This window comes from Panulirus ornatus, chromosome 20, assembly GCF_036320965.1.
Source record: "Panulirus ornatus isolate Po-2019 chromosome 20, ASM3632096v1, whole genome shotgun sequence".
NCBI lineage: Eukaryota > Metazoa > Arthropoda > Malacostraca > Decapoda > Palinuridae > Panulirus > Panulirus ornatus.
Genome location: NC_092243.1, coordinates 30,709,242 through 30,781,330, shown reverse-complemented (window position 1 = coordinate 30,781,330; position 72,089 = coordinate 30,709,242).

The following is a 72,089-nucleotide window of genomic DNA, read 5'->3' as shown; positions in this document are numbered from 1 at the left end:
TTATCATTGTCATGGTTGATATATTGTAATGTTTACTGTAGTGCTATTGTCATAGTAACTAGTTTCTCATGGTGGCTATATTGCCGGAGTAGTTACATTGCCATGGTCACTATATTTTCATGGTGGCTATATTGTCATGTTGCCTATGTTATCATGTTTGCTATATTGTCATTGTGACTTCTTTGTCATGATGGCCATATTTTCATGGTGAGTATATATATATTGTCAGGGTAACTATATTCTTTTGGTGGCAGTTTCTCCATGATTTCTACAATAGCAAAGATGCTATATTGTTGTATTCTTATGGCAGCTATGCTCTCATGATGGCTGTATATTCATGATGACTATATTGCCATGGTGGCTATCATGTAATTACCACGAATATGTCATGGTGGATATATTTTCATGGAGGTTATATTGCCATATTGCCTATACATTCATGGTGACTACATTGGCATGGTGGCTGTATTGTCATGTGGATATAATGACATGGAGACTATGTTTTCATAGTGGCTATATTGCTTTGGTAACTATACTGCCATTGTGGCTATTATGTCAAGATAGCCTTATTGCGAAGAGTGTTATAATTTCATGATGGCTATAATTTCTTAGCGCCTATAACTTCATTGTGGTTTTATTCTAATGGTGATGATTATGTCCTGGTGAATATATATTATCATGGTAGCTAACTTATCTTTGTGAATATATTGTCAGGTGGCTATATTTTCATTAAGTCCATATTGTTATGGTTTCGACATTTATCATCATGGTGGCTACATTGTAATGATGGCTATAATATCAAGGTGGGTATATTTTCATGGTGGGTATCTTGTCATTCCGATTATTTTTTCATTCCGACTATATTATCATGATGGCTATATTGCCATGGTGGCTAAATTGTCATGATGACTATATGGTCACGTTGGCTATATTGTCATGATGATTATATTATCATGGTGGATATATTTTCATGATGAATACATTGTCTTGGTGACTATATTGTTATGGATATATATTGCCATGGTAATCATATTGCCATAGTGACTATATCGTCATAGTGAACATATTTTCATAGTGGCTGTGTTATCATTCGTGGTGGCTATCTTCTCATGGAGAATATATTGCTATGATGTCTATATGACCACGTTCGCTGTATGGCTATAGTGATAATGACGCCACAGGGGTTCTATTGTCATTATGGAATTGTGCATTTTTTGTCAAGAGTCATACATTATCAAGATAACTATATTACCAAGATGACAATATTGTCATGATGGCTATATTGTCATCCAAATTATATTGTAACGGTGACCTTTTTGTCATCGTGGGTATATTGTCATGGTTACTATAATGCCATAATAGCTATTATGTTAGGGTGACTATATTTTCATGGTGGCTGTATCGTCATGGTGGCTATATTGTCATGCTTAAAATGTTGGCAAGGTGACTATTTTCTCATGTTGGCTATATTGTCAGGGTGGCTATATAGTCATGGTGACTATATCATCATGGTGGCTATCTTTATCTAGTGGTATAATGTCCACGTGGTTATATCAAAAAGTTGGCTATATAGGCACAGTAAATGTATCATGAATGTGGTTATAGTATTACTGTGGATATTTTGTTACTGGGAATATATCATGGTGGCTATATTGTAAAGGTGAGTATATTTTCATGGTAGCTACATTGTCATGGTGACTGTATTGACATGGTGACTTTTTTGTCATGGTCAATATGATGTCATCATGGCTACAGTATCCTGGACGCTATATTAATTTGATGACTATATTGCTTTAGTCTATTTTGTCGTAGAGGATATACTGCATTGTTGACTACATTTTAATGGTTATCATACTATCATGATAACTACATTTTTATGGTGACTTTTTTTGGTATTGTCTGCATAATTGTATGGATATCATATCATCATGTCAATTATATTGTCGTTGTTCTCATATTGTGATAGTGATTATATCAACCTGGTGATTATATTATCATGATTGCTGTAAGGCAAAGGTAACTATATCGTAATGGCGATTATATTTCGTTATGATTATATTGTCATGGTGACTACATTTTCATGGTGGCTATATTGTTATGGTAGATATATTTTCATGGTTGTTATATTGTTATATTGGCTATACTATCAAGGTGGCTATATTGTTATGTTAAATCCTGTCCTAGTGGCTATTTTGTCATGGGGACTATATTGTCCTGGAGGCTATATTGTCGTGGTGGATATATCGGTAGGTTTACTGTGATGCGAAAGAGACTATTTTGTCATAGTGGCTATATTGTCAGGTGGCTATATTGCCAATGTGAATATAATTTCATGGTGTCATCATTGAAGTGCTGACTAAATTGTTATAACAGCTATATGATCATGGTGACTATAATGTTATGGTGAATATGTTATCGTCATGAATATACTATCATAATGGCTAAATTGTCAAGGACAGTATGTTGTTATGGAGGTTTTATTGTCATGATGATTATATAGTTATGGTAAGTATATCATCATGGTGACTCTAATGTCATGGTGATTGATTTATATCGTGAAAATATTGTCATGGTGGCTGTACTATCATGGTGGCTATATTGTCGTTTCCTGTATTTTCAAGGTTACAGTTTTGTGAAGATGTCTTTATTGTCAGCGTAGCTATAGTGTCATGGTGAACATATTTTCATGGTTGCAGTATTGTCATTATGAATATATCGTCATGGTGGCTATCTTGGCTATATTGGCAGGATGATTTTCTTTACATTGGTAATATCTTTTTTTTCTTGACTATGCATATTTTGTCATGAGTGATACCTTATCATGATAACTATGTTATTAAGCTGACAATATTGTCATGGTGGCTATATCATCATTATGACTATAACTTCATAGTGGCCATATTGCCAAGATAATTATATTGTCACAGCGGCTATCTTTTCATGGTGGTTATAATGTCATGGTAACTCTATTTCCATGGTAGCTTTCTCACAATGGTAGTGATTTTGTCCTTGTGGATATATTATCATAGAAGCGAAATTGTTATTCTCATTACATTATCAGATGACTGTATTTTCATGGTTTCAGCACTGTCATGGTGACTGCATTATTATGGTGACTACATTGCAATGGAAGCCATAGTGGCAGAGTGACTATATTTTCATGATGGGTATCATCTTGTCATGTTGATTATATACCATATGTCACTATATATATATATATATATATATATATATATATATATATATATATATATATATATATATATATATATATATATATATATATATATATATATATATATATATATATATATATATATATATATATATGAATATAAAGATGTTCTGGAAGGAGGTAAATAAAGTGCGTAAGACAAGGGAGCAAATGGGAACTTCAGTGAAGGGCGCAAATGGGGAGGTGATAACAAGTAGTGGTCATGTGAGAAGGAGATGGAGTGAGTATTTTGAAGGTTTGTTGAATGTGTTTGATGATAGAGTGGCAGATATAGGGTGTTATGGTCGAGGTGGTGTGCAAAGTGAGAGGGTTAGGGAAAATGATTTGGTAAACAGAGAAGAGGTAGTGAAAGCTTTGCGGAAGATGAAAGCCGGCAAGGCAGCAGGTTTGGATGGTATTGCAGTGGAATTTATAAAAAAAGGGGGTGACTGTATTGTTGACTGGTTGGTAAGGTTATTTAATGTATGTATGACTCATGGTGAGGTGCCTGAGGATTGGCGGAATGCGTGCATAGTGCCTTTGTACAAAGGCAAAGGGGATAAGAGTGAGTGCTCAAATTACAGAGGTATAAGTTTGTTGAGTATTCCTGGTAAATTATATGGGAGGATATTGATTGAGAGGGTGAAGGCATGTACAGAGCATCAGATTGGGGAAGAGCAGTGTGGTTTCAGAAGTGGTAGAGGATGTGTGGATCAGGTGTTTGCTTTGAAGAATGTATGTGAGAAATACTTAGAAAAGCAAATGGATTTGTATGTAGCATTTATGGATCTGGAGAAGGCGTATGATAGAGTTGATAGAGATGCTCTGTGGAAGGTATTAAGAATATATGGTGTGGGAGGCAAGTTGTTAGAAGCAGTGAAAAGTTTTTATCGAGGATGTAAGGCATGTGTACGTGTAGGAAGAGAGGAAAGTGATTGGTTCTCAGTGAACGTTGGTTTGCGGCAGGGGTGTGTGATGTCTCCATGGTTGTTTAATTTGTTTATGGATGGGGTTGTTAGGGAGGTAAATGCAAGAGTCTGGAAAGAGGGGCAAGTATGAAGTCTGTTGGGGATGAGAGAGCTTGGGAAGTGAGTCAGTTGTTGTTCGCTGATGATACAGCGCTGGTGGCTGATTCATGTGAGAAACTGCAGAAGCTGGTGACTGAGTTTGGTAAAGTGTGTGGAAGAAGAAAGTTAAGAGTAAATGTGAATAAGAGCAAGGTTATTAGGTACAGTAGGGTTGAGGGTCAAGTCAATTGGGAGGTGAGTTTGAATGGAGAAAAACTGGAGGAAGTGAAGTGTTTTAGATATCTGGGAGTGGATCTGTCAGCGGATGGAACCATGGAAGCGGAAGTGGATCATAGGGTGGGGGAGGGGGCGAAAATTCTGGGAGCCTTGAAGAATGTGTGGAAGTCGAGAACATTATCTCGGAAAGCAAAAATGGGTATGTTTGAAGGAATAGTGGTTCCAACAATGTTGTATGGTTGCGAGGCGTGGGCTATGGATAGAGTTGTGCGCAGGAGGATGGATGTGCTGGAAATGAGATGTTTGAGGACAATGTGTGGTGTGAGGTGGTTTGATCGAGTAAGTAACGTAAGGGTAAGAGAGATGTGTGGAAATAAAAAGAGCGTGGTTGAGAGAGTAGAAGAGGGTGTTTTGAAGTGGTTTGGGCACATGGAGAGATGAGTGAGGAAAGATTGACCAAGAGGATATATGTGTCGGAGGTGGAGGGAACGAGGAGAAGAGGGAGACCAAATTGGAGGTGGAAAGATGGAGTGAAAAAGATTTTGTGTGATCGGGGCCTGAACATGCAGGAGGGTGAAAGGAGGGCAAGGAATAGAGTGAATTGGAGCGATGTGGTATACAGGGGTTGACGTGCTGTCAGTGGAGTGAATCAGGGCATGTGAAGCGTCTGGGGTAAACCATGGAAAGCTGTGTAGGTATGTATTTTTGCGTGTGTGGACGTGTGTATGTACATGTGTATGGGGGGGGGGTGGGCATTTCTTTCGTCTGTTTCCTTGCGCTACCTCGCAAACGCGGGAGACAGCGACAAAGTATAAAAAAAAAAAAAAAAAAAAAAAAAAATATATATATATATATATATATATATATATATATATATATATATATATATATATATATATATATATATATATATATATATCTTTTTTTTTTTTCATACTATTCGCCATTTCCCGCGATATCGACGTAGCGTTAAGAACAGAGGACTAGGCCTTTGAGGGAATATCCTCACCTGGCCCTCTTCTCTGTTCCCTCTTTTGGAAAAAAAATAGATATATACATAGATAGATAGATAGATAGATAGATAGATAGATATGGGGATTGGGGAGAAAGAATACTTCCCACTTATCCCCTGCGTGTCGTAGAAGGTGACTAAAAGGGATGGGAGCCGGGGGCTGGAAATCCTCCCCTCTCATTTTTTATTTTCCGAATGAAGGAACAGAGAAGGGGGCCAAATGAGGATTTCCTTCAAAGGCCCATTCCTCTGTTCTTAACGCTGCCTCGCTGATGTGGGAAATGGCGAGTTATATGAAAGAAAAGAAAGAAAGATAGATAGATAGGTAGATTGATAGATAGATAAAAGCCTGTACACACACATATTCATACATATTCATATACTTACATACAAATATATATATTCATACTTGCTTGCCTTCATCTTTTCCTTGCGATACCCCGTTCTCTAGGAAACAGCATTGCTATCCCTTTGTTCAGCGAGGTAGCGCCAGGAAAACAGACAAAAGAGACCACTTTCCTCACCTATCTCTCGGGATGGGGGTACAGAGAATACTATCCCCTTATTCTTCCCTTCCATTTATGCTTTTCCAGGGTAGGGAGTGGGGGATGGGGAGTTCTCCTGCTGGGGCCTCGCTAATGCCTGGGTTGGCGTATGTGTGTGAAGAATAAAATGAAATGTGTGACGACTACATGGGTGTGAGGCGATCTGATCGAATGATTGATGAAAGGGTTAAAAAGATGTTTGGTGATAAAAAGATTGTAGGTGAGGGATCAGAAGCGTGTGTGTTGAAATGATTTGGACATATGGAGAGAATGAGTGAGGAATGATCGGCAGTGAAGATATATGTGTCAGAGGTGGAGGGAACAAGGAGAAGCGGGAGACCAAATTGGAGGTGGAAGGGTGGAATGAAAAAAGATTTTTAGCGATCGAGGCCAGAATATACAGGAGGGTAAGGGGCGTGCAAGGAATAGAGTAAATTGGAACGATGTGTTAAACCTGGGTCGACGTGCTTTCAATAGACTGAACCAGGGCATGTGAAACATCTGGGATAAACTATGGAAAGGCGTGTGGGGCCTTGATGCTGATAGGGAGCTGTGGTTTCGGTGCATTACACATGACAACTAGAGACTTACTCTGAACGAATGTGGCCGTTTTTGTCTGTTTTCTTTGCGCTAACTCACTGATGCAGGGTTGGCGATGCTTTGTGTGGCGGTGTGGCGCTGGAATCAGGTGAAGGCAAGCGAGTATGAGTATTTTAACATGTGTATATGCACGTGTGTGTGTATGTATATGTACGTATATGTACGTGTATGGGCATTCATATATGTATGTAGGCATATGAGTTGATGAGTTTTTCTTCGTCTGTTTCCTATTGCTACCTCGCTGACGCTGGAAGCGGCGATCATGTATCAGTATGATAAATGACAATATTTGTCACACTGAGATCTCTCCTCCGTAATCTTTGATAATGAATACCACATATCCTTCATCGGTTTGCCTTTGTTTACCCCTGGCTGCTAATCTGGATCTCATCTTAAGAGTTCCCATTCCCCTCGAAGATCAGCCACCGTACTAAAAAATTTGCTTCTTAATCTAGCACGCATCAATTACGCCCGTGATTGCCTTCATCGTCTCGTTGAATTACCCATATCGTCCCCCTCCTCCTTAGTGTCTTTTGTTTTGCGCCACTGGTCATGGTTCTCATTTCCCTCTGAATAGACTCCTTCTGTGTGTTGAAGTCGCTATACAGGGTTGAATCTATTGCCGGGATGGGAATCATCCAAAGGTCATTTGCTGTCCCCATCCATTCAATAGAATATTACAATTAGTGGACGAGATAAAAAGCTGCAAACCTGAACGTATTTGAGAGTAGATATGAGAAATAATAGCTAGTTATGTAACTCCATGACCCCTTTTATTGGTCTCCTGTAGCTTCTGGGCGCGACAGGGTAAGTTGGACTTCTTTGGATAAGGAACACTCTCAACGCTGTGAATCTTTGTTGTTTGTGAGGGTAAACTTAAAACAAAAAGTTGACTTAAATCCGCATGTATATTCATGCATGAATCCACTCCTTTTGGTAATGCGTTTACATGAATACTTTATCATAACTGAATACCAGCCCAACATAATTTCATATTCATTACAAGTCTTTGTGAAAACTTAATGATATTCACAATCATTGGAATAGGATGCTTCCTTCAGATATTCTTTAAGAGCTCACTGCGGCCTGTAGTGCCGAAGCACAACTCGGGGACGTGTGATCACAGGTGGCGGGTTGACAAGGTAGTGCAATAGCTTCTTCCAGTTTTACATGAAGTCTAGATAATGTTCATGATTGTTTTGAAAAGTACCGAGGATGATTTTCCTTGTTTTTTCTGCACTTTATCTAAAAGTCCATGTTGTGTGGTTGACAAGGAGAGACAAGGTAAGTTTGGGATAAATAAATGTTGTAGAGAAGTTTTTAAAGTCAGCTGTATAAAGTACAAGTGTCTTGAGTCGAAGAAGAACGTAGAGAGAGGAGTGAAAGATCTGATGATAGCACTTAAGTCTCTCTTACAGACTCTTTTGAGAGAGAAACCAAGAAGCTTGGTGGGCTGAACAACCAGGAAGCTGAGCACTAGTGAAAAGGCAGGGGATGGAAGTGGAAGGAAGGAAGAGTGATGTGTAGGACTACGATTTTGTTATGGCTAGAACTGTCGTGGTAGATAGAAGGTCATTTCTGAGGGAAACTTAGGGTGTTCTGGAGGATGCTATAGTTAGGAGAGCTGCTAGCATGGTGAATGAATGTGAAATAAGTTAGGCAACGAAACAATACAAACCTTACCAAAATATGAAAAGTTGAGATACTATGGTAATGCAAATGAAATATTGGGCCTTGCGAATGTTATACGCTCTGTCCGTATTGAAAATGTAAGCAATTACATTCATTAGTGGCATTCATGTAATTGGTACACCTGATGCCTGATGCTTGCATTTCTGTTTATGCAGTATGCAGGAGATAACTGAATCTCAAGTATTTACCAACTAGCGGTCTATACATACTGGTATACCTCGACCTTTCTGCTGAAAATCTTACCCTAGCTTGTGAGTGAGGCATTTCACGAAAATGCTCTAACAACACCAGGCAGGTGTATCCATCAAAGGATCATTTGAAATGATAACGAAACTCAAGGATCCAATCTTTGTTCCTCGTAAAACAACAAAAGTGAGGGACTGGAAGTTGGAGATTACTATTAGAAGCGTACAGCCTGACAGACGATGCATGTCTTTGATTACTATTTGTGATGTCGATATGTGTCTTGTGAGGAGAGTTCACATTCTTACTGCCCCATATCTTAGCCTTTATTATTTTGTGGTATAGGGAGGGCGTATAATGGACACTTGTGGAACCCTATCTCTGTAACTATATAGTTTCTTGATTGATTTCATGTGCATCCTCTGGCTGTTCTATTTTTGCATCTTTTGAGGGACGGATCACTGTTGATGTCACAGTACTATAGGTACCGAAGACTGTGATCTCTTCCATTTCTTTTATGACTTTTTACCCCTCACCTCTCTGTGTTATGGTTTCCGCTATGTTGGCCTTGTCTGTTTTTTCTTCTGTAAACGCGAAAAACAAATTTTGAAAGCACATTTGAGTTTTTTCCTCGCATGAATAGCGATTAGTTTGCTGAGTATTTCCTTATCCATTTATTTATTCTCTACAGCTCCTCAAAGGTGAGCATCTCGTTTTATGTTAAGAGCACTGCCAATTCCAAAGTACTTCTCATATAAAGATTCTCATAGCTTATATCCCGCGAAACAATGCTAGTATTAAGGCCTTATTTCCCTATGTGCTAACGTGCTTGGTTGAATTTCGCTATCAACGTATCTGACCAACTTGTGAGTTTGTCAAGGATGTCTCTATAGATTGGTGCAATGATTCTTACACTTTGTTTCCCTCATGACCTTCGAATCATCAATAAAACATGCACAGGAAGGTGTTCCGTCATTCTAGAAAGTCATCTACATAGAATAAGAAAACTAATGAACCCAACGCTGAACCCTGCAGCACGTCACTGGTGACCAAAACCTCTTTGGAGATGGTTACTCTTACGTGTGTCCTTTGTTCCTTTAGTACTAACTTAATTTTCGATCCATTGAAGGATTATTCTCCTGACTCATGCCTATAGATCCAGTTCAGCACTCACTTTCCTGTGTGGAACAGTGTCAGATGTTTTCAGGCCAAGTGCAAACAATCCATCCAACCTTTTCATTTTTCTAGATCAGAAATCGTTCTCTTACAGAACTCTAAGGATTTCATTACTCTTGACTTTCATTCCCTAATTCGTAGTGCCTCTCGCTTAGATATTTCCTTCATTGTAATCAGTCATGTACTTGCATCTTGATTGTAGCTTCCAGTATTCTGCTGACCACATTCATAAAGTACACTGGTCTGTAGCTCAACGTAGCATCCGCCTTTCCCTTTTTCACAGACGGGTTGGTCGTTTCCCTTTCTCCACTCCTATGGTATTTTCCCGTCCTACAGTGACATTTTCAACAATATTTCAAGTGGCTTTTCAATCGTATATGCACATATCCTTAGCACATAGGGAGGAGCTTTATCTTTATAATGAACCTTGTATTGGTAAAGCTCCTTAATCATTGTGTTCATATCTTTTCTAAATATTTCAGTATTTCGAAAACTCCTCTTTTTTTTTTCCTTGGTGTTGGGGCTGTAATGTCTTGCACTTAGAAAACGCCTTTGAACTATTGAACCAACTCTTGTATATCTTCATATCATCCCCATCGACACTTCCACATGAATCCCTTAGGTTGATTGGTTACTCCATAACCCTGATGTCGGATGATGAATTTGTGGAAAAATTTTGTACAGTTTTCAATTAATTTCTGTTCCCCGTCTCTTATTTTTGTTCCCCGTCTCTTATCGTTTCGTACTCATTACTTCCTCCCTCAAAACTTTCAAATGCTGAGTGGCTCTGGTGACGCCTATATTCTCTCTTGGTGCACCTTTGAACACTTTTGTCGTTGCACCTTTTATTGAACCACTTTTTTCTTATATAACCAATCCTGCTGATTCTCACTCGAATCAGCAACCAGACTGGAAACTCGTCCCTCTCTCCAGAACTGTTGCATTTACCTCCCTAACCACACCATCCATAAACAAATTAAACAACCATGCTGACAACATACACCCACGCCACCGACCAACCTTCACTGGGAACAATTCACTCTTGTCTCTTCCTACTAGTACACAAGCCTTACACGCATGATAAAAACTAACTGCTTCTCGCAACTAACCTCCCACACCATATTTCTTCAGACATTCCACAAAGCATCTCTATGAACTCCATTATATGCTTTCTCTAGATCCATAAATGCCATATATATATATATATATATATATATATATATATATATATATATATATATATATATATATATATATATATATATATTGGTTGATTGAGAGGGTGAAGGCATGTACAGAGCATCAGATTGGGGAAGAGCAGTGTGGTTTCAGAAGTCGTAGAGGATGTGTGGATCAGGTGTTTGCTTTGAAGAGTGTATGTGAGAAATTCTTAGAAAAACTAATGGATTTGTATGTAGCATTTTTTTTTTAATTTTCCAAAAGAAGGAACAGAGAATTGGGCCAGGTGAGGGTATTCCCTCAAAGGCCCAGTCCTCTGTTCTTAATGCTACCTCGCTAATGCGGGAAATGGCGAATAGTTTGAAAGAAAAGAAAATGTAGCATTTATGGATCTGGAGAAGGCGTATGATAGAGTTGATAGAGATGCTCTGTGGAAGGTATTAAGAATATATGGTGTGGGAGGCAAGTTCTTACAAGCAGTGAAAAGTTTTTATCGAGGATGTAAGGGATGTGTACGTGTAGGAAGAGAGGAAAGTGATTGGTTCTCAGTGAATGTAGGTTTGCGGCAGGGGTGTGTGATGTCTCCATGGTTGTTTAATTTGTTTATGGATGGGGTTGTTAGGGAGGTGAATACAAGAGTTTTGGAAAGAGGGGCAAGAATGAAGTCTGTTGTGGATGAGAGAGCTTGGGAAGTGAGTTAGTTGTTGTTCGCTGATGATACAGCGCTGGTGGCTGATTCATGTGAGAAACTGCTGAGGCTGGTGACGGAGTTTGGTAAAGTGTGAGAAAGAAGAAAGTTAAGAGTAAATGTGAATAAGAGCAAGGTTATTAGGTTCAGTAGGGTTGAGGGTCAAGTCAATTGGGAGGTAAGTTTGAATGGAGAAAAACTGGAGGAAGTAAAGTGTTTTAGATATCTGGGAGTGGATCTGGCAGCGGATGGAACCATGGATGCGGAAGTAAATCATAGGGTGGGGGAGGGGGCGAAAATTCTGGGAGCCTTGAAGAATGTGTGGAAGTCGAGCACATTATCTCGGAAAGCAAAAATGGTTATGTTTGAAGGAATAGTGGTTCCAACAATGTTGTATGGTTGCGAGGCGTGGGCTGTGGATAGAGTAAGTAATGTAAGGGTAAGAGAGATGTGTGGAAATAAAAAGAGCGTGGTTGAGAGAGCAGATGAAGGGTGTTTTGAAATGGTTTGGGCACATGAAGCGAATGAGTGAGGAAAGATTGACCAAGAGGATATATGTGTCGGAGGTGGAGGGAACGAGAAGTGGGAGACCAAATTGGAGGTGGAAAGATGGAGTGAAAAAGATTTTGTGTGATCGGGGCCTGAACATAGAGAAGGGTGAAAGGCGGGCAAGGAATAGAGTGAATTGGATCGATGTGGTATACCGGGGTTGACGTGCTGTCAGTGGATTGAATCAGGGCATGTGAAGCGTCTGGGGTAACCCATGGAAAGCTGTATGGGGCCTGGATGTGGAAAGGGAGCTGTGGTTTCGGGCATTATTGCATGACAGCTAGGGACTGGGTGTGAACGAATTGGGCCTTTGTTGTCTTTTCCTAGCGCTACCCCGCACACATGAGGGGGGAGGGGGATGGTGTTCCATGTGTGGCGAGGTGGCGATGGGGAATGAATAAAGGCAGAGAGTGTAAATTGTGTGCATGGGTATATATGAATGTGTCTGTGTGTGTATATTTATGTGTACATTGAGATAAATAGGTATGTATATTTGTGTGTGTGGACATGTATGTATATACATTGTGTATGGGGGTGGGTTTGGCCATTTCTTTCGTCTGTTTCCTTGCGCTACCTCGCAAACGCGGGAGACAGCGACAAAGCAAAATAAATAAATATAATATATATATATATATATATATATATATATATATATATATATATATATATATATATATATATATATATATATATATATATGTATACATATATATATATATATATATATATATATATATATATATATATATATATATATATATATATATATATATATATATATATATATATATATATATATATATATATATATATATATATATATATATATATATATATATATATATATATATATATATATATATATATATATATATATATATATATATATAGATATATTTTTTTTTTTTATACTTTGTCGCTGTCTCCCGCGTTTGCGAGGTAGCGCAAGGAAACAGACGAAAGAAATGGCCCAACCCCCCCCATACACATGTATATACATACGTCCACACACGCAAATATACATACCTACACAGCTTTCCATGGTTTACCCCAGACGCTTCACATGCCTTGATTCAATCCACTGACAGCACGTCAACCCCGGTATACCACATCGCTCCAATTCACTCTATTTCTTGCCCTCCTTTCACCCTCCTGCATGTTCAGGCCCCGATCACACAAAATCTTTTTCACTCCATCTTTCCACCTCCAATTTGGTCTCCCTCTTCTCCTTGCTCCCTCCACCTCCGACACATATATCCTCTTGGTCAATCTTTCCTCACTCATCCTCTCCATGTGCCCAAACCACTTCAAAACACCCTCTTCTGCTCTCTCAACCACGCTCTTTTTATTTCCACACATCTCTCTTACCCTTACGTTACTCACTCGATCAAACCACCTCACACCACACATTGTTCTCAAACATCTCATTTCCAGCACATCCATCCTCCTGCGCACAACTCTATCCATAGCCCACGCCTTCTCCAGATCCATAAATGCTACATACAAATCCATTTGCTTTTCTAAGTATTTCTCACATAAATTCTTCAAAGCAAACACCTGATCCACACATCCTCTACCACTTCTGAAACCACACTGCTCTTCCCCAATCTGATGCTCTGTGCATGCCTTCACCCTCTCAATCAATACCCTCCCATATAATTTACCAGGAATACTCAACAAACTTATACCTTTGTAATTTGAGCACTCACTCTTATCCCCTTTGCCTTTGTACAATGGCACTATGCACGCATTCCGCCAATCCTCAGGCACCTCACCATGAGTCATACATACATTAAATAACCTTACCAACCAGTCAACAATTAAGTCACCCCCTTTTTTAATAAATTCCACTGCAATACCATCCAAACCTGCTGCCTTGCCGGCTTTCATCTTCCGCAAAGCTTTCACTACCTCTTCTCTGTTTACCAAATCATTTTCCCTAACCCTCTCACTTTGCACACCACCTCGACCAAAACACCCTATATCTGCCACTCTATCATCAAACACATTCAACAAACCTTCAAAATACTCACTCCATCTCCTTCTCGCATCACCACTACTTGTTATCACCTCCCCATTTGCGCCCTTCACTGAAGTTCCCATTTGCTCCCTTGTCTTACGCACTTTATTTACCTCCTTCCAGAACATCTTTTTATTCTCCCTAAAATTTAATGATACTCTCTCACCCCAACTCTCATTTGCCCTTTTTTCACCTCTTGCACCTTTCTCTTGACCTCCTGTCTCTTTCTTTTATACATCTCCCACTCAATTGCATTTTTTCCCTGCAAAAATCGTCCAAATGCCTCTTTCTTCTCTTTCACTGATACTCTTACTTCTTCATCCCACCACTCACTACCCTTTCTAATCAACCCACCTCCCACTCTTCTCATGCCACAAGCATCTTTTGCGCAATCCATCACTGATTCCCTAAATACATCCCATTCCTCCCCCACTCCCCTTGCTTATATTTATTTATAAATATATATATATATATATATATATATATATATATATATATATATATATATATATATATATATATATATATATATATATATATACTAGAAAGGATCACAATTTTCCGCGTGATCAAGATATTCCTATGAATCCACGGGGAAAATGAAACACGAAATGTTCCCAAGTGCGCTTTCGTGTAATAATAATTACATCATCAGGGGAGACACAAGAGAGAAATATAACAGTCAGTTGATATACATCGAAGAGACGAAGCTAGGACGCCATTTGATAAACATGTGATTATCCAAAACATACAACCAGCGTTCATAAACTTATCATTTTACAAATCTTATCAACAATAAAGTTATCTAATTTTATAGCCTATCACCAATAATAAGATTATAATTCTTTGTTATTTAATAATAGAAGATTCAATGATATTTCTCTTGGTAATAGAGTTAGAGTTAATGACTGAGATGGCGTTACTCCAGTCAATACAATGATCATAGTTTTTAACATGATTAAACAAGTCATTTGATTCTTGTCCCGTTCTTATACTATATTTATGTTGCTTAAGTCTAACAGAAAGATCTTTACCAGTCTGACTTACATAAAATTTATCACAGTTTCCACAAGGCACTTTATAGATGCAACCAAGAGAATTTTCTGGTGAATTTCTGATTAAGATATTCTTTATAGTATTATTCTGGCTAAAGGCAACATTTACGTTAAAGGATTCAAGCAACATAGGAAGCAAAGTGAAATTAGTATTAAAAGGGAGAACTAAAAGATTCTTGGTGTCAATGGGAGGTTTGGGCTCAACTCTATTAAATGATTTCTTGGTAACTTAAGGGATTTATCAATGAAAGATCTAGGGTACCTTAACTTAGATCCAATAGAATATATCTTCTCAAACTCATCATCAATAAACTCTGGACTGTAAATACGTAATGCCCTAAGGAACATAGATTGAAATGATCATAATTTAACTGTCATGTTGAGATGAGTAATAATGGATATATGAGCATACATTGGTGGGTTTTCTGTATATGCTAAACTTAAACTTGTTTCCTTGTCTATGGATCATGCAATCTAAAAATGGTAACATACCACTATTTTCATTTTCTACAGTAAATTTGATGGAACGTACTAAATTGTTAAGTAAGGGGAGAAATATTTGTACATTTTCATTTGTTGGCCAAACACAAAGAACATCATCTACATACCTAAACCAAATTGCATTAGAAGGTAAGATATCCTTTAGTAATTTTGTTTCAAAAAATTCCATATAAAGATTACTTAGTACAGATGAAAGAGGGTTACTATTGCCATACCAAATTTTTGAGCATAATAATCTCCATTAAATTGAAATACACCGTCTTTTATACACAATTTTATCAGTTCAATGAAATTAGACTTTGAAACAGGTAAATGAATATCATCCAAGACATCGAATAAATATTCTAAAAGGTCATTAGCTGGAACTTTAGTGAAAAGTGAGGAAACATCAAAGCTAAATATTTTGAAATCAAAATTAGTATTGATATTGTTTAGCTTGTTGACTAAATCTACATTGTTCATGATATTAGAATTTGATACCTTACCCACTAAAGAGCTTAATAAAGAAAGTAACCATTTTGACAATTTTTATGTGATGGAGCCTACTGAACTCACTATAGGTCTTGCTGGAAAATTCTGTTTATGTGTTAAGTCCATACATATATGGCAATGAAGGGGACATAGATGACAAACTTTTGATAAGAGAAATGTTACCTTTCAACAACAACTTCATTTCTTTATTGAAGTGAGAATTAACTGCTTCTAAGGGATTTTTACTAAGTTTAAAATATGTTGTGTTACATTTAGAAGATCATTCATTTTAGATAAATAGTTACTTTGGTCTAAAATCATAACAGTGTTAGCCTTATCTGCTTTAGTAATATGTATATCCTTTTTCGACTTAAACAACATAAATATAGTGTAAGAACGGGACAAGAATCAAATGCCTTGTTTAATCATGTTAAAAACTAAGATCATTGTATTGACTGGAGTAAAGCCATCTCAGTTATTAACTCTAACTCTATTACCAAGAGAAATATTATTGAATCTTCTATTATCAAATAAACAAAGAATTATAATCTTAATATTAGTGATAGTCTATACAAATTAGATAACTTTATTGTTGATGAGATTTGTAAAATGATAAGTTTATGAACGCTCGTTGTATGTTTTGGACAATCACATGTTTACTAAATGGCGTCCGAGCTTCGTCTCTTCGAAGTATATCAACTGAATGTTATATTTCTCTCTTGTGTCTCCCCTGATGATGTGATTATTACACGAAAGTGAACTTGGGAATTTTCCGTGTTTCATTTTCCCCGTGGACTCATAGGAATATATATATATATATATATATATATATATATATATATATATATATATATATATATATTTTTTTTTTTTTTTTATTTTTTTTTATTATACTTTGTCGCTGTCTCCCGCGTTTGCGAGGTAGCGCAAGGAAACAGACGAAAGAAATGGCCCAACCCCCCCCATACACATGTATATACATACGTCCACACACGCAAATATACATACCTACACAGCTTTCCATGGTTTACCCCAGACGCTTGACATGCCTTGATTCAATCCACTGACAGCACGTCAACCCTGGTATACCACATCGCTCCAATTCACTCTATTCCTTGCCCTCCTTTCACCCTCCTGCATGTTCAGGCCCCGATCACACAAAATCTTTTTCACTCCATCTTTCCACCTCCAATTTGGTCTCCCTCTTCTCCTCGTTCCCTCCACCTCCGACACATATATCCTCTTGGTCAATCTTTCCTCACTCATTCTCTCCATGTGCCCAAACCACTTCAAAACACCCTCTTCTGCTCTCTCAACCACGCTCTTTTTATTTCCACACATCTCTCTTACCCTTACGTTACTCACTCGATCAAACCACCTCACACCACACATTGTCCTCAAACATCTCATTTCCAGCACATCCATCCTCCTGCGCACAACTCTATCCATAGCCCACGCCTCGCAACCATACAACATTGTTGGAACCACTATTCCTTCAAACATACCCATTTTTGCTTTCCGAGATAATGTTCTCGACTTCCACACATTCTTCAAGGCCCCCAGAATTTTTGCCCCCTCCCCCACCCTATGATCCACTTCCGCTTCCATGGTTCCATTCGCTGCCAGATCCACTCCCAGATATCTAAAACACTTCACTTCCTCCAGTTTTTCTCCATTCAAACTCACCTCCCAATTGACTTGACCCTCAACCCTACTGTACCTAATAACCTTGCTCTTATTCACATTTACTCTTAACTTTCTTCTTCCACACACTTTACCAAACTCAGTCACCAGCTTCTGCAGTTTCTCACATGAATCAGCCACCAGCGCTGTATCATCATACATATATATATATATATATATATATATATATATATATATATATATATATATATATATATATATATATATATATATATATATATATATATGTATATATATATATATATATATATATATATATATATATATATATATATATATATATATATATATATATAGCGGTTGGCGTGCCTGCCTCTTGCACGAGGGGTCCCGGGTTCGATCCTGGCTGGTGGAGCTTTGTATGTTCTATGAAGGTGCGCGTTCGTATACACTTTATTCATATATGTATATGTCTGTGTGTGTATATATATGTGTACATTGAGATATATAGGTATGTATATTTGCGTGTGTGGACGTGTATGTATATACATGTGTATGTGGGCGGGTTGGGGCATTCTTTCGTCTGTTTCCTTGCGCTACCTCGCAAATGCGGGAGACAGCGACAAAGCAAAATAAAAATAAATAAATATATATATATATATATATATATATATATATATTAATATATATATATATATATATATATATATATATATATATATATATATATATATATATATATATATATATATCTTTCTTTCAAACTATTCGCCATTTCCCGCATTAGCGAGGTAGCGTTAAGAACAGAGGACTGGGCCTTTGAGGGAATACCCTCACCTGGCCCAATTCTCTGTTCCTTCTTTTGGAAAATTGAAAAAAAGAAAAAAAGAAAAAAAAAAAACGGAGAGGGGAGGATTTCCAGCCCCCCGCTCCCTCCCCTTTTAGTCGCCTTCTACGACACGCAGGGAATACGTGGGAAGTATTCTTAATCCCCTATCCCCAGGGATAATATATATATATATATATATATATATATATATATTTATATATATATATATACATATATATATATATATATATATATATATATATATATATATATATATATATATATATATATATATATATATATATATATATATATATTCATATATATATATATATATATATATATATATATATATATATATATATATATATATATATATATATATATTCATATATATATATATATATATATATATATATATATGTATATATATATATATATATATATATATATATATATATATATATATATATATATATATATATATATATATATATATATATATATATATATATATATATATATATATTATCCCTGGGGATAGGGGATTAAGAATACTTCCCATGTATTCCCTGCGTGTCGTAGAAGGCGACTAAAAGGGGAGGGAGCGGGAGGCTGGAAATCCTCCCCTCTCGTTTTTTTTTTTAATTTTCCAAAAGAAGGAACAGAGGGGGGCCAGGTGAGGATATTCCACAAAGGCCCAGTCCTCTGTTCTTAAACGCTACCTCGGTAATGCAGGAAATGGCGAATAGTTTAAAAGAAAGAAATATATATATATATATATATATATATATATATATATATATATATATATATATATATATATATATATATATATATATATATATATATATATATATATATATATATATACATATATATATATATATATATATATATATATATATATATATATATATATATATATATATATATATATATATATATATTTATATATATATATATATATATATATATATATATAGATTTATGTGCTGAAAAAGGTCTGGTGATTGGGAATACCTGGTTTAAAAAGTGAGATATACATAAGTATACGTATGTAAGAAGGAGAGATGGCCAGAGAGCGTTATTGGATTACGTGTTAATTGACAGTCGCGCGAAAGAGAGACTTTTGGATGTTAATGTGCTGAGAGGTGCAACTGGAGGGATGTTTGATCATTATCTTGTGGAGGCTAAGGTAAAGATTTGTATGGGTTTTCAGAAAAGAAGAGTGAATGTTGGGGTGAAGAGGGTGGTGAGAGTAAGTGAGCTTGGGAAGGAGACTTATGTGAGGAAGTACCAGGAGAGACTGAGTACAAAATGGAAAAAGGTGAGAACAATGGAAGTAAGGGGAGTGGGGAAGGAATGGGATGTACTTAGGGAATCAGTGATGGATTGCGCAAAAGATGCTTGTGGCATGAGAAAAGTGGGAAGTGGGTTAATTAGAAAGGGTAGTGAGTGGTGAGATGAAGAAGTAAGATTATTAGTGAAAGAGAAGGGAGAGGCATTTGGACGATTTTTGCAGGGAAAAAATGCAATTGAGTGGGATATGTATAAAAGAAAGAGAGAGGAGGTCAAGAGAAAGGTGCAAGAGGTGAAAAAGAGGGCAAATGAGAGTTGGGGTGAGAGAGTATCATTAAATTTTAGGGAGAATAAAAAGATGTTCTGGAAGGAGGTAAATAAAGTGCGTAAGACAAGGGAGCAAATGGGAACTTTAGTGAAGGGCGCAAATGGGGAGGTGATAACAAGTAGTTGTGATGTGAGAAGGAGATGGAGTGAGTATTTTGAAGGTTTGTTGAATATGTTTGATGATAGAGTGACAGATATAGGGTGTTTTGGTCGAGGTGATGTGCAAAGTGAGAAGGTTAGGGAAAAGGATTTGGTAAACAGACAAGAGGTAGTAAAAGCTTTGCGGAAGATGAAAGCCAGCAAGGCAGCAGGTTTGGATGGTACTGCAGTGGAATTTATTAAAAAAGGGGTGACTGTATTATTGGTAAGGTTATTTAATGTATGTATGCCTCATGGTGAGGTGCCTGAGGATTGGCGGAATGCGTGCATAGTGCCATTGTACAAAGGCAAAGGGGATAAGAGTGAGTGCTCGAATCACAGAGGTATAAGTTTGTTGAGTATTTCTGGTAAATTATATGGGAGGATATTGATTGAGAGGGTAAGGGCATGTACAGAGCATCAGATTGGGGAACAGCAGTATGGTGTCAGAAGTGGTAGAGGATGTGTGGATCAGGTGTTTGCTTTGAAGAATGTATGTGAGAAATACTTAGAAAAGCAAATGGATTTGTATTTAGCATTTATGGATCTGGAGAAGGCATATGAAAGAGTTGATAGAGATGCTCTGTGGAAGGTATTAAGAATATATGGTGGGGGAGGCAAGGTGTTAGAAGCAGTGAAAAGGTTTTCTCGAGGATGTAAGGCATGTATACGTGTAGGAAGAGAGGAAAGTGATTGGTTCTCAGTGAATGTAGGTTTGCGGCAGGGGTGTGTGATGTCTCCATGGTAGTTTAATTTGTTTATGGATGGGGTTGTTAGGGAGGTGAATGCAAGAGTTTTGGAAAGAGGGGCAAGTATGAAGTCTGTTGGGGATGAGAGAGCTTGGGAAGTGAGTCAGTTGTTGTTCACTGATGATACAGCGCTGGTGGCTGATTCATGTGAGAAACTGCAGAAGCTGGTGACTGAGTTTGGTAAAGTGTGTGAAAGAAGAAAGTTAAAAGTAAATGTGAATAAGAGCAAGGTTATTAGGTACAGTAGGGTTGAGGGTCAAGTCAATTAGGAGGTAAGTTTGACCGTAGAAAAACTGGAGGAAGTAAAGTGTTTTAGATATCTGGGAGTGGATCTGGCAGCGGATGGAACCATGGAAGCGGAAGTGGATCATAGGGTGGGGGAGGGGGCGAAAATTCTGGGAACATTGAAGAATGTGTGGAAGTCGAGAACATTGTCTCGGAAAGGAAAAATGGGTATGTTTTAAGGAATAGTGGTTCCAACAATGTTGCATGGTTGCGAGGCGTGGGCTATGGATAGAGTTGTGCGCAGGAGGATGGATGTGCTGGAAATGAGATGTTTGAGGACAATGTGTGGTGTGAGGTGGTTTGATCGAGTAAGTAACGTAAGGGTAAGAGAGATGTGTGGAAATAAAAAGAGCGTGGTTGAGAGAGCAGAAGAGAGTGTTTTGAAATAGTTTGGGCACATGGAGAGAATGAGTGAGGAAAGATTGACCAAGAGGATATATGTGTCGGAGGTGGAGGGAACGAGGAGAAGTGGGAGACCAAATTGGAGGTGGAAAGATGGAGTGAAAAAGATTTTGTGTGATCGGGGCCTGAACATGCAGGAGGGTGAAAGGAGGGCAAGGAATAGAGTGAATTGGATCGATGTGGTATACCGGGGTTGACGTGCTGTCAGTGGATTGAATCAGGGCATGTGAAGCGTCTGGGGTAACCCATGGAAAGCTGTATGGGGCCTGGATGTGGAAAGGGAGCTGTGGTTTCGGGCATTATTGCATGACAGCTAGGGACTGGGTGTGAACGAATTGGGCCTTTGTTGTCTTTTCCTAGCGCTACCCCGCACACATGAGGGGGGAGGGGGATGGTGTTGCATGTGTGGCGAGGTGGCGATGGGGAATGAATAAAGGCAGAGAGTGTGAATTGTGTGCATGGGTATATATGTATGTGTCTGTGTGTGTATATTTATGTGTACATTGACATGTATAGGTATGTATATTTGTGTGTGTGGACGTGTATGTATATACATTGTGTATGGGGGTGGGTTTGGCCATTTCTTTCGTCTGTTTCCTTGCGCTACCTCGCAAACGCGGGAGACAGCGACAAAGCAAAATAAATAGATATAATATATATATATATATATATATATATATATATATATATATATATATATATATATATATATATATATATTATATTTATTTATAAATATATATATATATATATATATATATATATATATATATATATATATATATATATATATATATATATATATATATATATATATATATATATATATATACTAGAAAGGATCACAATTTTCCGCGTGATCAAGATATTCCTATGAATCCACGGGGAAAATGAAACACGAAATGTTCCCAAGTGCGCTTTCGTGTAATAATTACATCATCAGGGGAGACACAAGAGAGAAATATAACAGTCAGTTGATATACATCGAAGAGACGAAGCTAGGACGCCATTTGGTAAACATGTGATTATCCAAAACATACAACCAGCGTTCATAAACTTATCATTTTACAAATCTTATCAACAATAAAGTTATCTAATTTGTATAGACTATCACCAATAATAAGATTATAATTCTTTGTTATTTAATAATAGAAGATTCAATGATATTTCTCTTGGTAATAGAGTTAGAGTTAATGACTGAGATGGCGTTACTCCAGTCAATACAATGATCATAGTTTTTAACATGATTAAACAAGTCATTTGATTCTTGTCCCGTTCTTATACTATATTTATGTTGCTTAAGTCTAACAGAAAGATCCTTACCAGTCTGACTTACATAAAATTTATCACAGTTTCCACAAGGCACTTTATAGATGCAACCAAGAGAATTTTCTGGTGAATTTCTGATTAAGATATTCTTTATAGTATTATTCTGGCTAAAGGCAACATGTACGTTAAAGGATTCAAGCAACATAGGAAGCAAAGTGAAATTATTATTAAAAGGGAGAACTAAAAGATTCTTGGTGTCAATGGGAGGTTTGGGCGCAACTCTATTAAATGATTTCTTGGTAACTTAAGGGATTTATCAATGAAAGATCTAGGGTACCTTAACTTAGATCCAATAGAATATATCTTCTCAAACTCATCATCAATAAACTCTGGACTGCAAATACGTAATGCCCTAAGGAACATAGATTGAAATGATCATAATTTAACTGTCATGTTGAGATGAGTGATAATGGATATATGAGCATACATTGGTGGGTTTTCTGTATATGCTAAACTTAAACTTGTTTCCTTGTCTATGGATCATGCAATCTAAAAATGGTAACATACCACTATTTTCATTTTCTACAGTAAATTTGATGGAACGTACTTAAATGTTAAGTAAGGGGAGAAATATTTGTACATTTTCATTTGTTGGCCAAACACAAAGAACATCATCTACATACCTAAACCAAATTGCATTAGAAGGTAAGATATCCTTTAGTAATTTTGTTTCAAAAAATTCCATATAAAGATTACTTAGTACAGATGAAAGAGGGTTACTATTGCCATACCAAATTTTTGAGCATAATAATCTCCATTAAATTGAAATACACCGTCTTTTATACACAATTTTATCAGTTCAATGAAATTAGACTTTGAAACAGGTAAATGAATATCATCCAAGACATCGAATAAATATTCTAAAAGGTCATTAGCTGGAACTTTAGTGAAAAGTGAGGAAACATCAAAGCTAACTATTTTGAAATCAAAATTAGTATTGATATTGTTTAGCTTGTTGACTAAATCTACATTGTTCATGATATTAGAATTTGATACCTTACCCACTAAGGAGCTTAATAAAGAAACTAACCATTTTGACAATTTTTATGTGATGGAGCCTACTGAACTCACTATAGGTCTTGCTGGAAAATTCTGTTTATGTGTTAAGTTCATACATATATGGCAATGAAGGGGACATAGATGACAAACTTTTGATAAGAGAAATGTTACCTTTCAACAACAACTTCATTTCTTTATTGAAGTGAGAATTAACTGCTTCTAAGGGATTTTTACTAAGTTTAGAATATGTTGTGTTACATTTAGAAGATCATTCATTTTAGATAAATAGTTACTTTGGTCTAAAATCACAACAGTGTTAGCCTTATCTGCTTTAGTAATATGTATATCCTTTTTCGACTTAAGCAACATAAATATAGTGTAAGAACGGGACAAGAATCAAATGCCTTGTTTAATCATGTTAAAAACTATGATCATTGTATTGACTGGAGTAACGCCATCTCAGTTATTAACTCTAACTCTATTACCAAGAGAAATATCATTGAATCTTCTATTATCAAATAAACAAAGAATTATAATCTTAATATTAGTGATAGTCTATACAAATTAGATAACTTTATTGTTGATGAGATTTGTAAAATGATAAGTTTATGAACGCTCGTTGTATGTTTTGGACAATCATATGTTTACTAAATGGCGTCCTAGCTTCGTCTCTTCGAAGTATATCAACTGACTGTTATATTTCTCTCTTGTGTCTCCCCTGATGATGTGATTATTACACGAAAGTGCACTTGGGAATTTTCCGTGTTTCATTTTCCCCGTGGACTTATAGGAATATATATATATATATATATATACATATATATATATATATATATATATATATATATATATATATATATATATATATATATATATATATATATATACATATATATATATATATGAATATACATATATATTTATATATATATATATATATATATATATATATATATATATATATATATATATATATATATATATATATATATATATATATATATATATATATATATATATATATATATATATATATATATATATATATATATATATATATATATATATATATATATATATATATATATATATATATATATATATTTATTATCCCTGGGGATAGGGGATTAAGAATACTTCCCACGTATTCCCTGCGTGTCGTAGAAGGCGACTAAAAGGGGAGGGAGCGGGAGGCTAGAAATCCTCCCCTCTCGTTTTTTTTTTAATTTTCCAAAAGAAGGAACAGAGGGGGGCCAGGTGAGGATATTCCACAAAGGCCCAGTCCTCTGTTCTTAAACGCTACCTCGGTAATGCGGAAAATGGCGAATAGTTTAAAAGAAATATATATATATATATATATATATATATATATATATATATATATATATATATATATATATATATATATATATATATAGATTTATGTGCTGAAAAAGGTCTGGTGATTGGGAATACCTGGTTTAAAAAGTGAGATATACATAAGTATACGTATGTAAGAAGGAGAGATGGCCAGAGAGCGTTATTGGATTACGTGTTAATTGACAGTCGCGCGAAAGAGAGACTTTTGGATGTTAATGTGCTGAGAGGTGCAACTGGAGGGATGTCTGATCATTATCTTGTGGAGGCTAAGGTGAAGATTTGTATGGGTTTTCAGAAAAGAAGAGTGAATGTTGGGGTGAAGAGGGTGGTGAGAGTAAGTGAGCTTGGGAAGGAGACTTGTGTGAGGAAGTACCAGGAGAGACTGAGTACAGAATGGAAAAAGGTGAGAACAATGGAAGTAAGGGGAGTGGGGAAGGAATGGGATGTATTTAGGGAATCAGTGATGGATTGCGCAAAAGATGCTTGTGGCATGAGAAAAGTGGGAAGTGGGTTAATTAGAAAGGGTAGTGAGTGGTGGGATGAAGAAGTAAGATTATTAGTGAAAGAGAAGAGAGAGGCATTTGGACGATTTTTGCAGGGATAAAATGCAATTGAGTGGGAGATGTATAAAAGAAAAAGAGAGGAGGTCAAGAGAAAGGTGCAAGAGGTGAAAAAGAGGGCAAATGTGAGTTGGGGTGAGAGAGTATCATTAAATTTTAGGGAGAATAAAAAGATGTTCTGGAAGGAGGTAAATAAAGTGCGTAAGACAAGGGAGCAAATGGGAACTTCAGTAAAGGGCGCAAATGGGGAGGTGATAACAAGTAGTGGTCATGTGAGAAGGAGATGGAGTGAGTATTTTGAAGGTTTGTTGAATATGTTTGATGATAGAGTGACAGATATAGGGTGTTTTGGTCGAGGTGGTGTGCAAAGTGAGAAGGTTAGGGAAAATGATTTGGTAAACAGAGAAGAGGTAGTAAAAGCTTTGCGGAAGATGAAAGCCAGCAAGGCAGCATGTTTGGATGGTACTGCAGTGGAATTTATTAAAAAAGGGGTGACTGTATTATTGGTAAGGTTATTTAATGTATGTATGACTCATGGTGAGGTGCCTGAGGATTGGCGGAATGCGTGCATAGTGCCATTGTACAAAGGCAAAGGGGATAAGAGTAAGTGCTCGAATCACAGAGGTATAAGTTTGTTGAGTATCCCTGGTAAATTATATGGGAGGGTATTGATTGAGAGGGTAAGGGCATGTACAGAGCATCAGATTGGGGAAGAGCAGTATGGTTTCAGAAGTGGTAGAGGATGTGTGGATCAGGTGTTTGCTTTGAAGAATGTATGTGAGAAATACTTAGAAAAGCAAATGGATTTGTATGTAGCATTTATGGATCTGGAGAAGGCATATGAAAGAGTTGATAGAGATGCTCTGTGGAAGGTATTAATAATATATGGTGTGGGAGGCAAGGTGTTAGAAGCAGTGAAAAGGTTTTCTCGAGGATGTAAGGCATGTGTACGTGTAGGAAGAGAGGAAAGTGATTGGTTCTCAGTGAATGTAGGTTTGCGGCAGGGTTGTGTGATGTCTCCATGGTTGTTTAATTTGTTTATGGATGGGGTTGTTAGGAAGGTGAATGCAAGAGTTTTGGAAAGAGGGGCAAGTATGAAGTCTGTTGGGGACGAGAGAGCTTGGGAAGTGAGTCAGTTGTTGTTCACTGATGATACAGCGCTGGTGGCTGATTCATGTGAGAAACTACAGAAGCTGGTGACTGAGTTTGGTAAAGTGTGTGAAAGAAGAAAGTTAAAAGTAAATGTGAATAAGAGCAAGGTTATTAGGTACAGGAGGGTTGAGGGTCAAGTCAATTGGGAGGTAAGTTTGACCGGAGAAAAACTGGAGGAAGTAAAGTGTTTTAGATATCTGGGAGTGGATCTGGCAGCGGATGGAACCATGGAAGAGGAAGTGGATCATAGGGTGGGGGAGGGGGCGAAAATTCTGGGAGCCTTGAAGAATGTGTGGAAGTCGAGAACATTATCTCGGAAAGCAAAAATGGGTATGTTTGAAGGAATAGTGGTTCCAACAATGTTGTATGGTTGCGAGGCGTGGGCTATGGATAGAGTTGTGCGCAGGAGGATGGATGTGCTGGAAATGAGATGTTTGAGGACAATGTGTGGTGTGAGGTGGTTTGATCGAGTAAGTAACGTAAGGGTAAGAGAGATGTGTGGAAATAAAAAGAGCGTGGTTGAGAGAGCAGAAGAGGGTGTTTTGAAATGGTTTGGGCACATGGAGAGAATGAGTGAGGAAAGATTGACCAAGAGGATATATGTGTCGGAGGTGGAGGGAACGAGGAGAAGTGGGAGACCAAATTGGAGGAGGAAAGATGGAGTGAAAAAGATTTTGTGTGATCGGGGCCTGAACATGCAGGAGGGTGAAAGGAGGGCAAGGAATAGAGTGAATTGGATCGATGTGGTATACCGGGGTTGACGTGCTGTCGGTGGATTGAATCAGGGCATGTGAAGCGTCTGGGGTAAACCATGGAAAGCTGTGTAGGTATGTATATTTGCGTGTGTGGACGTATGTATATACATGTGTATGGGGGTGGGTTGGGCCATTTCTTTCGTCTGTTTCCTTGCGCTACCTCGCAAACGCAGGAGACAGCGACAAAGCAAAAAAAAAAAAAGATATTTATATATATATATATATATATATATATATATATATATATATATATATATATATATATATATATATATATATATATATATATATATATATATATATGTATATATATATATATATATATATATATATATATATATATATATATATATATATATATATATATATATATATATATATATATATATATATATATATATATATGAATATATATATATAAATATATATATATATATATATATATATATATATATATATATATATTTTTTTTTTTTTTTTATTATACTTTGTCGCTGTCTCCCGCGTTTGCGAGGTAGCGCAAGGAAACAGACGAAAGAAATGGCCCAACCCCCCCCCCCCATACACATGTATATACATACGTCCACACACGCAAATATACATACCTACACAGCTTTCCATGGTTTACCCCAGACGCTTCACATGCCTTGATTCAATCCACTGACAGCACGTCAGCCCCGGTATACCACATCGCTCCAATTCACTCTATTCCTTGCCCTCCTTTCACCCTCCTGCATGTTCAGGCCCCGATCACACAAAATCTTTTTCACTCCATCTTTCCACCTCCAATATATATATATATATATATATATATATATATATATATATATATATTTATATATATATATATATATATATATATATATATATATATATATATATATATATATATATATATATATATATATATATATATATATATATATATATATATATTATATATATATATATATATATATATATATATATATATATATATATATATATATATATATATATATATATATATATATATATATATATATATATATATATATATATATATATATATATATATATATATATATATATATATATATATATATATATATATATATATATATATATATATATCCCTTGGGATAGGGGAGAAAGAATACTTCCAACGCATTCCTCATGTGTCGTAGAAGGCGACTAAAGGGGGCGAAGGGAGCGGGGGGCCAGAAACCCTCACTCCTTGTATTTTAACTTTCTAAAAGGGGAAACAGAAGAAGGAGTTACGCGGGGAATGCTCATCCTCCTCGAAGGCTCAGATTGCGGTGTCTATATGTGTGCGGATGTAACCAAGATGAGAAAAAAGGAGAGATAGGTTGTATGTTTGAGGAAAGGAACCTGGATGTTTTGGCTCTGAGTGAGACGAAGCTCATGGGTAAAGGAGAAGAGTGGTTTGGGAATGTCTTGGGAGTAAAGTCAGGTGTTAGTGAGTGGACAAGAGTAAGGGAAGGAGTAGCACTACTCCTGAAACAGGAGTTTTGGGAGTATGTGATAGAGTGTAAGAAAGTAAAGTCTAGATTGATATGGGTAAAACTGAAAGTGTATGGAGAGAAATAGGTGATTATTAATGCATATGCACCTGGGCATGAGGAGAAAGATCATAAGAGGCAAGTGTTTTGGGAACAGCTTAGTGAGTGTGTTAATAGTTTTGATGCACAAGACAGGGTCATAGTGATGGGTGATTTGAATGCAAAGGTGAGTAATGTGGCAGTTGAGGGAGTAATTGGTTTTCAGTGTTGTTATCGGAAATGGTGAAGAAATTGTAGATTTGTGTGCTGAAAAAAAGACTGGTGATTGTAAATACCTAGTTTAAAAGGAGATATATACATAAATATACGTAAGTAAATAGGAGAGATGGCCAGAGAGCGTTATTGGATTACGTGTTAATTGATTGGTGCACGAAAGAGAGACTTTTGGATATTAATGTTCTGAGAGATGCAACTGGAGGGATGTCTGATCATTATCTTGAATAGGCAGAAATGAAGATTTATAGAGGTTTTCAGAAAAGAAGAGAGAATGTTGGGGTGAAGAGAGTGGTGAGAGTAAGTGAGCTTGGGAAGGAGACTTGTGTAAGGAAGTACCAGGAGAGACTGAGTACAGAATGGAAAAAGGTGAGAACAAAGGACGTAAGGGGAGTGTTGGAGGAATGGATGTATTTTGGGAAGCAGTGATGGCTTGCGCAGAAGATGCTTGTGGCATGAGAAGCGTGGGAGGTGGGCAGATTAGAAAGGGTAGTGAGTGGTGGGATAAAGAAGTAAGAGTATTAGTGAAAGAGCAGAGAGAGGCATTTAAACGTTTTTTGCAGGGAAAAAATGCAAATGACTGGGAGATGCATAAAAGAAAGAGGCAGGAGGTCAAGAGAAAGGTGCAAGAGGAGAAAAAGAGGGCAAATGAGAGTTGGGATGAGAGAGAATCATTAAATTTTAGGGAGAATAAAAAGATATTTTGGAAGGAGGTTAATAAAGTGCGTAAGACAAGGGAACGAATGGGAACTTAAGTGAAGTGAGCGAATAGGAGAGGTGATAACAAGTAGTGGTGATGTGAGAAGTAGATGGAGTGAGTATTTTGAAGGTTTGGTGAATGAGTTTGATGATAGAGTGGCAGATATAGGCTGTTTTGGTCGAGGTGGTGTGCAAAGTGAGAGGGTTAGGGAGAATGATTTGATAAACAGAGGATAGGTAGTAATAGCTTTGCGGAAGATGAAAGCCGGCAAGGCAGCAGGTTTGGATGGTATTGCAGTGGAATTTATTTAAAAACTGTGGTGACTGTATGCTGCTGCTGCTGCATGTGTGGTGAGGTGGCGATAGAATGGATGAAAGCAGCAAGAATGAACACGCACATGTGTATATGTGTATATGTATGTGTATGTAGATATATGTATATGTTGAAATGTATATGTATGGAAATGTGCGTGTGTATATACATGTGTATGTGCGTGTGTATATACATGTGTATGTGGGTAAGCTGGGTCATTTCTCGTCTGTTTCCTTGCGCTACATCGATAATGCGGGAGATGGCGATTAAGTATGATAATAGATAAATAAATAGATATATACTGCTTGTTGAAATCAGTTTCAGTTGAACTGATTCACTCTTTTTCCCAAGATATCCAATGTTTTAGAGAAATAAAGTCTTGATGTCTGTCATCCGCTGCTGCTATTTACTTTGTGATTCTTCTCTTGCAACACTGCTTATAAAACCAGCCACTAATTTGCCTGCAAAGTAAAGTCTTAAACATACGTCAGTTACCCGATCTCGTTACCAGGCTGCTACTTCCTGCGCTGAAGTACTTCAGGTTTATCTGCACGAGCGTTTTTTTTGTTTGTCACTTTTTCGTCATTCTTCTTTTCTTCGTGGTATGAGTGTACAGTTGTCCCAGCAGTCATCTCTTCCCTTGTGTCGATGCCTTTTCGTGCTTATTTTGATGCCTCTGCCTCGTACCACTTCTTCCAAGAGGGAACAAGAGATTGAACAATGAAGGTAGGAATTTCTCCAGAAAGCGAGACTTTATTGAGACTTCAGCCATCACCCAAAGTCCCCAGTCGACATCGAACTCTCCTCTGTATAAGACAGTGCTTAGCTCACCCAAATCAATGAAGTCCTTGTTGTACCTGCGTTAGCTGCTATTGCTCCAGCTCACGGCTTGACTTCCGGCCTTAATATGACGTGCATTGCCGCAAAGCAGAGCTAAAGCAAGTGCTCCGCTGCTGGGGTACATAGGGGAAGAACGGTTGTAGTGAGGAGAGTAATGTTGGTACTGAGAATGATGCGTGCGAGCATAGTTGTGATGTGGTGGCTTCCAAAGGCTCCAGTCAAGATTATGAAGTATAGCGCGAGGATGGCGTGAAGTAACTTGTTCTCCGGTTGAGATGTAATTGTAATGTGGACTTGGCCCATGATGAGGGCAAGGTGTAAGTTATGTCAGGACATAAGAACATAGGCAGGTCCTGAGTCTATCCACTCTACAACAAGACCTCCTGAACCCATAAACACATCCAAAGTATGTCTGACTTAGTTGTAGAGGATTCTCAAGTTAGACTTATGAAAAGATCATATCAAACGAGATAATGTCAAGCAATGGAGTTGACACGATTATATGCTCCAATGCTGAAGGTAATGATGTTAGACAGCGCAGAAGTGAGGGGTTCTTAGGTAGGTTGAGTGCAGTTGTGGTGATTAGGAGGAAGAGAGAAATCTCAGTACAATGTGGTAATCTTTCGAGACAGGCAGGTGGTAATGAATGTTTGTTAAGGACCATCAGTATCATCTGTATTCTGGAAGCATCACCGCAAAATGTAGTGAGATTTATCAAAAACTGTGATGTATTCTCTGACAAGTGATAAGTATGATCAGGATGGGATACTCATTCTATATAGTGTTGGGGTAGCCACGCTAGGTAGGTCAATTACAGGTTTAATAGCTAGGATATGCTTAGACGTCAAGATTATAGTGGGAAGGGAGTGGATATCTGAAGTTCAAAAAAAAAAAATGCAGATGTAACAGTGGTACAAATAAAGGAAAAATCACAAAAAGATGACAAACCGTTAATAGCGAAAAATGATTTAACTAAGCAGCATTTGTGGAGCAGGCTTGCTCACCTCTGTGCCTGGATCATCTACCAGCGTAATTCATTTCACTCACCGTAAGAGATGAAAGACAAACCATAGAGACAACTGCATAAGGAACACTTGACGTAATGATGATGAAAATGCAGTCACTTGATAATTCGACTCACTGCTTGCGGAAAGTAAACATGAGCTTTGAAAGAGCATAACATTAGGATTAATTTACAGTCAGTCACCCAGACACGAGAGGCAGACGAAAGATTTCATGACCAGTAAGTAGAAATCTTTTATACAAAGTACAATCTTGTCACAACTTTGAATATAGTAGCGTCAAAGTGTAGAGAATCCTTAATAGCAACACCGGGTGTGGACACCTCCATAAACGTTCCTGACTGAGCCAGATGTAACTCACTGAGGAATCAACTGCGATATAAACACATTCGACTTAATTCTGACACCAAACGAAGATCTGATCGATGACGTCGTGGTTGTAGATAGGTGTAATAAAGGTGATCACTGACAAGTTACAGTTAAGGTGTATAGCAGTGATGTTTTTCGTGCTAGCAACATGATAGATGTTGGGAAAAGGCAAACATTCTAGATGAACATATTTCATGGATTTTCGAGTGTCTCGTAACGGGATATGCTGGGATAACATCGCACATAAAAACAAGTTCAGAACCCTTTTAAAGCAGTTGAGGGAACACGTGTTCTCGTACAGTATGTAAGCCAAAATCGCAGAATAGTGGAATAAAAGATTTCTTTCCTAAAGGGTGAAAGAAAATCAAAGAGAGCAACGAGGAACATGGTCGATGAATTTAGTAAATTTGAGTTGATCCAAAATCTTACGTGACAAAGAAAACGTTACAATAAGATATATCACTTAGATCAGCACAAGAAGTCCTGAAGAGTCATATGGTTATGTCAGAAGCAAGACAGTCAATAGCCATTCAACTGGTTTATTACGTGTGGAAAACGGCAGCTACTTCATGATGATGAAGATATGAGAAAAGATCTTGACTACATTACCTACTCATCTCTATTTCTCTTTCAAGTGACAATTCGTGTTCCAGCACGAGTCCTGTTGCTAATAGATTACAAATTACAACATACAGAGTCATGATATGTAGTCAGCACTGAATGAAATAAGAGCAAATGAAATGGCAGACACTGCTAAGTTTTATGCAAAAAAATTGAAAGAAACTATAAGTGAAATAACCGAGCCTTTGGTTGAACTCTTCTTTCGGTCGTTCTCTACAAGGAAGGTTCCCAAGGATTGGAAGTTTGCTAACGTTAACGCTAAGATTAAGAAAATCCTTGCAGGAGGTCATCACCCAATTTGCTTAACGTCAGCAGCTGGCAAACTCGTGGGAAACCATTATTTGAGACAGTATTATAAATCATATTAAGGATCGTCATTTGATTATCGATTTGTGGCATAATATTCAACGCCCTCGTACATGATCTTCAGATGCATCATATAAAGTTCCTCATCAAGTCTTACCATCAAAAGTTAAGAGGCCTGGTGTAGATTATGTTGTACTTTAGTGCACATAGAAGTGATTCATAGCGATAGACAAAAAGTGGTGAGACTGGTCAAGCCTCAGAGTGGCTAGATATAACAACTGGAGTCACGGAGGGATCAGTCATGGGAAAATTCTCTTTTGATGTACATCAATGGCATCGATAATTGGCTGTGTTACAAGATATCAGATTTCCCAGACGTAACCTAAATCAAGAAGTACAGCCACAACAGAAACAGATTCTACAACTGCACATTGACTCAAGCCATCTATAGATAAGGCTCACAAGTGGTAATTGAATTTCATTGTCGATAAGTGTAAAGTTTACTTATCGACAGAGAAATCGTGAAGACGCATTATACAACACCTCGATACGCTAACGACGGCAGTTTAGCAGAGCCATATGGTTATCCTTATGGAGCTGTTATATCGACTTTCCATTGGACCAGAACAGCACAGCAGGCCGGGATGACTTTAATTCAGCTGAATGTAGAGAGAAGGTTATCTTGGCTGGGATGGAGTCTTATGTCCCTTCTTACGGCAAATCTTCCTCAGCCGATCTGTGATTTGATTGCTCTTGCTCTGGACCCTTTCTCATCAGGAACAAAGGATAGCAAAACAGGAAACTCTCCCTCTCTTCTAAATCTTAGTCTATCCTCATTTCTGTTCGAGGATATTTTAGGGTTATTATTCGTGGAGTCAGACATACCATGCCAAAGACTACAGAGTTGACTCTCATTGATGAATCTTTAACCGGAAGCATCTGCAATTACCCAATCTTAAGTAAAAACACTTTCGATGGTTCCAAATCTGGTCCTCCTCCTCCATCTCCTTCTGCGTTTTCCAAGCAAAATGTCTATCGAGTATTCTTCTAACTGCAAGTGGACGAAACTTATGGTTCAAAAGCCATAGCAATTCGTGTTCTATAGGAATGTGCCTGAGATAGCTCAGATCCTTGCTTGCCTATTTCGTCCCCATTGCTCTAACTTTCTCAGTCACTTGGAATGTCATCGTCATTTCTCAGATTACCAAACCGACTTTCGCGTCTTTTCTTGTGGTCATCATATCTTACGGTAATTGGTAAATCTTCTGTCGTGGGTTGACAGGTTATGGCTGGCATTCATTTCTAACTTGCTTTCTTTATCATTATTGTTTTTTCTCTTCTCTAATACATACGTAGCTTCATCTATAGTCCGTCCGTTGCGATACTTGTTGCAGGGACGATATCACTCTTATCTTGTCAATATTGGTGTCCTTCAGGATTCTGTCCTACCCCTTCTCACTTTCTTCTCTCCACTAATGATCATTCTTCAGCGTCTGTCCCTATTCGTTCTTACACTGATGACTCCATACTACACACTGAAGCTCAATTTCCTTCCCCCTCTCATTCCAACGTTCACTGTTTTGTTAACAACAAACATACTTTTCTCTTAGTTTGGACCTGTGCAGCAGTTCGGAATGGAGAGCTGAAACCTGGTCAAAGTCAATGGTGTAAAATTACAAAATCTATATAAGCCTTCCTCTGAATTTCATTTACTTCCTGTGATCTTATTTCAAAACACTATAAGTGAACCAAACAATAACTTAAATACATTGGGCATGAATATAGTCTCCATTCTAACTTATAAATCCTATATATTGAACATAGAATAATCAGCTTACGAAAATGTATGGTGTTTTGTAGGTGTCGTAACTATTCTTCTGATGAGGAGCTGTTCCACACCAGCAAGGGTCTTATTTGCCCCAGTACTGACTACTTCTTACATACTTGGGTTAGATCTGTCTCCAACTCACTCTCAGCCTGATCGAAATCAAAAGCCTTTAGCCTCATTACCCATTCTGTAAACACCTTTCTACGGCCGCTGTGTTGTTTTCGTCCATCGTTTCTACGTGTCTTCTTTCGGCCACTGTCCTATCATGATCCATCTCCTTTTGTCCCGGCCATTTAAAGCATGGTCCCTTGGCACATGACTGGCTGCTTCTTTCTAGAGTTTCTGTGTGAAGACCAGCCATAAGGTCACTGACTGTTATGATATATCCTTCTTTCTTCGAACTGAGAAAATAGTGAAAATCTTCTACCTCTTCCTCTTCCCATAACCTTTGCATCTTCAGGAGTCACGTCTACAATCACCTCAGTATCCCTAATTAATTCTTCTTTCCATCCGAGATTGCCACGCTTACAGCAATCTTTTTTCTTGTATGTGCAAAGTCATTTGCGGTGAAAGCAGAATTTAAGGGCTTTATTGAGTTACATACGTGACAATAATGACTTAAATGTAATGATATGCGACTTCCTACAGTCAAGAAAGCAGTGTTCCAGGAACAGCATAGAAGGCAGACTTGATTCTAGAATTTAAAGGCAGAACGCTTGAAATCAAATCGTAGAAATTGATTTTTGGTCCCTACAATCGCCGGTGCGTCCTCTCCTAACTGTGATCAGTTCAGTTGTGCTTATTATTAAAGGACAGATATGATGAGGGTTGCTTGATCGAGTTAACAGGATGATTCCAGGTTTGCGCAAAAAAATGCAAAAGAATACAAGGAAGTCAAATAGCAACAGACTACTGGGTTCTTTCGAGGCTGATTGTGATAGTGGAAGAGATCAGAATCTCACAGAATAGTGTGACAAAACTTGGAAGGCATACAGTTAATTCATAGTTGATAACCAACAAACTGTAATTTTCACTATGGAGGCGCAATAATAAAAATCGTGAACTTGAAGCGAAGAAATTATCTAGCTGATTCCCAGACGTATGTATAGTACTTCTTTCAGCAACTCTAATTGGCAAATTGTTCCATGTGTTAACAATCCTGTTGAATAAAAATGCTTCTCATTCGTGGTAAATCGTTTGCCTACGAGTCTATATCCATTACTACAAGGTAAATCAGACGAATCATGTCTGGTAAATGATGGATGAAGAAATTCTCAAAGCCTTTGATCTTCTCAAATAATTGTAATAGTTCACTTTCTAATATTCTCTTTTTTTTAAGCTAGATAGATTAAAGTCGTATAATCTCATCTTGTAAGATTTGTTTTTCAGTCCGGGAATCATCTTGGTAGCTTGACTCTGTACTCGCTCCACTCTGTCTATGTCCTTGAGCCAAAACTGAACAAAATATTCAAGATGTGGACGAACCAATGAACTGTAAAGAGTAAGGATGATTTAACTGGATTAGATTCGAAGGCTTTACCCATAAAACCAAGAATTTTGTTTGCTCTTTTCACTGCTTCTGTGCACTGCTTACTTGGCTTTAGATCACCAGATATTGTTATACCCAAGTCTTTCTCCTTATTAACTTTTAGCAGTTCAACAGAATTCATGCTGTAGCTTGCCTTTTCGTCTTCACTACCACTATGTAAACCTTTGTACCTAGCGATATTAGAATTCATTTGCCACTTATGAGCCTTGTTCATCAGTTTGTCTGTGTGAGTTTGATGCTGTAGACGTTTAAGTTTATTTATAAATTTATTTCCCAGCTTTGTATTATCAGCGAATCTTGATATTTTGCAATGCAGACCATTATTAATGTCATTGATATAGACGAGGAAGAGAACTGGTCCTAAGACGGATCCTTGTGGCACCCTACTAGTTACGTCTAACCATACTGAGGTTTGATCATTACACAACTCTCTGCTTACGGCCAGTTAATCAATATCCTCTCCACTGATGTACAATCCCATCAATGCCATCTGATCTGATTTTTGCTGATAATCTTTGATGAAGAACCTTACTGAAAGCTTTCTGACAGTCTAGATAGATAATATCTACTTTAATTGCGTCAAATATGTTGATTATATCGTATAAGAAATGAAGCACATGTGTCAGACATGAACGATATCGTCGAAAACCATTCTGAGAATCGTATATCAATTGGTGGTCCTCTAAATGGTTCACAATTCGATGTCGAATGATGATTTCTCTAAGTTTTCCAACTACTGACGTTAAACTAACATGTCGACAATTTCCGGACAATGACATTAACTTTTTCTTAATATCGGTGTTACATCGGCAAATTTCCAGTCAACAGCTTAACCATCTCATTTTTCGCCTCTTTCATTGTTCTCAGATAGAACTCATCAGTGCCTGTCATCTTATGTAAATGTTTTCATTATTGCTGAAAGAGCTTTGAGAATCAAAACGCTTTCTGGCCGTCTAGCCGATCTTAACTTGTTCAACTTAGCCAAAAAATTTTAATAACTTCGATCAGAGCAGTTATCTGAAGTGTAGATCGGTCTGATTTCACCAAAAAAGATAGACATTAACTCGCTGGAAAGAGCTTTACTTCAAAAGAAGCGAGTTATCTGGGGGCAAGAATAGTTATAAGCAACAGTCAAGATACGTGCAGAACTAGACGACTGCTTTGCTTCAAGTCCACAAACGACGTTATTGCCCCTCCATGGTTAAGTACTTATACAGGTAAATTTTCCTTCGTTATCTATCTATTTTTTAGTCTCTCTCCATTGTACTTTTTTATCTCTTCCGCCGTCACGAACGCCTCAAGAGGACCTAGTGGTCTGTTGCTCTTTGCATTCCTCTCAAATTCTTGGTATTTTTGTTGTGAAGAACTAACATCGGTTAGGGAAGAGTCGATAATGTTTTTTTCTTTAGTTGGTTCGGTGAAGAGGTAATCAGCTTTGCTTGTTTATGAAAGAAAAAACAACAGAGAAGCGGAGGCAGCATTGATCCAGCAGGATAAATAGAAATATATAAGCATCTGTGAGACTTAAGAAGGATGTGGAGGGTTTGAAATATTACTAATGTCCGATATTACCAGCAAGAAAACGGACGTCAAGTGAAGTAATCCTTTATTTTGTAAAATGTCAGTTAGGAGATCACATAAAAGCCAGCGGATCATTCCATCTATGTTTCGTCTTACTTCCAGAACTTTCGGGACTTCATTACACTGGTTTATACTTCGCTCGTTTTGCATAAGCTTTGCATGTTTGATACATCAAGTGACACTCCTGTTGGCTTCTGTGTCATACGTGGGCTGCTTCTGTGTCTCGCCTGCTGGCCTTTACGTTGCATGACAAGGGTAAAAGGGCATCAGATCAGCATCCAGTCACCTGGGTGAAAAAAGTTCTCTAGTAAGTAAAGTAGATTAGTGGCGGAACTGAACAACCATTAAGATCCCATTTGAGTTGTGGCACTTTCCAAGATGGCTGCTTCTGTTATGATGACGAGTGTGAGGCCAATACACTGGTATCCCCACGTCACTGGGTGAGAAACACTACAAATTTCTGAGAAGTCAGACTGTGGTACAAGTGACCGTATTGAGGAGTCGCTCTCCAGGAGTCCTAGATGAGCGGTACATCTTCAGAGCAGCCGGTGTCTGGGTGAGCGCCTTGAGTACTCTCAGTCTCTACGTAGGTAGAAGATTCCAACCTCAGGTGTTGATGATGTCGCGGAAGAAGAAGTCAAGGGACAAATTGCCATCCTGATCCGTAACTACCCATTGTTTGTTCTTAAATTCAAGACAATATCTAAACACGTGGTCTTAGTCAAGCACGCTAAACAAAATAAGAAAAAGAAAATGAAACGCCTAAATAGAATGAATCGTTGCACGAAACCAGAGAAGAGCGAAACGTAAGGATACTGGAATGAGGCGCGTGTGAAGCTAAAATATTAACCCTCAATATAGAATGTACATATGATCACACCAGCTGGGGAAGTTACGATACAGTTCAATGTTCATCATCCTTAACCATCCTAATCACACTCAGTGTCTGACATGTATTCCTCTATGTACATTACATCTAGATATCTCTTCTATGATTTAATTTTCTGTTTCCTTGACTGTTTGTATCATGCATTTAGTGTTGTCTTTCATTACGTTGCTCATTCTGCCATTCTAATTCTAGAATTTGATGTGTTATTCTGTAAATAAACATATGCATTACTACTCCTATATCATTTCCACGACATTTTCATGCATCCCTGAATGCTGACACAAATCTTATTTTCCAATATTTCCTGACTTTGTGTCATGTGATGATTATTGCCAAGAATCTGCACATTCAGACACAAACCATCAAGTTAAACTTCGGGTTTCAAAAGCGATGTTCTGGGTTTCAGATTATGTATTTCCAATGTTTCAAGTGACACCGTAATAGTGGCAAGTTAACACAGCCTACGGGAGAGCTTGAAAGTCTGATGGTTTAAATTATTTTACTGAAATAATATCGTTAACCTTCAATATGACTCTAATAACTATAATTATTTAGAGAGTAACTGGACGAAAACATATAAAGAATAACAAATTCAAATGGAGTCTAAATCACTGGAAACTGGACAACATAGACCACTAAGCTAACCCAGAGAGAAAAAAAGAAAATTACCATACTCTTACAATGGACAAAGAAGACTGGATAATTGGAATTTGAGTTACCCTTCTACTTCATTTACTAATTTCACCTCAATTTTCTTACTGATTTAAAGATTCTTGTCCCAACACATTTACAGAGCCTACTTCAGGCGGCCGACTTTAGATCATCCAAAAAGAATCACAATTATAAAAAACTTGTAGTACACGATTTCAAGCCTCATATATAATCCTCCTCGTCAAGTGGTGCGCTGACGCCAGACCTTTGACTAACTGGAAGAACAGGAGTCACAAGAAACCCAGCAGGATGTTCACACTTATTCATAAGATGAATGTGTCTGACACATAGACTTAATTTTTCCCTTTCTCTCCTGTGCTCCACAGTTTCCCGTCCTTTTGTCTCATAGATAGACCTTTATCCTTCACGTTTTCTTGGAAGGAGTCTTTTCCATTTCTCCCTCATGTTAACTTTTTCATGTATTGTTAACTTTTTCATGTGTTGTTAGTTAAAATGAATATCCTTTTTTTTCTTATAGTTATTCCGTAAGTCTTTCCTACGACCAGCTTGAAGTAAGAGGCTTACTTCTCCCGGAGACAGGCATAGCTCTACGTCGAGTCTCGAGCTTTTGGTGACACAAAATGACATCTCTCCACAATAATCCTGGCCCCAGCGTTATCATTTCGTGTGGGTGGGTCATCCAATGCTTGCTCTTTACCCCTGACCAATGCAGTCTGTGTGAGCTGATCCTTTCCTGCTGGAAGAGTTTGTCTGTCCACTGTGAATTCAAGAGTATGTTCACAGTGGGAAAAAATGTGAGGAATAAATGGAGGAAAAAATTCAAAACCAGTTATAGTCACAGTTATAGTTGTCCTGATGACGCCTGAGATGCTAGTCCCAGGGTGGCTGACCAACCACGTTACAGGCAGTATTTACATATTGCTTCAAGGGACCAAGGATACTGGTGAAGTTTGTGGAAACAATAGAATAGGAAGAGAGACCATTCACATCGTGTAAGACATTCAACTGACAAATGTGATCATGATTAACCAGTAATGGCAGATCTGGCTTCTCTTTAGCACATTCTTCATGCTACACAAAGTGCTAAATAAATCAGAGAATTTGATTTCCTCTACCATTCGCGTGGGGTCGCTCCTCCAGCGTTATCACACTGGCCTTTTGTAGCGGCAGGAATCCTCAAATTGAACCCTGGGGAGCAGAACAGGAGCTTGGTCGTTTCCAAGTGCTGATACTACTACTACTGCCAGTGCCACCAATGTGTCCCTCGGCAGAGCTTAGTTTCCAAGTTTGCTTCTAGATTCTACAAACCGCTGTCCTATCTGGTGAATGTAGTTTCTTTTTCTTATTCGGATGATTATTTCTATTGCCACGCTGAACTCTTATACAATCGCTTTTTTTATATTCCCATGTTATTCTTGTATAAAGGTGTTTATTTAGTATTTCTGTGCTAATCTCAAAATGGTGCAACAGATATGTCAAAAAAACTGTGGGCTTTGATGTATAATAATGAACCCTGGCTCAGATGTAGGCCAAGACCCAAATAATGTTTTCAGAAGTGGAGCCACACAGAACAATTCTTAGTTTAGTCTCGACAGCCATATCGAATCTCTACTATTGTGAAAATTTGGTCAAGAGATCTCGTTGGTGTTAGTCGTTTTGTAAACGTCAGCATTTGGGGAGAATTGCACACTGAAATGGCTGGACTAAGAGTGGTAACAGACTGTGTGGACAACACTAGCTGGATGTGTCTGTAGGGACAGTTGATTGTTTTTTATATTCGCCCTACCTTAAGCTTACCAGACATGCAGTTAAAGCGCTACTGTTAGCAGCTTGAACACTGCTGAAAAAGAGATCGAGTGCCCACTACGTGGAGTTACTGGAGCCAGGAGAATGACGACTGGTGTACCCGACGGAGAGAGATTCCCCTGTTACACTTCTGGCACATGGCAGGAGCTCGTCGTCGTAACATAAGTCAAACTTGCGACCTGACAAAGCTTGTATTATGATTCTTCAGCTTAGACCATACAAGTTATGTGAGATGGCTGCCAGTCATCATACGAGACATGGTCAGTCTGTGGAAGGTCCACCAGGAGATCGCTGTTGAAATCAATAACGATAGTTGCACGGTACACAAGACAAGATAAGCGTTCTCAGCTATAGCTACTGACCAGGTTCATGAGCGATAAAAAAGCTGTTGTTTTGTGACATTTAAGCTGATGTCCCCACCCAACCTCTCGAGACTCTCAGACGCTGGATGGTGGCTGAGCTGGAGCGGGTGAAAACTTGTGCAGAATCTGAAATATCCATCAAGGAAATGCACAGAAAGATGACCTAGATGCGACACCACGATCAAATGATGAGTTTCTAGTAGATCGTTGCTCATCATGCCAGATGTCTGGTTAATGTGATGAAAGAAATGGCTGACTCAATTGTTTAAGACATCATAGACCCGGTTATTGTGTCTTCTGTTCACTAGGCTGAGGAGACAGGACAACAATGGTATGAGACTTTCATGGATAAACCATTAGTTTAACGAATAATGTCTATGTCAGAGTTGATCAAGAAAAACAGGCTGTCAGTGTTTTGTTGACTTCCCCCAGGAGATAAGGGGTCTAGGGATGACATATCACTGTTCTCAAAACCCCAGAGTGCTTATCAGTAACGACATAGCGACCTTGAGAATTTCCTCACGAAAAGCAAACGCTACCTCTCTTCAGCATCTCACTTAGGCAAACTAAGAATTTGAAAAAAATCTGACTTGGGATGTCTGGAGAGGTACACACAGCCAGACACTCGATGAAGCTGTAGTGGTTAAATTCCTCAAACCCTTCACTGCCAAGATTTCGAATGAGTTTGGGATTGGTCTTCTCGCCAGGCATACAAGGTCAGCTGCAACATGCCAGTCTAGTGGACATAATCCGGGTCAGTACCGTGAGAACAGCTAACACCGTCAGACCAGCAGTAAACGTGGGAAGAGTATCTGGAGGAGAGTCAATGCATTCACCAATCTGCTAAAAAACTGGGAACAGTTTCTGCAGAACGGTGAAAACAAGTCCCCTCCTGGCATAGCGCTAAACGTGTTTGAAAACCAACAAGCACGTAACCCCGAAACACACATTACATACCCAACGGGACATTAATCGCCGAGCCTCCTGCGACCGGGGTGGGTGGGTTGACGCAGGGGAGCGAATAATTCTGCATCTGGCAGATAGTCATTGAGGGTTTTGGAAAGCTTTTTCTGCGTAAAGTGGATATACATTTGGTCGTCTTGGCTGTATCAGCAACAGCCAAGGGCTCTGGATGGCAGATATTGCAAATGATTGCTGTCACTGATATCAATCTTTCTCAGTATCTCCAATTATGTAAAGATTGTTTGGCACATGATCTATACTTATGTCATACTTGGAGGTCAGAGCCCACAATCACTTCAGGTCTGCCTGAGTGTTATGTAGTATTCCTACGTTCGTCTGGTGTGTCTCTGCTGATCTGATAGTCCCATGTTAGTCTCATACGTTAGTATTTATCTTTTAATCTGACTCTGATGTATATCTTTATCTACCTCATATTCCTACGTTTTTAGATATATCATCATATATCTGATATTCCCATATTGATTAGATATATCAGTATATACTTCTCATTCCCTTGTTGCCAGTGTTTATATCTTACACCAACATACGTGCTCGTATCCAACATCATCTATGTATCTTACGTGTTATGTCTCATTCAGGTGTTGACGTCGAACTCAGTTGCTCGGATCAGAACTTAATGTTTGCCTCAGTTTGCCATGTTTACCTTATACCTGAGCGACTTACTCGTATTTCTAAATTCCCTGACCTTTAGTGCGTCTCATATTGAGATATTTACCTACAATCACAGAATCATTTTCGAAAATAGATTTTGTTATGTATAATGAAGTTGCAATGCTTTGTTTTTTCCTTATGAATTTTACTATAAATTGATTTTCTTCCTTGCATAGTATGATACTTTCCAAGTGCCTCCTCTACAACTTTGCTCATTACCTTACCTCTGGCTCTGAGTTATGAGAGAAATGTGCCAGTAACTCACTTTTTCCTGGAAACTTCCCGGCATCTTTTGTTTTAACACCAGGAGGTACATTATGAGCGCAAGGCCATGGGGTATTATCCTTGCAGCTTCTGTAATGAGCAACAGATCAAGACTTTTCCCAAGTCCTGGACAACTTCTGATGCGATGGTTCAAGATTCAGGTGACTTCCCCTCTCACACGTATAGCAGTGTCATCATGACACTGATAATGTTACATGAAAAGAAAATTATACTGAAAAACATGTTATTTTCGGTGATGCCTTTTACTTTCCCTGGCTTCTGGGTCGGCATTACCTCGCTAATATTCCACCTTACGTAATTTCTCGAGTGGTCCTGTACCAAATTTTTCCCTTTGACAGGCATCATTGATATATCAGCTCTACTGATTAATCATCAACGGTGTAATGAATATCATTAATAACGTTTTTATTGGCATGTGGATTAACACTAGGAACTTGGAGATATCTCAGTGAAAAGAGTGCACTGATAACAATTGATTAATACTTGAAAGTCCATCCATATTCATTAACCACGTATCATGCATGGGAATATTCAGATTACATGACGATCGCCGTAATGAAGATATCATGTGGCATTGATATATAGCACCTACTGATAAAACGTTTTAATAAGGAGGAAAATGTAGGTAGACCATTATAGATGAGATTCCCAGTGCCTCATAGACCTGTAATCAGCAGTAATGAGTTATGCAACCAACATAATGACTAACACAATATGTGAAATGAAACTGATTGCATGAATTCCTCTGATATTAGACGTAGTGAAATGTTGAGATAATAACCCAGGTTCTCAACATGACCATTAGATGCGAGTTCTCATCACTACCGTATTACCCACAGTTTCCTCCATCACTATAACAACCACAGTTCCAATCATCACCACAATATACACAGCTCCGTCCATCACCATATCAGTCACAACTCCATCTGTCACCTCTACAGCAAAGACGTCCTTCTGTAACAACAACATACAGTAGTTCATCACGTTACTCCAACAAATACGGTTCCTCCATTACTATAACAGCCATGGTTCCTCCATCACCACAACAGCCACGGTTCCTCCATCATCAAAACAACCACGGTTCCTCCATCACTACAAAAAATATGGTTCCTACATCACCACAGCAACCAGGGTTCCTCCATCACCACAACAACTAAAGTTCCTCCATCACTACAACAACCACGGTTTCTCCATCACGACAACAACTAAGGTTCCTCCATCATCACGACAACCACAGTTCCTCCATTACCACAACAGCCACAGTTCCTCCGGCACCACAACAGCCACGGTTCCTTCATCACCACAATGGAGACGGTTCCTCCTCCACTACAACAACCACAAGTTCTCCATCACCACAACAGCCACTGATCACTGACGAAAGTATCAGTTATGTATCAGAATATGTTGTGTCAATGCACGGAACGTACGTCGTCTATTTTCAGATTAAAAGAAATGACTTTGTTGGAAGATTATGATATGATAGACATTTTGGAATCTTAGTTAGATATTGAAAATAGAGATATCCTCCCTGAACATGCAACACCTGGGTATACTCTGTTTACAGGCAATAAGGAAAATAAAGAAAGCAGCGGTGCCTTGCTCCTATCTTAATCTAATCTTAATCTCGCAACAAAAAAATTGTTGATGGTGATAAAATCAAATCCATTTCTTGTTGAAATGAAGGATAAGCATCGCATAGACACCAGAGGTAGACCAAAGATTTTTTGATCGGTTAGAAATTCATAATGTACAAGATTCGATCTTGAATGGGAGACTTTAACATACCGTTATCCCTTTCTAACAGCTAAGGTCGTGGGCTCTACTAAATTAGCTTGATAGTACCCGGACAAAATCCACGTGCGATTAAAGCATATTAGATTTAGTTCTAGTGAAGATCTAGTACATTATGATGTAGAGGGAAAAAAGCTGTGTACAAGTGATCACAGACAATCACTGTTGAGATAACTTTCTACATAGCCAGTCATGCTGGTCATCATGAAACTTGCGAAAAGATGACAGATCTTAGACTTGCAAATTTCCATATTCTTCGTATTGCTCTTGACCGGCAAACTTGAGGTGATATCGTCAGTGAAGGCGATATGGTTGTTACTTGGTAAGAATACAGTTATACTTACCACATTGTGGAGGAAACATATGTACCAATGCGTATGAGGAAGTCTTGTTTCAAAACGAACCCGAAGTGGTTTATTAGGGACATAAAGAAGTGCTGCTGTCTAAGAAAGTAACTCATAGAAACTCGGAAAAGCAAATAACCAACTCAGAGATTCATACGTCAAATCTAACGTAATATGAAGCGTATATTGCTGAAAATACTTTCATAGGTATGTCAGAAGTAAGAAAGTCGGTACCCAATCAACTGTTTCACTGATAACAGTAAATGGTGATTTGGTCCAAGACAGCAAAACCCTGGCAAAGATATTAAACGATTTTGTTGCATCTGCATTTGCAGTTGAAGATATAACTCAAGTCTTGAATCCAGTTCCATTGCTAAGAGAGGAATCTTTTTGCGGCATATAAAGATAACAGATAAAGAAATACCATCAGCTCTAAATGTCATGTGAGTAAATAAAACAGCAGGCACGGGTAAGCTTTGTCTGATAACATTGGAGGAGGCGTAGAATTGGCTGCTCTTTTCAAAAAGTCACTTACTATATGAAACGATCCAGAGGAATGGAAATTTGCAAATACAACACTGATATTTAAGAAAAAGGCAATAAATTACTGCCCGGAAATTATCGTCCAATTAGTTTAGCGTGTGTAATTGGTTAACTAAATGAGACCATCATTCGTGTTCAGATTGTAAACCATGTAGAGGACCACTACTTGATCAACGATTACCAGCATAATTTTTGACGAAATCGCTCATGCTTGACAAATCTGCTGGATTTGTTTTATGAAATTATAAATATGTTTGATGAAAGTAAAGCAAGTGGTGCCATCTATCTAGATTTTTAAAGTGCATCTGATAAAATTCCACATCAAAATTACATTGTATAGTTAAGGTTGGACTTCGATGGTTAGGAAAATGGCTGACTGGCCGTAAACAAAGATTGGTCAAGCCTCTGATTGTTTGACGTAAGAAGTGGTGTGCCACAGGGATCCATCGGTTCTCTTTCTCATGTATATCAAGTGTAATGATTATGTGCTTCACTATAAGATCTCTTATTTCGCGGACGATACTAAGTCTGGTAATGAATATTCAACAGAAACTGAACGCCTACAACTTCAAAGTGATATAAACAAACTGGTGGACTTTTGATGTTAAACTAAAAGTTTTACATATTGTAGTAAAAATGAAAATGCCAGCTACAGTATGAATTCTGTTCTGCAGCAATAGACTATTGGCGAAAAGGACTTGTGTGTAATGACTTTCTGGTAGCCTAAAGCCAAGCAAGCAGTGTACAGAAGCAGTAAAAATAACGAAGAGAATTCTTGGATTCATATGGAGAACTTTTGAATCTAAGTCTAGGTAATCTGTCCTTGTTCTTTATATCACACTGGCGCGTCCCAGTCTTAATATTACGTTCAGTATTAGTCACCCTACCTGAGGAAAGACTTCGGGAGAATAGAGAGTACAGAGGCGAGCTTCCCAGTCTGAGAAACAAATCCTATGAAAGCTAACTAAACCAATCAAATCTATTCAGCTTAGAATAGAAAATGATGAGAGATGATTTAATAAAGGTATTCAAAATCAATAAAGGTTCGATAATCTCGATCTAATGAGCTTGTTAAGGGTAGATTCGTCTATCTCAACCGCAGAAATAGATATAAACTCGTGGGTAAGTTTTTATCTTAAAAGAAGCAAAGTATTTTTCCTTCAACAGGATTGTTAACATATGGAATGATTTACCAGTCAAATTAATTGAAAAGCAGTACCGTAAATATGTTTAAGCATAGACTTCATAACATTTTGGCTTTAGGTCCACGACTGACATTATCTGCACCTCCTTCGTTATACCATAATCTAATAGGCATTCCTATTTCAAACATCTGCTTGTCTAGATTCTCTTACCACTTTACTCCAATGGTTTCTGATCGCTTCCACAACCACAAGCAGCCTTCAAAGAACCATTGGTCTGTCGCTGTCTGAATTCAGTTGCATTTTTGTATTCAGTTGTCTTTCCCTCACTCTAGCAGTCATACGTCCATGCATTTTCACAGCAGCCATGGTTCCGTTCATCACCATAAGTGCCGTGATTGCTTTTGGAAACAATATGTCTTCATTAAAACATTAATTCCAGTTTCAATAAGTTCAGTATCTATCTGTGACTGTAAGCAAATTCAGTACTTATATGCTATTTACATGGAGTTTACAGTCGGTATTGGCACTGTGTTGATAACTCACTATCTTCGGTATATAATTGTGGGAAGTGAATCTGAGGATAACTTGATGACACTCTGAAAACCAGCATGAACTCAACAGATGTCACCAGAGCGAGCTTAACGGACGTCACCGGTGTGACGTCAACGTATGTCACCAGTGTGAGCTTAACGGATGTCACCAGTGTGAGCTTAACGGATGTCACCAGTGTGAGATTAACGGATGTCATCAGAGTGAGCTTAACGGATGTCACCAGTGTCAGCTCAACAGATGTCACTAGTGTGAGCTCAACAGATGTCACCAACGTGAGTTCAACAGATGCAAACAGCGTTAGCTCAACAGATGCCACCAGTGTGAGCTCAACAGATGTCACCAGCGCAAGCTCAACAGATGTCACCAGCGTTAGCTTAACATATGCCACCAGTGTGAGTTCAACAGCTGTCAATATTGTGAGCTCAACAGATGTCACCAGCGTTAGTTCAACAGATGCCACCAGCGTGCGAGAGCTCAACAGATGTCACCAGCGTTAGCTCAACAGATGCCATAGGTGTGAGCTCAAAACATGTCACGAGTGTGAGCTCAACAGATGCCACCGGCGTGAGCTCAACAGATGTCACCAGCGTGAGATCCACAGATACCATCAGTGTGAGCTCAACAGATGTCATCGGTGTGAGCTCAACAGATGTTCATCAGTGTGAGCTCATCAGATGTCACCAATGTGAGCACAAAAGATGCAACCATGTGAGCTCAACAGATGCCACTAGCATTAACTCAACAGATGTCATCAGCGTTAGCTCTACAGATGTCACCAGTATGAGCTCAACAGATGTCATCAGAGCTCAACAGATGTCACCAGTGCGAGCTCAACAGATGTTACCTGTGTAAGCTCAACATATGTCACCAGTGTGAGCTGAACAGATATCATCAGTGTGAGCTCAACAGATGTCACCAGCGTGAGCTCAACAGATGTCACCAGTGTGAGCTCAACAGATTTCACCAGCGTGAGCTCAACAGATGTCACCAGTGTGACCTTAACAGATGTCACCAGTAAGAGCTTAACAGATGTCACCAGTGTGAGCTCAACAGATGTCACCAGCATGACCTCAACAGATGTAACAAGTGTGAGGTCAACAGATGCCACCAGTGTGAGGCCAACAAATGTCACCAGCGTGAGCTCAACAGATGTCACGAGCGTTAGCTCAAGAGATGCCACCAGTCTGTGCTCAACAGATGTCACCAGTGTGAGCTCAACAGATGTCACCAGCTCGAACTCAACAGATATCACAAGTGTGAGCTCAACAGATGTCACCAGCATGAGTTAAACAGATGTCACCAGCGTTAGCGCAACAGATGCCACCAGAGTAAGCTCAACAGGTGCCACCAGTGTGAGCTCATAGATGCCACCAACATGAGCTCAATAGATGTAACAAGTGTGAGCTCAACAGATGCCACCAGTGTGAAGTCATCAGATGTCACCAGCGTGATCTCAACAGATGTCACCAGCGTTAGCTTAAGAGATGCCACCAGTGTGTGCTCAACAGATGTAACCAGTGTGAGTTCAACAGATGTCACCAGCTCGAGCTCAACAGATGTCACAAGCGTGAGCTCGACAGATGTCACCAGCATGAATTCAACAGATGTGACCAGCATGAGCTCAACAGATGTAACCAGTGTGAGTTCAACAGATTTCACCACCGTGAACTAAACAGATATCAACAGCATGAGCTCAACAGATGTCACCAGCGTGAGCTCAACAGATGTCATCAGTAAGAGCTCCACAGATGAAACCAGTAAAAGCTCAGCAGATGCCACCAGTGTGAGCTTAATAATGTCACCAGTGTGAACTCAACAGATGTCACCAGCGCAAGCTCAATAAATGTCGATAGCATGAGTTCAACAGATACCACCAATGTGAGCTCAACAGATGTCGCCAGTGTGAGCTCAACACATTTCACCAGTGTGAGCTTAACAGATTTCACCAGCGTTAGCTCAACAGATACCACCAGCAAGAGCTCAGCAGATGTCACCAGCTTGAGCTCAAGGGATGTCACCAGTATGAGCTCAACAGATGCCACCAGTGTGAGGTCAACAGATGTCATCAGCATGAGCTCAAAAGATGCAACTAGTATGAGCTCAACAGATGCCACCAGTATGAGTTCAACAGATGTCAAGATCATGAGCTTAACACATGCCACCAGTGTGAGCTCATCAGATGTTACCAGCGTGTGCTCAACAGATGTCACCAGTGTTAGCTCAAGAGATATCACCAGTGTGAGCTCAACAAATGTCAAGAGCGTGAGCTCAACAGATGTCACAAGCGTGAGCTCAACTGATGTCACCAGCGTGAGCTCACAGATGCCACCAGTGTGAGCTCAACAAATGTCACCAGCGTAAGCTCAACAGATGCCATCAGTGCAAGCTCAACAGATGTCATCAGTGTGAGCTCATCAGATGTCATCAGTGTGAGCTCAAAAGATGTCACCAACATGAGCTCCAAAGATGTCACCAACATGAGCCTAACACATGCCGCCTGTATGAGCTCAACAGATGTCACCAGTGTGAGCACAACAGATGCCACCAGTAGGAGCTCAGCAGATATAACCAGCGTGAGCCCAGCAGATGTCATCAGTGTTAGCTTATCAGATGTCATCAGTGTGAGCTCAAGAGATGTCACCAACATGAGATTAACAAATGCCACCAGTGTGAGCTCAAATAGATATCATCAGTATGACCTCAAGAGATGTCATCAGTGTGAGCTCAACATATGTTCACCAGTGTGAGTTGAACAAATGTTACCAGCATGAGCCTAAAAGATGTAACCAGCGTGAGCTCAGTAGATGTCACCTGCATTAGCTTAACAGATGCCACAAGTGTGAGCTCAACAGTTATCACCAGCATGAGCTTAACACATGCCTCCAGTGAGACCTCAACAGATGTCTTGATAGCTCAACAGATGTCACTATTGTGAGCTCAACAAATGTCACTAGTGTGAGCTCGACAGATATCACTATTGTGAGCTCAACAGATATCACCAGCGTGAGCCCAGCAGATGCTATAAGTGTGAGCTCTACAGATGTCATCAGTGTGAGCTCATCAGATCTTATCAGTGTGAGCTCAACAGATGTCACCAGCATGAGGTTAATACATGCCACCTGTGTGTGCTCAAATACATATCATCAGTGTGACCTCAAGAGATGTCATCAGTGTGAGCTCAACATATGTTCACCAGTGTGAGTTCAACAAATGTTAACAGCATGAGCCTAAAAGATGTCACCAGCGTGAGCTCAATAGATGTAACCTGCATTAGCTTATCAGATGCCACCAACGTGAGCTCAACAGATATTACCAGCATGAGTTTAACTCATGCCTCCAGTGAGACCTCAACATATGTCTTGATAGCTCAAAAGATGTCACTATTGTGAGCTCAACAAATGTCACTAGTGTGAGCTCGACAGATATCACTATTGTGAGCTTAACATATGTCACCAGTGTGAGCTCAGCAGATGTCATCAGCGTGAGATCAACAAAAATCACCAATGTGACTTCAACAGATGTCACCAGCGTCAGCTCAACAGATGTCATCTGTGTGAGCTCAACAGATGTCACTAGCATGAGCTCAACAGATGTCATCAGAGTTAGCTCAACAGATGTCACCAGCGTGAGCTTAACAGATATCACCAGTTTGAGCTCAATAGGTGTCATCAGTGTGAGCTAAAAAGATGTCACCATTGTGAGCTCTACAGATGTCACCACCGTAAGCTCAACATATGCCATCAGTGTGAGCTCAAAAGATGTCATCAGTGTCAGCTCATAAGATGTCATCAGTGTCAGCTCAAAAGATGTCACTAACATTAGCTTAACACATGCCGCCTGTGCGAGCTCAACAGATGTCATTAATGTGAGCTCACCAGATGTCACTTGCATGAGCTCAACAAATATCACCAGCGTTAGCTCAACAGATGTCACCAGCTTGAACACAACAGATGTCACCAATGTGAGCTCAACAGATATCACCAACGTGAGCTCAACTGATGTCACCAGCGTGAGCTCAACAAATATCACCAGTTTGAGCTTAACAGACATCATCAGTGTGAGCTAAACAGACGTCAACAATGTGAGCTCAACAGATGTCACCAGCGCGAGCTCAACAGATGCTAACAGTATTAGCTCAACAGATGTCATCAGTGTAAGCTCATCAGATATCATCGGTGTGAGCTCAAAAGATGTCACCAATATTAGCTTAACATATGCCGCCTGTGTGAGCTCAACTGAAGTCACCAGTTCGAGCACAACAATTGACACCAGTGTGAGCCTAGCAGATGCTATCAGTGTGAGTTCAAGAGATGTCATCAGTGCGAGCTCATCAGATGTCATCAGTGTGAGCTCAAGAGATGTCACCAGCATGTGCTTAACAAATGCAGTACCTAAGGGATAAGTGGGCCTGGAAACTGTCATTTTCTTGTTTGTTTATGATATAACACTGATGTCATATTCGGGTAAGAAACTGCAGAAGTTGGTGACTGGGTTTGGAAAAGTGTGTGAGAGGAGAAAGTTGAGAGTAACTGTGAATAAAAGCAAGGGTATTAGGTTCAGCAGAGTTGAGTGACATGTTAGCTGAGGTAATTTGCATACGGCCGAATAATAAAGCAATTGCTAATTTTCTCCCAAGACTCAACAGCCTAGTCAATTAACTGTATTCACCTGTGAAGAGGGAAATCAGGGGACTCAACCTTTCTTGGATGTCATGTTCAGCATTTTTAGAAAACCTATAAATGTCTTCTGATATATACACTTCAACTCAGCTCACTAGGATGAGATATGATATTCCGTATTCAACTCAGTGTTACCTCCAACTCACATATCTCTCAACCCTGCTGAACCTAATAACCTTGTTTTTGCTCACATTAACTCTTAGATTTCTCCTTTCGTACACTCTTCCACACTCAGTCACCAACTTCGGGAGTTTCTTATTCAAATCAACCACCAGAGCTCAACCACCGGCGAATAACAACTGACTTACTTCCCAAGCCTTCTCATCCCTAAAACACCGCATACTGGCCCCTCTCTTCAAGTTCCTTGTATTTACCTCCCTAATCACCCCATCCATAAACAAACTAAACAGCCATGGCGACATCAAACATCCCTTCCGCAGACCGACCTTCTCTGGGTACCATTCGCTCTCCTCTCTTTCTACTCGTACTCATGCCTTTACACACTTGATAAAAGCTTCTCACCGCATCTAGCAGCTTACCTCCCGCACCATATAGTCTTAAAGCTCTCCATAAAGCATCTTTATCAGACTTATATGCTTTCTCCAGATCCATAAGTGCTGGACATAAATCTAAATGTTTTTCCAAATATTTCTAAAACACATTCTACACACAAAACACCTGATCCACATATCCTCTACCACCTCTGAAACCACACTGCTCCTTCCCATACCTTCACCCTCTCAATCAATACCCTTCTATACAATATACCAGGTATTCTTGACAAAATTCTGAAGAAGCTCGATAAAGTAAACCTCGAGCATCTTTTCGAAATACAAGAAAATGCGGTTACTAGGACAAATGGAATAAAACTCAAAGATAAAAGCTGTAGTAAAGACGTGGGAAAAAGCTTTTTCTATGTGTGTGTTAAGCACTGGAATAAGTTTCCGTCGGACGTAGTGAATGCTAAAAGTATAAGTATCTTCAAAAGTCTTTTAAACAAAAGTTCTATAAACTCAGGTATACTCGGAGAAAAATGCCAGAAATAACGTATAAACGACAGCGGTAACGGAGATGCTAAAAGGCCAATGTGTAGCATCGGGGAGTCAGTGATAGCTTAAAATTTACCGAGCGGAATAGATTTTTCTTTTTGTCAAGTTATATCTTATTTATTTTTTTCAGACAACCCAGTCGTGGACCAGTCAGGACTCTTGTTGACTGTGTTTCTCATGTAAACTCATGTAAACTTATACATCTGTAGTTTGAACACTCACCTTTATCCCCTTTACCTTTAGTCAGTGGCACTATACATGCATTCCACTAATCGTCAGGCACTTTACCATGATCCATACATGCAGTATCCATATCAACCAGTCAACAAAACAGCCATCCCTTTTCTTTATGAATTCAACTGAAAAACCATCGCCACCCGTCGATTTGCCGCATTTCATCTACCGCAAGACTTTCCCCACCTGCTATCTCTTCACTAAACCATTTCCCATGATTTCCATTTCCCATGCCACCCCGACCAAAACGCTCTACATTTGGCAATCTATCATCAAAAGTGTTTAATACTCCTTCAAAATACTTACGCCATCTCCTCTTCACTTCATCATTACCTGTTATCATTTCTCTTTTCGACCCTTGATCAATGTTCCCATATGTTTCGTCTTTTGCACACTATTTATCTCGTTAAAAACATCTTTCTACGCTCTTTCAACCTTAATAATCTCCTTTGCTTTCTTTTTCAATCCCTTCACCTTCCTCTTGACTTCTTGCTGCTTTCCCTTACATTTTTCCTTATTTTTATACTCCCTCCATGTAAGTATCGCCCAAATACCTCTTTTTTCTTCCACTAGCAACATTATTTCTTCATCTCACCACTCATTACACTCTCTAATATGCTCACCTCCCACTTTTCGCATGCTACATGCATCTCTTGCACATGCCATCGCTGCTTCCTTAGATATCTCCCATCCCGTCACCCACTCTCCATTCTTCATTTACTCTCACCTTTTGCTATTCTACATTCAGTCTTTCCTGGTACTTCCTCACCCAAGTCTCTTTTTCAAGCTCACTTACTCTCATCACTCTCTTCTCCCCGACATTGCCTCCTTGTTTTTGAAAACCTTTGCAAAGCTTATCCCTCGCCTCCGCAAAATAGTGATCAGACATGCTACCAGCTGCCCCTCTGAGCATGTTTGCATCCACAAGTCTCTCTTTCACACGTTTATTGATCAATACGTATTCTGGTAGCCCCCGTTGACCATCCTCCTGCTCATATACGTATCCTTATGTATATCTCTCTTTTTAAACCAGGTATTCCCAATCACCAGTCCTTTTTCAGCACACAAATCCACAAGCTCTTCACAATATCCATTTACAACACTGAACACCCTAGGTACACCAATTATACCTTCAACTGCCACATTACTCACCTTCACATTAAATCACCCATCACTAATACCCGGTTTCGTGCATCAAAGCTGCTGACACACTCACTCAGCTGTTCCCAAAACACTTGCCTCTCATGATCTTTCTTTTCATGACCAGGTGCATAAGCACCAATAATCACCCATCTCTCTCCATTCACTTTCAGTTTTATCAGAATAGAATTGCACCTTCAGTCAGATTCAGATAATTTTCTTTATTGATACTTTACAACTTGTTTGGCAAGGGAAAATCGCCTCACCAGTGTAAGCTATTCATAATGTTTCAAATCCCAACACTAGCACAAATGGTTATACACCCTCTGACGGCCATGTCATGGTAGAGACTGACCCTACCGTGATGGAAGAAGGGAGGATTAGGGTGAGGGGATGTTGGTTGGTTAAGGGGGGTTTTGTAGGGGTGGGTAGAGAGAGATGCGTACATAATCATCCTTCTTATGTTATCTTGTCTTGATAATTCTTTCATAATAATTTGGTTGATAAAAGAATGTGCTTTAAAGATACCTGGGAATACATTGAAATTATAGATATAAGCGTTTGAGACAAATTTCATTGACATTGCGGCTAGCATAATCCAATGAGGAATACAATGTGACTGGGTTACTAAGGTCTAAAGGATGACTGTTTTCTTGCCAATGTTTAACAATAGCATTACTGTGGTCATCCCTGCCTGCTGAATGAGTGTGCCTATAGCATATCTGTTTCTGTTTTACCCGTCTGGCTAATGTACACATTTTCACATGCCTTACATTTGACGGCGTAAATTTGTAAACGCTCAGTTTTCGGATACTTTGACCTACTTTTGATTATAGTCTTACCGATAGTGTTATTGTACTGGAAATCAGCATTAAAAGCACCTTCTTAGTACCTGTCTTACATTAGTTAAGTTAAGGCAACGCTGAACATTTAGACCTATTATCATTTTCCACATTTTTGTTACTAGATGCATGTGTCTTTTTCACCTTCCAGTGCGCCTTGTTCAGAAACCACTTGGGATAACATAACCGCCTAATGGTAAGTCTTTTATGGTTACATTCATCTACTAGACTTATTTGCTTCACTTTGAAGTACCTTGGTTAATAACAAAACGTTTAAGTGTAGTGACATGCCAGCCACAAAGATTTCAGAAAGTCATTGAACATTTCAAGAAAAATAAGGATACTTATGTGACAAAATTAGATAAAGCTATTCATTTCGTGATTTTACATACCGTGAATCATAGTTATAGATCTTGAAATCTTTCAAATGATGGTAAAACTTATGAAAAACTAACATCCAAACTCCTCGTGTCCTTTTGACTAATGGGTACCTGACTTAGGCTAAGGTGTGTGCGTGTGTGTGTGTGTGTGTGTGTGTGTGTGTGTGTGTGTGTGTGTGTGTGTGTATGTGTGTGTGTGTATGTGTGTGTGTGTGTCTGTGTCTGTGTCTGTGTGTGTGTAGAAGCAGATATGGCAAATATATACAAGATTAAGAGACGGAACAACACGAGTTAAAACTCTCTTCCCTTAACACACAAGTGATAATGATGCACACACAAACTCACATACTGATAGCACAGCTTAAGCCAGGTTCTTACTTATTGACCAGACTAATGGAATGATGAACACTTGAGTTAGGTGTTTACCAATATCCGTGCCCAGGATTCCAACCCGGGCTCACCCCGGGTGGGCCTGTGCTGGCTTACAGTTAGAAAGGCTAACCAATATCCAGAAGGCCCAGTACGTTACGTGCTTACCCGTATGTTTGTGAATGTGTGGGCGTGTATGTGTGTGCCCGTTCGTACTTGTCTCTATGTATGTATAAGCATTTATGTGTATGCATTTCTTGTGTATGTGTATGTGCATTGTATCACCAATCATTGTGCGTTTGGTAATGCTTTGCTTATGCTTACATTGTAGAGTTAACTATATTAATAATAATCTTACAAACTATGTAATCTTTATCCTTCACCGTCAGGTGATTTTGTGATTCTAGGAACGAGGCAAGAATTCTCTTAAAGTTCACTTACTAGAAAAACACCAGGAGCGCTCAGGCAGGTAGTGTCAGAAATGAAACCTCCATAATAGATCAAACAGCTTGGGGGAAATGAGAACCTCGTACATGTTTTCCGGGAAAAATCTTTTGGAATGAACTCGTGAAATAGATTATATTTTGATCATGTTGTATGAAGTTGCTCTCATATAAGAAAATGTTTTAGAAACGATAATGACACACAGTAAAGCCAGTGCGGCTACCGATCACCATGTCTTGCTGGCACTCCAGTGTGCGTTACTGGATAACAATGGCTCTGTAGTTGCTGTATATGTGTATTATGATATTTAAAGTATTTCTCTTATAAACAATCGTCAACCTACTTCAGTTTAAAATTCTAGTTAAAATACTAGCAAGAGATCACTTGCTAGATTATTGTCTTCAGAAAGTTATTGAATTGCAGAAAGTTGAATTTCATATGTATAATGCTTTCCCGAATCTTTAGTAGATGTGGTTCAAGATTTCTTGTTAGAGATATATGGAGAGGTTAAAGAGATTTACATCCATTGACTAGGTAGAGGTGGAGAATGTTAACAAAATGTTATGATATGTAAGATATGATGTTCTTTTCAAATACAACATGATACTTACTCCCTTCAGGAACTAACTAGAATTTTTCAAAGTTGCATGGAAACAGAACTGTGATTACAATCCCTTACACTTCACAGTCAGAAGACGAAGTTTACCAACATTTGGCCGTTTGATTCTTTACATTAGATTCCACAAAACAAATAACTCCAGAGAGCAGAGTTAAGATTCGACAAACCAAGGAAAGAGGCAACTGAAGAATTGTGTCAGGGTGACGACAACAATAACGTTTAGGTGATCACCCAGCAACAAACGCCAGACAGCACCTTTTATACTACATAAAGAGTTATATGAAAATATATAGAGATTAGTCATGAAGCACAAATGAGGCAAGAGCTGCTAATCGGGATTCATTTCTCATCGTGTCGACGGTCGTCTTCCTCGAGAAATTACGACACAGCAGTGTGTCACACGGGTTTTTATTCACTGCTGTTGGATCAAGATTCCTGGTCACTATGGCGTCTCCCTCCATGACTGGTCATTTCCTCTCGCATGCCAGCTCGTATTTGATCAAACTCCGCCCACTAGTGTGGTGGCTACTGTAGCCCACCTGTAACTCCTTGCTACTGTGTTGATGTTATCCTCTAGTAAAATGTAGGCTACCTCCACCTACTGCCTTCATTGTCTGTCCAAGCCTAGGCAGATAATATGAGCCTCCTCCCATCGGGGAGAGAGGGCGTGGAGTAGCGCTTACCGTCGCTGACCGTGACGCATTCACGTGCCATCCGGGGTCGAGAGTATAGGTTCGAATTCTTGTTGCACACCAACATGTTCAGGCCCCGATCGCTCAAAATCGTTTTCACTCCAACCTTCCACCTTAAATTTGGTCTCCCGCTTCTCCTCGTTCCCTCCACCTCTGGCACATATATCCTCTTTGTAAATCTTTCCTCACTCATTCTCTCCACGTGACCAAACCATTTCAAAACACCCTCTTCTGCTCTCTCAACCCCAGTTTCTTTTAGTACCACACATCTCTTCTTACCCTTTCATTACTCACTCTATTAAACTACCTCACACAACATAATGTCCTCAACATCCCATTTCCAACAAGTCCACCCTCCTCCGCACAACCCTGTCTATAGCCCATGCATCGCAACCATATAGCATTGTTGGAACCACTATTCTTTCAAGCTTATCCATTTTTGCTCTCCGAGATAACCATCTCGCCTTCCACACATTCTTCAACGCTCCCAGAACCTCTGCCCCCTCCACCACCCTGTGATTCACTTACACTTCCATGGTTCCATCTGCTGCTAAATCCACTCCCAGATATCTAAAACACTTCGCTTCCTCCAGTTTTTCCCCATTCACACTTACCGATCAATTAACTTGTCCCTCAACCATGCTGAACCTAATAACTTTGCTCTTATTCACATTTACTCCAGCTTTCTTCTTTCACACACTTTACCAAACTCAACCACCAGCTTCTGCAGTTTCTCACCAGAATCAGCCACCAGTGCTGTATCATCATTGAACAACAACTGACTCACTTCCTATGCCCTCTCGTCTACAACAGACTGCATACTTGCCCCTCTCTCCAAAAAACTTGCACTCATTCCCTAACAACCCCATCCATAAACAAATTAACCAACCATCGATACACCACGCACCCCTTACCGCAAACCGACATTCAGTGGAAATCAATCACTTTCCTCTCTTCCTACTTGTACACATGCTTCACATCCTCGGTAAAACCTTTTCACTGCTTCTAGCAACTTACCTCCCACACCATATGCTCTTAATACCTTCGACAAAGCATCTCTACCAACCCTATCATATGATTTCTCCAGATCCATAAATGATACATACAAATCCATCTGTTTTTCTAAGTATGTGTCACATACATTCTTCAAAACAAGCACCTGATCCACACATACTCTACCACTTCTGAAACCACAATGCTCTTCCCCATTCTGATGCTCTGTACATGCCTTTACCCTCTCAATCAATACCTTCCCATATAATTTCCCAGGAATACTCAACAAACTATACCTATGTAACTTGAACACTCACCTTTATCTCCTTTGCATTTGTACAATGGCATTATGCATGCATTCCGCTAACCCTCAGGCACTTCACCATGAACCATACATACATTGAATATCCTCACCGACCAATCAACAACACATGCACCACCTTTATTGATAAATTCTAGTGCCGTATCATCCAAACCCGCCGCCTTGCCGGCTATCATCTTCCACAAAGATTTCACTACCTCTTATCTGTTTAACAAATCATTCTCCCTGACTCTATCACTTAGCAAACCACCTGGACTAAAACACCCTATATCTGCCATTTATCATCTAACATATTCAACAAACCTTCAAAATACTCACTCCATCTCTCTCTCACATCACCACTACTTTTTACTACTTCCCCATTACCCCTCTTCACCGATGTTCCCATTTGTTGTCTTTTCCTAGTGCTATCTCGCACATATGCGGGGGGAGAGGGTTATCATTTCATGTGTGGCGGGGTGCGACGGGAATGAACAAGGGCGGACAGTATGAATTATGTACATGTGTATATATGTATATGTCTGCGTGTATATATATGTATACGTTGAGATGTATAGGTATGTATATGTGCGTGTGTGTGGACGTGTATGTATATACTTGCGTATGTGGGTGGGCTGGGCCATTCTTTCGTCTGTTTCCTTGCGCTACCTCGCTAGCGGGGAAGACAGCGACAAAGTATAATAAGTAACAAGAATATATATATATATATATATATATATATATATATATATATATATATATATATATATATATATATATATATCACTTTCCTCCATGGTTGTTTAATTTGTTTATGATGGGGTTGTTAGGGAGGTGAATGCAAGAGTTTTGAAAAGAGGGGCAAGTATGCAGTCTGTTGTGGATGAGAGAGCTTGGGAAGTGAGTCAGTTGTTGTTCGCTGATGATACAGCGCTGGTGGCTGATTCATGTGAGAAACTGCAGAAGCTGGTGACTGAGTTTGGTAAAGTGTGTGAAAGAACAAAGTTGAGAGTAAATATGAATAAGAGCAAGGTTATTAGGTACAGTAGGGTTGAGGATCAAATCAATTGGGAGGTAAGTTTTAATGGAGAAAAACTGGAGGAAGTATAGTATTCTAGATATCTGAGAGTGGATTTGGCAGCGGATGGAACCATGGAAGCGGAAGTGAATCGTAGGTTGGGGAGGGGGCGAAAATTCTGGGAGCCTTCAAGAATGTCTGGAAGTCGAGAACATTATCTCGGAAAGCAAAAATGGGTATGTTTGAAGGAATAGTGGTTCCAACAATGTTGTATGGTTGCGAGGCGTGGGCTATGGATAGGGTTGTGCGCAGGAGGGTGGATGTGCTGGAAATGAGATGTTTGAGGACAATATGTGGTGTGAGGTGGTTTGATCGAGTAAGTAATGTAAGGGTAAGAGAGATGTGTGGAAATAAAAAGAGCGTGGTTGAGAGAGCAGAAGAGGGTGTTTTGAAATGGTTTGGTCACATTGAGAGAATGAGTGAGGAAAGATTGACCAAGAGGATATATGTGTCAGAGGTGGAGGGAACGAGAAGTGGGAGACCAAACTGGAGGTGGAAAGATGGAGTGAAAAAGATTTTGTGTGATCGGGGCCTGAACATGCAGGAGGGTGAAAGGAGGGCAAGGAATAGAGTGAATTGGATCGATGTGGTATACCGGGGTTGACGTGCTGTCAGTGGATTGAATCAGGGCATGTGAAGAGTCTGGGGTAAACCATGGAAAGCTGTGTAGGTATGTATATTTGCGTGTGTGAACGCAAATATATATATATATATATATATATATATATATATATATATATATATATATATATATATATATATATATATATATATATATATATATATATATATATATATATATATATATACATATATATATATATATGGAAATAAAAAGAGAGTGGTTGAGAGAGCAGAAGAGGGTGTTTTGAAGTGGTTTGGGCACATGGAGAGGATGAGTGAGGAAAGATTGACCAAGAGGATATATGTGTCGGAGGTAGAGGGAACAAGGAGAAGAGGGAGACCAAATTGGAGGTGGAAAGATGGAGTGAAAAAGATTTTGTGTGATCGGGGCCTGAACATGCAGGAGGGTGAAAGGAGGGCAAGGAATAGAGTGAATTGGAGCGATGTGGTATACCGGGGTTGACGTGCTGTCAGTGGATTGAATCAAGGCATGTGAGGTGTCTGGGGTAAACCATGGAAAGCTGTGTAGGTATGTATATTTGCGTGTGTGGACGTATGTATATACATGTGTATGGGGGTGGGTTGGGCCATTTCTTTCGTCTGTTTCCTTGCGCTACCTCGCAAACGCGGGAGACAGCGACAAAGTATAATAAAAATAGAAAAAATATATATATATATAGAATGTATGTGAGAAATACTTAGAAAAGCAAATGGATTTATATGTAGAATTTATGGATCTGGAGAAGGCATATGATAGAGTTGATAGAGATGCTCTGTGGAAGGTATTATGAATATATGGTGTGGGAGGCAAGTTGTTAGGAGCAGTGAAAAGTTTTTATCGAGGATGTAAGGCATGTGTACGTGTAGGAAGAGAGGAAAGTGATTGGTTCTCAGTGAATGTAGGTTTGCGGCAGGGGTGTGTGATGTCTCCATGGTTGTTTAATTTGTTTATTGATGGGGTTGTTAGGGAGGTGAATGCAAGAGTTTTGGAAAGAGGGGCAAGTATGAAGTCTGTTGGGGATGAGAGAGCTTGGGAAGTGAGTCAGTTGTTGTTCGCTGATGATACAGCGCTGGTGGCTGATTCATGTGAGAAACTGCAGAAGCTGGTGACTGAGTTTGGTAAAGTGTATGAAAGAAGAAAGTTAAGAGTAAATGTGAATAAGAGCAAGGTTATTAGGTACAGTAGGGTTGAGGGTCAAGTCAATTGAGAGATAAGTTTGAATGGAGAAAAACTGGAGGAAGTGAAGTGTTTTAGATATCTGGGAGTGGATCTGGCAGCGGATGGAACCATGGAAGCGGAAGTGGGTCATAGGGTGGGGGAGGGGGCGAAAATTCTGGGAGCCTTGAAGAATGTGTGGAAGTCGAGAACATTATCTCGGAAAGCAAAAATGGGTATGTTTGAAGGAATAGTGGTTCCAACAATGTTGTATGGTTGCGAGGCGTGGGCTATGGATAGAGTTGTGCGCAGGAGGATGGATGTGCTGGAAATGAGATGTTTGAGGACAATATGTGGTGTGAGGTTGTTTGATCGAGTAAGTAACGTAAGGGTAAGAGAGATGTGTGGAAATAAAAAGAGCGTGGTTTAGAGAGCAGAAGAGGGTGTTTTGAAATGGTTTGGGCACATCGAGAGAATGAGTGAGGAAAGATTGACCAAGAGGATATATGTGTCGGAGGTGGAGGGAACGAGGAGAAGAGGGAGACCAAATTGGAGGTGGAAAGATGGAGTGAAAAAGATTTTGTGTGATCGGGGCCTGAACATGCAGGAGGGTGAAAGGAGGGCAAGGAATAGAGTGAATTGGATCGATGTGGTATACCGGGGTTGACGTGCTGTCAGTGGATTGAATCGGGGCATGTGAAGCGTCTGGGGTAAACCATGGAAAGCTGTGTAGGTATGTATATTTGCGTGTGTGGACGTATGTATATACATGTGTATGGGGGGGGGTTGGGCCATTTATTTCGTCTGTTTCCTTGCGCTACCTCGCAAACGCGGGAGACGGCGACAAAGTATAATAAAAAAAAATATAATAAAAAAATAAATATATATATATATATATATATATATATATATATATATATATATATATATATATATATATATATATACATATATATATATATATATTTTTTTTTTTTGCTTTGTAGCTGTCTCCCGCGTTTGCGAGGTAGCGCAAGGAAACAGACGAAAGAAATGGCCCAACCCACCCCCATACACATGTATATACATACGTCCACCCACGCAAATATACATACCTACACAGCTTTCCATGGTTTACCCCAGACGCTTCACATGCCCTGATTCAATCCACTGACAGCACGTCAACCCCGGTATACCACATCGATCCAATTCACTCTATTCCTTGCCCTCCTTTCACCCTCCTGCATGTTCAGGCCCCGATCACACAAAATCTTTTTCACTCCAACTTTCCACCTCCAGTTTGGTCTCCCGCTTCTCCTCGTTCCCTCCACCTCCGACACATATATCCTCTTGGTCAATCTTTCCTCACTCATTCTCTCCATGTGCCCAAACCATTTCAAACACCCTCTTCTGCTCTCTCAACCACGCTCTTTTTATTTCCACACATCTCTCTTACCCTTACGTTACTTACTCGATCAAACCACCTCACACCACACATTGTCCTCAAACATCTCATTTCCAGCACATCCATCCTCCTGCGCACAACTCTATCCATAGCCCACGCCTCGCAACCAAACAACATTGTTGGAACCACTATTCCTTCAAACATACCCATTTTTGCTCTCCGAGATAATGCTCTCGACTTCCACACATTCTTCAAGGCTTTCAGAATTATCGCCCCCTCCCCCACCCTATGATCCACTTCCGCTTCCATGGTTCCATCCGCTGCCAGATCCACTCCCAGATATCTAAAACACTTTACTTCCTCCAGTTTTTCTCCATTCAAACTTACCTCTTAATTGACTTGACCCTCAACCCTACTATTCCTAACAACCTTGCTCTTATTCACACTCACTCCCAACTTTCTTCTTTCACACACTATACCAAACTCAGTCACCAGCTTCTGCAGTTTCTCTCATGAATCAGCCACCAGCGCTGCATCATCAGCGAACATATATATATATATATATATATATACAAACAAAGTGCATGTGAACGCGCACCTTTAATAGAACATACAAACATCCAACAGCCAGGATCGAACCCAAGACCTGTGCAACATGGCTGTTGGACGTTTGTATGTTCTATGAAGGTGCGCCTTCATATGCACTTAGTTCGTATTCATATACCTCCGCGATGTACAGTCAGGTTCGGTAAAATGTTATCTGCTGGTTGTGTGAGCCTGATACGAAATGACCGGTGTAGACCCCGTTGCTCACCAACGTCACTGAGACGATGGGTGTTCGAGTACATAGTATTCGAATAATCATTTCCATATTATGGGCGATCAGACCCGAGCGGTAACGCTCCCGCCGGTTGCATAGGGGTTCTGGGCTCGATCCTCGCTGTTTGAGGTTTGTATGATATATATATATATATATATATATATATATATATATATATATATATATATATATATATATATATATATATATATATATATATATATATATGAAAGGACCACAATTTTTCGCGTGATCAAGATATTCACATGTTTACCAAATGGCGTCCTAGCTTCGTCTCTTCGATATATATCAACTGACTGTTATATTCCTCTCTTGTGTCTCCCCTGATGATGTGATTATTACACGAAAGTGTACTTGGGAACTTTTGGTGTTTCATTTTCCCCGTGGACTCATAGGAATATATATACATATATATATGTATATATATATATATATATATATATATATATATATATATATATATATATATATATATATATATATATATATATATATATATATATATATATGTATATATATATATATATATATATATATATATATATATATATATATATATATATATATATATATATATATATATATATATATATATATATATATATACTTATATATATATATATATATATATATATATATATATATATATATATATATATATATATATATATATATATATATATATATACATATATATATATATATATATATATATATATATATATATATATATATATATATATATATATATATATATATATATATAGATATATATATATAGATATATATATATATATATATATATATATATATATATATATATATATATATATATATATATATATATATATATATATATATATATATATATATATATATATATATATATATATATATATATATATATATATATATATGCGTGTCTCAGTGTGTGTATGTGTGTAATAGTATGCCTGTTCATATGCCTATTTGTTTACTTATTTTACTTATTCTTATACTTTCACAAGACATATGTTTTTAGCATTCAGTGAATCTAGATGAATAGTATATTTGTAATAATGTGAATTTAATTACTTCAGTATGAACCACGTGGGAGTAACCAGCCAGGCCAATAAATGTGAATTTCCAGCACGCTAATTCTGAATACATAGTCAATGTTACAACATAAAGCCTAGAGAAATATATGTATACCAATATACAACGGCTTTCCCCAGTAATAAAGGCAATGGTATGTAAGTAGCAATGCAAGGAATTTCCGTAGGATTATATGTTTGTTTACGGAAGCAAAAGTGTAACGCTGGACGACATATCAAGATGATGAATTATTGGTAAAAAGTGTCACCATTAATGTATTCATGTGTAGCCAGCTAAGACGAGACATTATGTATTAAGGAACAGGCCAACACGTTTATGAAAATCTAAAAAAAACGTAAAGAAATATACGAAAATAAGGCAAATGCTGATAAATAGTAAGCCAGAACAACATGATATGCAAAACCCTCGACCAATACTCTCATTTTTTAACTTACCCGTACCTCCCCCTCAGGTAGGGCTGCGCCTGTTAGATGGAAGACTAGATATTCAGTTCTCTCTACCGTCGTCTGTCATGAATGGTTTTAGGATGATAGTTATGAGGCATGTTGTCAGGCATTCTTATATCCAGTAAGTCCATTTTCATTTCTGCCTGATATTCCCCAACTGATTCCCAGGTAAAGGATTTCAGTTCAGTTATTTCGTTCACCGTGTTCAAACCATCATCATTCCTTTCTTCCTATTTCTTTTGGTAATCTGAGTACCTTGATTATCTATGTGGTTACGTTGTTTTGGGTTTCCACATTCCCTGTCTTTCTGATCATCTCTGCCAATTATAATGCGTATCTTTTCTTCTCTGTCGCCGTCCAGGTAGGCAGCTAGTTGTTCTGATATACAATTTTCGAGAGGATTCTGTGAGTTTCCAAGGATCGGATATACGGCACCCGAGACATTCTGAACTTGTATATTATCTGTGTTGCCTCTTCGCTAATTGCTCTTTTCCGGGAAAAGATGCTTCCCAAGCATTTGTATTACGTCACAATATATGAGATTTTTCCGGCCAAGGAAATTCCAGTAATTATGCCGGTTCGAGATTGAACCGCTATTTCAGATACTCCATTCATGATTTTCACTGCTTGCTCTAGATCGTAGTTTAATGTTTTCTAAATAGGAATTTCATCAGCACTGGATAAAAGACGTCATGAGATCCATGCACGGTATCAAACAAAAGGGACTGTTGAATGTGTTGGGTTATTGAGTAGCAGATGTGGTGTATTTGGGACATGGAAGTATGCGATGTAGGTCACGGCAAGCGGTATGGTGGAAAGATAGGAGAGAGAGAGAGAGAGAGAGAGAGAGAGAGAGAGAGAGAGAGAGAGAGAGAGAGAGAGAGAGAGAGAGAGAGAGAGAGAGAGAGAGAGAGAGAGAGAGAGAGAGAGAGAGATTTTTCTATATAGGATGTAAGGCATGTGTACGAGTAGGAAGAGAGGAGAGTGACTGGTTGCCAGTGAATGTCAGTTTGCGACAGGGATGCGTGATGTCTCAATGGTTGTTTAATTTGTTTATGGATGAGGTGATTAGAGAGGTGAATGCAGAAGTTTTGGAGAGAGGGGCAAGTATGCAGTCTGTTGTGGATGAGAGGGCTTGGGAAGTGAGTCAATTGTTATTCGCTGATGATGCAGTGCTAGTGGCTGATTCGGGTGAGAAACTGTAGAACCTGGTGACTGAGTTTGATAAAGTGTGTGAAAGAAGAGAGTTGTGAATAAAGGTGAATAACAGCAAGGTAATAGGTTCAGTAAGGTTGAGGGACAAGTTAATAGGGAGGTAAGTTTGACTGGAGAAAAATTCGAGGAAGTGAAGGGTTTTAGATATCTGGGAGTGGACTTAGCAGCAAATGGAACCATGGAAGCGGAAGTGAGTCACAGGGTGGGGGAGGGGAGGTTCTGGGAACGTTGAAGAATGTGTGAAAGGCGAAACATTATCTCGGAGAGCAAAAATGGGTATGTTTGAAGGAAAAGTGGTTCCAACAATGTTATAGCGTTGCGTGGCATTGGCTAAAAATAGGGTTGTGCGGAGGAGGGTGGATTTGTTGGAAATGAAATACTTAAGGACAATATGTGTTGTAATGTGGCTTGACCGAATAAGTAATGAAAGGGTAAGAGAGATGTGCGGTTACAAAAAGAGTGTGGTTGAGAGACAAGAAGGGGGTGTGTTGAAACTCTTTGGGGACATGGAGAGAATGCGTGAGAAAAGATTGACGAAGATGATATATGTGTCGGAGGTGGAGGGAACAAGAAGCGAGAGACCAAATTGTACATGGAGGGATGGAGTCAAAAAGATTTTGAGCGATCTGGGACGGAACATACAGGAGGATGAAAGGCGTGCAAGGAATAGAGTGAATTGGAACGATCTGGTATACTGGGGTCGACGTGCTGTCAATGGATTGAACTAGGGTGTATGAATAGTCTAGGGTAAACCATGAAAAGTTTTGTGGGGCCTGGATGTGGAAAGGGAGCTGTGATTTCAGTGCATTGCACATGACAGCTAGAGACTGAGTGTGAACGAATGTGGTTTTTTCTGTTCTTTTCCTGGCGCTATCTCTTTGGTGTAGGGTGTCGGGGTTAGGGTCAGGGGATGTGGGGGATGCTATTTCATGGGTGGCGAGACGGTGACGAGAAAAGGATGAAGGCAGCAAGTATGAATATATACATATATATATATATATATATATATATATATATATATATATATATATATATATATATGGAAGTAAGGGGAGTGGGGGAGGAATGGGATGTATTTAGGGAATCAGTGATGGATTGCGCAAAAGATGCTTGTGGCATGAGAAGAGTGGGAGGTGGGCTGTTTAGAAAGGGTAGTGAGTGGTGGGATGAAGAAGTAAGAGTATTAGTGAAAGAGAAGAGAGAGGCATTTGGACGATTTTTGCAGGGAAAAAATGCAATTGAGTGGGAGAAGTATAAAAGAAAGAGACAGGAGGTCAAGAGAAAGGTGCAAGAGGTGAAAAAAAGGGCAAATGAGAGTTGGGGTGAGAGACTATCAGTAAATTTTAGGGAGAATAAAAAGATGTTCTGGAAGGAGGTAAATAGGGTGCGTAAGACAAAGGAGCAAATGGGAACTTCAGTGAAGGGCGTAAATGGGGAGGTGATAACAAGTAGTGGTGATGTGAGAAGGAGATGGAATGAGTATTTTGAAGGTTTGTTGAATGTGTCTGATGACAGAGTGGCAGATATAGGGTGTTTTGGTCGTGGTGGTGTGCAAAGTGAGAGGGTTAGGGAAAATGATTTGGTAAACAGAGAAGAGGTAGTAAAAGCTTTGCGGAAGATGAAAGCCGGCAAGGCAGCAGGTTTGGATGGTATTGCAGTGGAATTTATTAAAAAAGGGGGTGACTGTATTGTTGACTGGTTGGTAAGGTTATTTAATGTATGTATGACTCATGGTGAGGTGCCTGAGGATTGGCGGAATGCGTGCATAGTGCCATTGTACAAAGGCAAAGGGGATAAGAGTGAGTGCTCAAATTACAGAGGTATAAGTTTGTTGAGTATTCCTGGTAAACTATATGGGAGGGTATTGATTGAGAGGGTGAAGGCATGTACAGAGCATCAGATTGGGGAAGAGCAGTGCGGTTTCAGAAGTGGTAGAGGATGTGTGGATCAGGTGTTTGCTTTGAAGAATGTATGTGAGAAATACTTAGAAAAGCAAATGGATTTGTATGTAGCATTTATGGATCTGGAGAAGGCATATGATAGAGTTGATAGAGATGCTCTGTGGAAGGTATTAAGAATATATGGTGTGGGAGGCAAGTTGTTAGAAGCAGTGAAAAGTTTTTATCGAGGATGTAAGGCATGTGTACGTGTAGGAAGAGAGGAAAGTGATTGGTTCTCAGTGAATGTAGGTTTGCGGCAGGGGTGTGTGATGTCTCCATGGTTGTTTAATTTGTTTATGGATGGGGTTGTTAGGGAGGTAAATGCAAGAGTCCTGGAAAGAGGGGCAAGTATGAAGTCTGTTGGGGATGAGAGAGCTTGGGAAGTGAGTCAGTTGTTGTTCGCTGATGATACAGCGCTGGTGGCTGATTCATGTGAGAAACTGCAGAAGCTGGTGACTGAGTTTGGTAAAGTGTGTGGAAGAAGAAAGTTAAGAGTAAATGTAAATAAGAGCAAGGTTATTAGGTACAGTAGGGTTGAGGGTCAAGTCAATTGGGAGGTGAGTTTGAATGGAGAAAAACTGGAGGAAGTGAAGTGTTTTAGATATCTGGGAGTGGATCTGTCAGCGGATGGAACCATGGAAGCGGAAGTGGATCATAGGGTGGGGGAGGGGGCGAAAATTTTGGGAGCCTTGAAAAATGTGTGGAAGTCGAGAACATTATCTCGGAAAGCAAAAATGGGTATGTTTGAAGGAATAGTGGTTCCAACAATGTTGTATGGTTGCGAGGCGTGGGCTATGGATAGAGTTGTGCGCAGGAGGATGGATGTGCTGGAAATGAGATGTTTGAGGACAATGTGTGGTGTGAGGTGGTTTGATCGAGTAAGTAACGTAAGGGTAAGAGAGATGTGTGGAAATAAAAAGAGCGTGGTTGAGAGAGCAGAAGAGGGTGTTTTGAAATGGTTTGGGCACATGGAGAGAATGAGTGAGGAAAGATTGACCAAGAGGATATATGTGTCGGAGGTGGAGGGAACGAGGAGAAGAGGGAGACCAAATTGGAGGTGGAAAGATTGAGTGAAAAAGATTATGTGTGATCGGGGCCTGAACATGCAGGAGGGTGAAAGGAAGGGCAAGGAATAGAGTGAATTGGAGCGATATGGTATACAGGGGTTGACGTGCTGTCAGTGGATTGAATCAAGGCATGTGAAGCGTCTGGGGTAAACCATGGAAAGCTGTGTAGGCATGTATATTTGCGTGTGTGGACGTGTGTATGTACGTGTGTATGGGGGGGGGTTGGGCCATTTCTTTCGTCTGTTTCCTCGCGCTACCTCGCAAACGCGGGAGACAGCGACAAAGTATAAAAAAAAAAAAAAAAAAAAAAAAAATATATATATATATATATATATATATATATATATATATATATATATATATATATATATATATATATATATATATATATATATATATATATATATATATATATATATATATATATATATATATATATATATATATATATATATATATATATATATATATATATATATATATATATATATATATATATATATATATATATATATATATATATATATATATATATATATATCCCTGGGGATAGGGGAGAAAGAATACTTCCCATGTATTCCCTGCGTGTCGTAGAAGGCGACTAGAGGGGACGGG